The sequence below is a fragment of the Zingiber officinale genome, chromosome 1B (assembly GCF_018446385.1).
Source record: "Zingiber officinale cultivar Zhangliang chromosome 1B, Zo_v1.1, whole genome shotgun sequence".
Lineage (NCBI taxonomy): Eukaryota > Viridiplantae > Streptophyta > Magnoliopsida > Zingiberales > Zingiberaceae > Zingiber > Zingiber officinale.
Window position 1 is genome coordinate 147,210,332 of NC_055986.1, and position 72,089 is coordinate 147,282,420.

Below are 72,089 nucleotides of genomic sequence, written 5' to 3' on the forward strand. Positions count from 1 at the left end.
GGTTCAGATCATGTAGAGCAAAGATGGAAGTTAGGTAGATCGGTCGATCGAACCTAAAGATCAGTCGACCGAACCTATTTTGGTAAATATAGTGGCAGATTTGGATCGCAGTGAAGAAGGAAGTTTTATGGATTGGTTAACCAATCAAGTTGATCAGCCAGCCAAACATTAAATACAATTAATGAAGTGAAGATTAGATCTCGACAAAGAAGGAAGTGTTGGGTCAGGTAGGCCAACAAGAGGGAGTGAATTGCCTTGAAAAAGAGTTAGAAGAATCTCGAGCTAGTTTTAGCAAGGATATAACATTAGTTAACCAAATATGACATAATAAATAATAACTTAAAAAGAACTAAGTAAGAGACTAGGATTTTTACTTGGTTACAACCTAGGTGGTTGTTAATCTAAAGTGGTTGTCAAGCTCCACTAAAAATATCTCCTTTGATTAAGGTGGAGAAGTCTCTTACACTCTTTGAAAACTTCAAAAGTTGTTAGGAGATTAATACAGAAGTTATTGAATATTTTCTAGCTCCAGGGTCTTTTTTAGCCCCTGAAAAACTCTATCCGAAGTTGGAAGACACCTTCAATCAAAGAAATCTTATCGTCGAAGATAAAACTTTATCTTCGGCTAGCAGTCATTGAAAGGTGCCTTCTATAGGCTAGAAGATTCCTTTGAGATTGTTCATCGAAGGCGCCTTTCAAGCCATGGAAGTCGCCTTCCATGAGGCAGTTCAACTCCTTAGCTGATCTCTTTACGTGGGTGATGCTCCAGCTAACCGGAGTTGAGCTCACCCGAACCCAACTCTGACCTTCTCCATGAGTAGGTTTCCTTCCCGCCTTCTCATCCCTCGAAGGTTGCGCATGACTTTCTCGTCCACCTGTATACTCTTCTGCAGCACCTCGTCCCTCGGATGCATCAAGTCCGTCGACTCTTTTCCCGTGCCATCCTTCTCGCTAGCTGCGTCTTCTTCTCGACTTCCTATGTTCCTAAACTCCTGCACACTTAGACACAAGGATCAAACACAAATAGGATCTAACTTGACTCAGTTGATCACATCAAAATCAACCTGGGGTACTTATAATATCTCCCTTTTTTTATATACATCAACCCAAGTTAAGTTAGGATTTAAACAAACATAAATGAATTAAAGTATAACAATCAAAATTGCAATGGTATCATCAAAATTAATGCAAGTAGAATGTACTAAAATTAATACAATTTAAAAAGCAATAAAACTTTCCCCTAAGTTAACATCTATGTATTCTCCCCCTTTGATCACATAAAAAAAATAGCTAAAGAAAAATAACAAAAAACATAAATATGTCAACAAAAAAAAATTTTGCTAGCGGTTTTAGAACAATATTCCATGTAATTTGTATTTTCATCGAAATTATTTTATTGGGAAATTAATTTTTAAGAATTAAGTTTGAGATTTCATAAAAAAATACTATAAATTTTTAAAAAATAATAAAAAATTATTATCAATGTCAAAAATAAGGTTTCAGATTAGAACAAAAATGTACATGAGCACATGATTTTATTTTATTTTCAAGATTAATATTTTGAGTTAGAAATACAATTTTTGAAAATATAATGATTACAAATGGTTTAATACGTTGAAAAATCATGCTAATTTTTTCTGAGCATGTAAACTATAATGTTTATCTTCAGAAAAATTAAATTTTACAGAAATAAAGACTTAATAATTTTTTAATAATAAAAATATTATTTTTGTTAAATAATTAAAAATAATTTAGATAATGATTAAAAATCTTTAAAAAAATTCTTGTGATAGGGAGCATCATGTTTTATTACAAAAATAATTTTTTTTTTAAATAGATTTACAAAACATTTTTTTAATTTTAACAATACAAATTTCATTAAAAAAATTCAAAACAAATAATATAATAGTCAAATATTTTTAAATAATTTTTTGTTAGTAGATCAAATCATCAGATAGCATGGTAAAAATTTCCAACTTGAAATACAAATAGTAGGCATACTGAATAATTAATTTATTTAAATAATATGGAGCATTAAATTTTAAAGCATGCATGAAATTAATTTAAATTACATGATTTGGGAATCTAATATAAATTTTTACCTATTGGATTTATCAAATAATTTTTAGGAATATAATTTCTGGCTATTTTTATAATTTAACCCTGGTAAAATAGTAAATATCAATTAAGCCTACTATTATATCTAATATTTGAATATTGAGAGGTATTTGAGCATGCATAATTTGGTTTGAGTGATTCTACTTTTTCTGTTAATTTTTTATTTTATTTTTTTATTTTATCAAATAATTTTAGTAGACATGTATTAGCTAATTTTCTTTTCAAATCAATATTTTCCTTCTTTAATTTATTATTCTTAAATTTTAGCTTACATAAGGATTTAGACATTAATGTTAATCCAGAATAAAGTTGATCTTGAATAAAGTTGATCATGAGGTAGAAGACATACCTCATTTACCATATCACGTTCGAAGTTGGATATTCCCCCTTCGCTGTTGCTTTCCTCAGATGTAGCTTCTCCTTCATTGTTGCTCTCCTCTTGGTGACTCATCGTAAGTGATAGTCTAGCATATTCCTCCAGTTTGGACTCTAATGATGACTCATCCCACGTTACCTTCAGATTTTTATGTTTTATTTTGCTCAGCCCTTTATTTTTTCTCCTTCTTTTTCAGTTTTGGGCAATCATCCTTGATGTGCCCTTCTTCTTGACAATTATAACATCTTAATTTCCATTTTCCTAGAATAAACTTCTTAGCCTGTGACTTGTTAAATTCGTTAGATTTAAAATACTTAAAGAATTTTCTTACCATGAAGGTTACTTCGTGTTCATCACTTGATGAGTCTAAATCCAGTCCGCTCACCTGGGCTTGCAGTGCTAGGTTCTGATTTGACCCCTTACTTTATCTTGCACACCAAGACTTGTGCAATTTAAAAGTATAAAAAAAAAAATTCTAATGCACTTACCTCAAGGTCTTTGGAGATATAATAGGAGTCTACTATAGATGTCCATTCTGGTGTTCTCGGGAACGCATCTAAAGTATACCTTTACAAGTCCCGATTAATTACTATTTCTCCAAGGTTCATTAATCCGGTTATTAGCTCCTTGATTCTTCCGTGTAGATGAGCAACTGTTACACCTTCTTCCATCCGAAGGTTGCTGATTTTGTTTTGGAGCAGGTCCTATCTCATGAGCTTTGCTTCAGACGTTCTTTCTGTTGGTGCAATTTGCACTAATGATCTAACTCAGGTTTTGATGAATGACAAGGGGATTAAAGTTAGAGTGTTATTGTGATCTAATGCATTTACTGAGTGTGTAGAGATTGACATGTCTAGAGGACCTGACACCGCGATAAAACTCAACTAGGTCTGAGGACCCGATAGTTGGTACGAAGTCCAGATAGGTCAAAGGGTCGACCTAATATCTAGTAGCAAGTATAGCTGGGTCTGAGGGGCCTAACAGCTGGTCGAAGTCCAGTTTGGTCTACAGACCTAACAACTAGCATGAAGACCTAGTGGGTCGAGAGGCTAGTCAATAGAATAGAAATTGGAAAGTGAAGGTAAGTCACTGAAGGAGAGTAATTAAGTGAGGATGCATCTCGGTTAAGGGAACAATAGGCATCAGACCAATTTAGGTCCATTTTGGATCCCTAAACTGAGACCTTGGCTAGTTCCTGATCTCAGAAGGATAGAAACTAATTAATACTCCTTATTATGATTGTACTAAAACTTGTTTTGTAGGTTAGATATTATCGCGTTGAACTAACCTAACTTGCAGGGCAAAATGAGCAAAAAAGGTCTCAGGTGAACAGTACCTGAGATGTCTTCAAGCATTGGAAGGTGTCTTCGTACTATTTATGGAAGGCACCTTCAGTGCTATGGAAGGTGTCTTCCAATAGATAGAATCTGACTTCTTCAGCAATAAGGATTAGCACTTTTTAGGATCAGATTGTACATGCTGGAGGCACCTTCAACCTTATGGAAGGCGCCTTCCATGGTCAATAAAAAAGCATTTTTAGCAAGACTTATAATACATCACTTCTACGATTCTCTACGCATCCATTTGAAGTTCTGACTGCTCCATCTTCTTGTTGCTGCTTCATAGAAGTTTGTCTGCCATCGAGTAACTTTTTTGAGCCATCCAATCATCTCCGGTAGACCGACAGCAACACACAAGTGTGCCCTAATTATTGGTAAACTTTTTTTAGTGTTGCAAGTCTTTGTGTTACTACTTTAAAAAGGAAAGTATAGGTTGTTACACTATCTCTATCCTTTTGTATTTGATTACCTCTTCTAGTGGTTCCAGAAGAGCACTTAGTACATTATCCATCAATAGATCCACGGACCCGGGTGTTGTAGTAGGAGTCACTGAAAGCTCCGAACCGAGTAAAATTGATCGCGTCTTGTTGTGTTCCTTTTAGGTTTTCTTCCCACTGCAATTTTATTTTAAGTTTTTAAAAATTACTCGGGATTCGCACCCCCCCTCTCATGATCTAATAAGTGATATCAGAGCCAAGTTGACTCTGAATTGATGCAACCACCAATCATGCAGGGGTGATTTTCAAACATTCATTTAATCTTTCTTTTCAGTTTTGAGTTTTTTTTAATCCAAATTAGTGAAATTACCTCTTTAGATAAGTATTCTCATCTTTTTTTTGCAATACACTAAATTGGTGTAACACCAATCAATTTTCCTTTCCCTCCCACACTACTTACCTCAAGACCAAGTCTTGGCAATATTTCCAAGTTTTTCTTTCAGGAATTAATGGCCCAAAATGAAGAATACAACACTGTTCGTCCACCGCTATTCAACGGGGATGACTTCCCATATTGGAAGAAGTGGATGGAAGTATACTTGAAGACTGACTTTGACAAGTGGTTTAGCGTCACCCAAGGATACAAGGCGCTAGTCGATCACAACACCAAAATTCCAATGGACTCGGAAAATTAGAATTTGAAGATGAAGAACAATACCCAGATCGACTTCAAGACCCTCAACACAATCAGTGCGGACTAACAAAGGAGGAACTGAACCTTGTTGGCCCACACGAAAATGCAAAGGAGTTATGGGACAAGCTCATAGAACTACACGAGGGAATCAATGATGCAACGGTAACAAAAAGGGACTTATTCTTAAATAAATTATTTAACATCAAAATACAGGAAGTAGAGATCACAAGTCAGCACGAGGATCAAGGACATCCTCAACGGGCTCTACATGATCGACCACCAGATGGAAAACTAAGATCTAACATGGTATGCTCTAAATGTATTTCCTCGAAATGCACTGTGGGCATCCATCGTGGATACCTACAAAATCTCAAGGAATTTATCTAAATTAAAATTAGATAAACTTTTCTGTGGATTAGAGCTACATGAATAGATTAACGCCAAACCTAAGAAAGGTATTGCTCTTATTACAGGATCATCAAAAGAAAAATCCAGACCTAAACCATAACTAGGAGATGAGTTTGACCCATACTCAAATGATGAAGAACACTTGGTGAACCTGGTAATAAAGATATTCACTAGGAGAAAGAAAGACTTCACTAAAAGGGATCTGTAGAAGATCAAGTCTACTCCTAACAACAATAATACAAACGTCACCTACTTTGGATGCAACAAGAAGGGGCATTACAAGAACGACTGTCCGAATCTCAAGAAGAAGAAAGCCCTCAAGGTGACTTGGGATTAATTGTCCACGGAGGAATCGGACAATGACGAACCGAAGCACACCAACTACCTCGCGCTAACGGCATACTAACTAGAATCTTAAAGTGAATTGGAAGACGGGTCTGAACCCAAATCGTGCCACGAGGTACAATATATTTTAAGCAAATTTTTTTAAAAAAATAATTACATGTTTGCACAGGGAATTAACTATGTCTGAAAATTAAATAAATGAACTAAATATAGGAAATAAAACACTTAACAACCAACTAAAATCAATCTCAATGACTGAGCCGATTCAAGCTAAATTCCCTACTCAAGTTTCAAAACTTGAAGAGAATAATTTCATATTGAAAGGCTAAGTAGTTGAACTAAAACAACTACTAGAAAAATTTACAACTCGATCCAATTACCTTGATATGATACTTGTATCACAAAGAATTGTATACAATAAGTTCGGACTCAGATACAAGTCCAGCTCAACTAACAAAACATCTATATCTCTAGTCAATCAAAATAAAAATCAAACCAAAACCTAGGTTCTAAAAGCGTGTCTAACCACGTAAGTAGGAATCAATCAATATTATGCACCTAAAAATAAAATATACTATCTAAAATCAAATAAACCAAATAACTCAACCTTAATCTAAAAAATTAAACTCTCTAAGCTAAATTCAATAAAATTAAACAAAGTAATAACTAAACCTAAATTAAATAAAAGTAATCTAAACTATAACCAAGTCTATTATAACTACAAAGCAAATCGACATAAACCTAAAGTCCAATAATTCAGGAGGAGGCTCCAAACTAGTTGGTACATCCAAAGTAATAATTTACTCAGCCGGGTAATTAGGACTAAGTTAAATAAGGACAAAAGTTTAACTTGATAAATGGTACTGGAGAAGTTTTGGATGATAGTAGGTTAGGAAAGCTTTATCTATGCATATCTAAGAGGATATGGTTTTGACCTGGTACATTTGGCTAAGTGAAACTAACTAAAGTTACCTCTTACTAATCCTAATTCGTTAGACCAAAGTTTTGTACTAAGTTCAGTGGATAAGACTATTTGAAAAATTTTGAAGGTGTGGTTACTCTAATGAGTTCAGGTGACTCACCATAGCTTAGAAGTGTATCCAAAGAATGTCTATTTGTTAAATCTAAAACTAAACTTGAATTTAACATAAAGTTAAGTTAAACCCTGAAATTCAATTTAACTCATCTCACAAAATCATAGGATCCCCTGATCGAAAATATAGGTCGGGTGAGATGACTAAGAATTAAAAATAAATTAAAATAAAATAATTCTAAATTAAAATTGATTAAAATAAATCTAAATTAAAATTAATTAAAATTAATTAAAATAAATCTAAATTAAAATCAATTAAAATAAATCTAAATTAAAATAAATAAAAAAATTTAAAATCCCTTTAAAAATCCTTTAAAAAATATTTTTTAAAAAAAAATTACGCCACCGAAGGTGCCTCCAACACAATCGGAGGCGCCCTCGGGCGAGCGGGAAAAATCCTACCCTAATTGACTGAAGGCACCTTCAGTCGGTTGAAGGCGCTCTCCATAGTACATGGAAGACACCTTCGATCAGGCTAAAGGTGCCTTCAATCTTACTTTTTTCGGCGAACAGAGCCTTGCTCTGTTCGCGAGTTTGGTCATGGCAAGGCGCCTTCCCACAGTTGATCTCCACTATTTCTCCATGTTTCTCCTTCTAAATCTCAACAATGCCTCCTCGGTACACCCTAACTTAACTATCTAGTTAGTTTTGACGATCTATATGTTGTTATATGAATGTTTTACATGTATAAATTATTTTAGAAAATGACGACATGTTAATCCTAGCCTTAGCAGTACCCCATCTACTGATGCTAGATTTCCCACTGAGCGACTTAGGCTAGATTTTCTACAGCATGTAAATATTGCACTTAAATCTAGGTTTTTGAGTAGATTCTTTTTCACCAAGTACTATGCATCTATCATTGAGGTCATTGACTATTACCTGTTAGATAGACTAGTTTATTGTAGTTATTTAGTAAACCTAGACTTGTGTGTATAGTATTACAACAACCTAGTCAAGATCGACGATCTAATATACTCTACTAGAGTTGGTGGGAAGGGCTTTAGTTTCTCTCCTACTCTCCTGTATGATAGGCTAGGACTTAGAAGGTCTATCTATCTATTTTTATGTTACCCTAGTAGGTATTTGTTGGTCTCGTTAGCGGCCGACTAGAGGAGGAGTTGAATAGCCCTGCAAAAAATGAGACGAACCTTCCTCGAACTTTATAGCTTATTTAAATTGAACACTTGCATAAACAAAGTAAATAAACTAAAAAGAGGTACAACGAATTATTTGGTTACAACTAGGGAGGTTGTTAATTCAACGAAGATAACAAGCTTAGTAAACTCTCTTTCAGACGGAGAAGCCTCTTACAGCAGTTGACGCACTTAATTACAGTTCAAAACTCAAGATAGATCAATTACAAGTGTTGTGTTATATTTCCTAGGTCCAGGGGTAATTTTATAGCCCTTGGAAAATCTTATCTTGGGCTGGAAGGCGCCTTCCATAGGGCTGGAAGACACCTCCAGCAAGGCGCCAGTGGATAAGAGTTTATCCACTGCTAATGGCAAAATTTGCCTAGTTGAAGGCGCCTTCCATAAGGCTAGAAGGCGCCTTCATATTGTTCATCGAAGGCACTTTCGACAGTGAGGTGCGGAGGCGCCTTCAATTCCCTTTGAAGGCACCTCCAGTAGTGTTTCCAGCCTCCTTTCGCTCTTCTACTGCTCCGATCGCCTCGGTGATTTCGGCCAACCGGAATAGGGCTCACCCGAACCCTTTTTTTGGCCTTCTCCTCGAGCAGGCTTCCACTCCAGCTTCTCGTCCCTTGGACCGCCGCGCACGTCCTTCTCGTCCGTCGGTGTACTCTTCCGCAGCACCTCGTCCCTCAGGCGGGCTCTCTCCCGTGTCATCCTTCTCGCTAGCCGTGTTTTCCGCTCGACTTCCTGTACTCTTAAGCTCCTGCACACTTAGACATAGGATTAAACACCAACAAGACCTAACATGACTTAATTGATCACATCAAAACTACCACGGGGTACCAACAATTTCCCCCTTTTTGATGTGATTAAACCCAAGTTAAATTAGGGTAATTAAAAAAAATTCTAATTTTTATAAGTAAAAAAAAATACAAGTAAGAAAATTTTTCTAAGTAAAATTTGCTAGAAAAATTTTACAAAAAAATTTTTACTAAAAAAATTTTCAAGTAAAATTTTTTTTAACTTTTTTTTTGCAATAAAAAAAATTTGCAAGTATCCTCTAGACTTACTTGTTTTTCCCTACTCCCTCTTTTGATCATATTAAAAATATTAAAAATATGGTTCATTTAAAAGTCTAAGAGTAAAAATAATAAAACTAGTGAAAAAAATTCTAACTATTTTAAAAAGATAATAATTAATTAAAAATTAATTAATTTTTAACAGAAAATGAAGGTATTTTTATAACTTCTAAATACTTAACAGTTAGTCAATTAAATACTTATTTTAATAATTGGCTTCCAAGCTGTGACAAGACACTAGGTCTTCTTGGATATTGGAACAACAATCACTTTCTAGACAAAGTCTCTTAAAGAAATTTAATATTTAATTTACTCTGAAAATCATAATTTAAAAACATGCAGTCCAAATATAATTTTGGAACCCAATATAGATTCCTTCCTACTGGGTTAATTAAAAATTTCTTAGGTATGTATTTCTTTAAAAATTTTCTAATTTAGCCCTTATGATATTTAAGGTACTAATTCAATCCACTATATTTTCTAATATGTTGAATATTTGAGCATGCGTGACTTTTCAAAGTTTATATCTCTTTTATAATTTTTCATTCTCAATTTTAATTTTATCAAAATCTTCTAATCGACAAGATTTAGCTAATATTGATTTTAATTTCTTAACTTCTTTTTCTAATTTATAGTATTTTTTTAATAATTTAATAAATTGAAATGATTTGTCAGGAGGAAGAGATTGTACCTGACTTACCTTGTTGATCTCGTGATCCAAAGCTCCTCCTGAAGTACTGCTTTATTCCGATGTCGCTCCCCCTTCATCGATGCTTTCGATGCTCATTTTGGACGAGTTTGCTTCATCTCCTTCTTCTTAGTAACTTGCTACTAGCGCAAGTCCGGTGATGACTTCAATTTCTGATTCGGACGATATTTCGTTCCACGTTGCCTTCATATTTTTGTACTTGTTACGCTTGGGTCGGATTCTTGTTCTTGCGGTTTTTTATGTTATTGGGTGTAAATTATATGTGTAGGACCCATTAACTTGACAGTGATAATAATGATAGGATGTTAGGAGTTTTAGATCTAGGGTTTATAAGGGATGTGATCCCCGTTGGATTAAAGAGAAGTGGAATCTCATCTCATCCCATCTAAGAGAGACTCAAGCAATCGTTGCAATAACTCCAGTGGATTACAACCGAAACTAAAATCAAGACTATGACAATATCCTTAGATTTGTGTTCAATTTATGGATTTCAGCATTTACTCTTTTTTGATGTTTTCTTGCTATGAATTTTTGACGATATCATGATCCTTGGTGTAGAATCATCTTGTTTAATTTGGTTGCGTAAACTAAAGTGATTTCTAAAATTTTCTATCATGGTGTTGTTGGCTCACCGGATAAGCTCCTTGTGAACATCTAACACTTAAATTATTTGTTTTTCACAAATTATATTTTTAAGATTTAATTATTCGTCCTCTACAGCGATAGGATATTTAATTTAAATTATCGTCTAAGTATTCATGATTCTTCTAAATGAGGCACACAACTAAAAGATGCTGGGTTCCTGGACTGCCCGTTGCGAGTATTTTCTGATTTATCCTAATGGCCAATGAAAAATTTTCGTGGAATTAAATCGATCACCCTAGGCTTAATATTATCCAACTTGATTAATCTTTTTTTAATAGAGCTCTTTATACAAAATTAGAGATCAACAAAAGTCACTTTGTTGGCAAGAACTCAAAGTAATATCTACAGACGCCTTATTGCTTGATTATATTTAATTCGTGCTCCCTGTGTGTTTCTTTCCCCTTTGTAAAGAATTACCAAGAATAAATACATTTAATTTTTTCTCTTTAAAGAAATTTTATAAATATTAATTTTGTAGCCGAAGGCAATTAATGGTGGAGCACATCTCAATTCTCACACTAGAGTCCAACTTCATTGACCAGAACAACTGGTAACCAAAGGATTAGTTAATCATTAATTAGCTGACATGATTTCTTGAATTTTAGAAGTAAAAAAAATATAGTAAAAATTTAAAATACAGTCTTAATTAAAATAAAATTGCTATAACGTATAACAAAGCAATGCAATAGTTGCTACAATATATTCAAATAATTTTTCTAATTTGACTTAGTTATAAATATGATATATAAGATATTTTTTTATCATCTTAATTAAAATCATTTAAATTTATTATAGCAACTACCTAATAGTTGTGAACAGTATAGCAATTATTATTTTCTAGTGATTTTTATTAAGTTGAAATGCTTTTAATTAAATTAATACAAAAATATAAAAATATTTTATATATACTAATTTTTTTAATAAAACTGAATTAATTTATTTTAGCACTTTCTAACCATTATTAGTTTGCTGTTATAGTTGAGATAAAAGATAATTTTGATATAAAAATTTAATAGAATCTCATTTTGATTTTTTTTAAACTCTTTTTTACGACTCAGATAATTTATGGAATAGTTTTGATTTTTACTCAAGAAAATAGCATTTCAAAAGAAAAGTACACAACATATACATTAAATCATCTTCCATTCGTGCTATGCCTACACAATTAAGAGAAATGATATGCTACAAGCAGGGGCGGATCCAGAGGGGGGGCGGCATCGATGGTCGCCCCCCCCCCCCCCTTTACTGGTAATGGAACCCCTAGTAGTATGGGGTTCCACCGGTAGAGATAGAAAATACTGTCCCTTTTCCACGTAAATATCGCTCCTCCATCCATGAATTCCTGAATCCGCCACTGGCTAGAAGAATAAGAGCATGAAATACTCAGCATTTTCTACGTGGAAAAAAAATAAAAAAAAAGAAATGAAATGAACCGTGAAGCTTTTATCCTAAAATCCCCATGGTTTCTCCTTCTCCTCCACCCGCAACGTGACTTCTCCTTTCTCCTCCACCCACATCCATGACGCGGCTCGGCTTCTCCCTTCTCCTCCACCCACGGCCGCGGCTTCTCCTTCTCCTCCACCAGTAGAGCTCCTCCACCAGTGAGCTCCTCCACCAGCGAAGCTTCTCCAAGCCCTAAAGGTCCTCCACGTCGTGAAGCTCCTTCACCAGTGAAGCTCCTCCACCAGCGTAAGTGATGGCAAGCCTCCCTAAAGCTCCTCCACACCCTAACGTCATACTTCCACCGGACTTAAAACTCCTCTACAAGCAAAACTCCTCCATGGTAATTCGGTCGAAGCTCCTCCATGCCTAAACACCACACTAACTTGGTTAATGTGGAGAGGATCTTGTTCGGAGGGAAGCTAAGGGTTATTTTCTTCCTTGTAGTTCCTTTGGAGGATTTTTATTGGCTGATTAATTGGAAGAATATGTTTCTAGTGCTTATTTCGGCATGGAAATGCTACTCTTTGATCGTCGATGTTACTGTCTCTGCTGGATTTAGGAGTCGTTTGGGAAATTTGAGATTCTTTGTTTGTTTGATTGATTGACTTCAGTTTTTAGAAGGATTTTAGGCTACTTGAGTAAATATGCATCCCTTTTGCCATATATGATGTTATGGGTGAAGTATTGTTGTATATCATATAGCTGCAAATAATTTGGTAATTAGATGATCTTTTTGGTTTGTATTTATTTTCTCTTTTTTTTTTTTGTCGGTTGCTGACATTTCTTCTTATATTGTTGTATTTTTTCCTATTACATGTTTTGGTCTTGAGTTGTTCTTCTATAGGATTATTTCTTTTATGCTAGGCATTTGTATCAAAGGAAACTATGTTCCTATTTCTTTTATGCTAGGCACAAGTAGGAAAGATTAACCAACCAATACCTATTTTAATTGAGACCCGTCATTGTTAACACAACACTGGAAGTCTGGATTTGAAATTCAGAGATGTGAATTATTTGTGAGAAATGATGAGAGTATGTATCTAGTTAATTGAGGACAACTATTGATATGAAAAAAATTGTAGGACAAAGGAACACATATCCATGCAGCCAGCTCTTCATCAGCAACATCTTTGACTCGAAGATGCATGAATGATGAATAAGGTGAAACTTCTAATATATTATGTTATTATGGGTTAAGAGCTACCCTTCGAACATCATGGAAGGAAACCAACCCAGGAAAGTGATTTTTTTCATGTCCAAAATTTAGAGTAAGTTTTATTTATATAAAATTATTTCAAAATCAAATTTATTCATATGTTGAGATCTCTTATATGTTATTTAACTATTGATTTTCATTAAGTTTATTCGATATTCAAGCTAGGGGATGTGACTTCTTCTTATGGCATTACCCTGAATTGTCAAAGAGAACTAAGGTAATTATTAATTTTTTGAAGATGGATAACAAAAAATTACAGATGGAGTTTAGTGAATTGAAGAAATCTAACAGTTACGAGGGTGTAATTGATTGCAATGATCTCCTGGAGGATGTGAACAACTCTGTTACTATAAAGTTGAGTGATGAAATATGTTCACTGAATTGGAAGTTTATAATTGTTATCTTTGTAGTTGTATTTACTTGAATTGTGATAATTTTGATGTGGTTGATGTAATTGACTATAAGCAAATAACTTTAGATGTAATGAAAGATGTTTCTAGGTTTTTAATGTACCTTATCAGTGTCTTATGATTTAATGTACCTTCTCAGTTATTCTTGGTTGTTCATTCACATATCCTTTCATGTCCCATGAGTTTATTCCTAGCAACTTTCAAAGCGTAATGGAGAAATTGAATTTGCAAAGTTCTCGTGATGAATTACATTTGATATCTGAATTGAGTGTATTTAATTTACATTAGTGATCAAATGATAGAAGTTGCCTTGAGTGCATTTAATTGTGATCAGATGATAGAAGTTTCCTTGAGTGCATTTAAATGTGATCACATGATAGAAATTGCCTTGAGTGCATTTAACAAAGACAACTCTTATGTTTGTCACTTTATTTCTCGATATTATTTATTCCTATGCATCTATAGTTATGAAGATTTATAAGAAGGAAGATCTGTAAATTCTAAGGTCATTTCCATTAAAGCTGAGAAGTGTACTTATTATTGGCTAACCAAAGTGATGGATTCTCCTCTCACTAATTTGTTTCCTCTCAAGCAGAAACCAAAGTGATGATTTCTTGCTTCTCATAATGATGTCATTTCTTTGCATCTTAAAATAGTTCTTAGTATATGCCTCAAGGGGAAGGAGTTGCAGACACTTAAAGTTAACAATTTTGCAAGAAAAACTGGAGCTTCTGATTAACTTCATATTTTCCTTGAAATTAGAATGTCATTAATCTTTATCGAACAACACAATGCTCAAGCAATAGCAACTTCACAATATCTACTAGTATGCTTTGAATTTCAAACACACTGATATATAATATAGTTATGTAGAACAAAGTACCAGTATGTAAAACCAGAACAAGCAAGATTGGATTAATAATCTCAAAAGGAACAAAGTGTTTGAAGTCTAGTAACAATGCAACACATTCCAGTAACACAAAATTTAGAAGTTCAATTGCATTACAATCTTCTATTACATTTCATTAGCAGCATTTTAACTCTTGCCTTCATGGAATACTTCATCTCCATTCATAATCTGGTGGTTTGGAAGTATGACGATCATTTCCCACCTGATCCTGAATAATCATTAATATTAAAATTCATCTTTTCACTTTTGCCTTCCTGGAACAAATAGAGAATCATGAGCATCTACCATCAAGTCATCATTTCCTTTTTTGGAACCCAACTTTGAAATACCAAAACCAAGACCTTGGGCATATGATTTGTAAAAAGCACGGACTTCTTCTTCAAATGAAAAATACATCCCAATTTGTGGAGTATCAAGTGTATTTGAGCTTAACGAATCACCCAACATTTGCACATCATCCTCAATTAATAGTTCTTGCTCCATAATAATTTTACAACCTAAATTCAAACAAAATAGTTATTTACAAGCATAAATAAATAATAGAAGAAAGAAATGTTTAAAAACATCATTAGAAAAAAATTGAAATGAGAATATAACACGGAACATACATAAATAAATAATTCAATATATTTCTTTTGCTGATATGAATACACATAACTTACAAAATATCAAGGAATAAACAGCACGCATTGTTGATAGGGGTGGAATCAGGTAGGGACCCGTCCCGTAACAATCTTACCCAATCCCCGTCCCGATAAAAATTAGGAATCAATTTTTCTCCCGGTCCCGTACCCGACAAGTGTTAGGACCCGAATGTTCAGGATCCCGTCGGGTAGGGAGATGATATCCCGAATGTTCAAATATTTTCATTATATAGAGAGAGACATCATGAAACCATCCGTCTTCAATTTTGCTTTCTTGAAGTTGCAATCCAACAGATCCTACTCTTCCCCAGTCAATCACCGCCACCATCCTAAATTACTGGAGTGTTTCAAACTATTAAAAGATTATGTTGCACATTGCACATTGAAGAGGTTGAGACGGTCTCGAGGTGTCGTGAAGCAACTTTAAAGGACTTGAATTGCCAACATCATCAGTTGACAATTCTCGCAATCCGAAGCAAATAGTCTTACATTTCATAAAAGAAAAGAAGAAAACAACCAATTTGAATGAGATCAGTATTAAAAGATTCTTCCACAAGATGTTTTGGAGCTTATAATTTTTGAAAAGGTTCGACAGTACCTTTCAAACGTTGAAGCAGAAGGAAATTTTACACCTTAAAAAGTTCTGACTTCCATTGTTGACTATTTATAACACTTTTTCCAAACGCTACAGCAGAATGAGAACTTTAAGTGCTTCATAGTTATGTCTTTCAATACATGCTTTATAGTTGTCTTTCTCAATGATCTGAAAGAGGCCTCCTCACCAAAAAGAAATACATTGGCGTGAAGATCTCCATCCTGCAATACTTGAACAAAAGACAGTGCCAATACATAAGATTTAATAATTTGTCACAAAGAAAAACAATGCATAACATAAGTTTTGGCTAAGCTGGCTGGCATCAACACTACTCATCATATGCAATATATATATTTTGCAGCATGATAAGTTTTATTTACCTTCCTCTTGCCACAAGTCCCTCAGTTGCCTTTTCAAGGAATGATGAAACTCTGTTGCTTCCTGCTGGGGCAATTCTGACAAATTCCAATGCCTTAACCTGCAAAGTAGGATGACATCTACTGTAATAAAACACGAAATGTAACAAAACCTAGAAAATATAAAATATTGTACCATAGTTCTCGTAATAAATCGGCCAAAAGCTATCAAACAGAAGTAGTTATCAAAAACCAACTTGTATCCAGAGGCAAATACCAAGGTACAGGAGAATCGGATGCAAGATCCTTCTCCCATATAACCTAAAAGGGAACATGATGAGTACACAAATGATGGCCAACAGGGTTATACGGTTACGGATATAAGAAGCCACATTTATTATTTACCTCAAACCCTGCAAGCTTCAAAGCATTAAGACATTGTCTTGTAGTTCTAACATCAAGAAGTCCATTACCAAGTTCGATTTCAGCCTTGGCTTTTTTGTGGCTTTCATTACTTGGATTGTAATGGTCAATCATGCACCACTCATATGCGGCAAAATACTGACCAAGCTTTAACACTCGGTAGATCTCCTTGTAGCAGCCAACCTTGTTAAATCAAATTGAAAACCATCATAAGTCATAAGAATGTCTACAAAAATGAGAGAAGTAGATAGAACTACATACCACATCTAGAGCATGGCAAGTTGCTTCAATTGCATAGATTGCATCAAACGTGTCATTAGAAAATGACATTCACATGAAGTCAGCCTGCACTTCACATGAAGTCAGCCTACACTTCACAAGAAACAATAAATACAAAGAAATAGCCTCAAAAGTCAAAACTTGGACAGGTTTAATCCACAAGCTAATGCATGTATCGAAAAACAATGTATCAGATGACAGATATGACAATATGTGATAACATATTAACATCATGTTCACCACATTAAAAGCTCATGTAAATGAACAAAGTAGTCTAATATATATATAAAGAGAAATGTTAATGAAATCATTGAAGTTTGTCAAAGTTACACAGCTAGAATAAACTTTAAAGTTTGTCCTAGTTATATTCTTCATTTTAAGTATAATTTTGAGAATATATTCCATGAAAAGAGATGTCAAGATTTGTGTATCCACTTTAAAAGATAATATTCCCATCACTTAGAATCAACTTCAAATGATTGCCCGTGGTTAATTTGGCAATAAAGAAAAACTACAAAGTAAACAGAATTCCTTTAGTACACTGACATCCTGCATAGACAAATAGAGGATTAGCAACAAAAAGAGAATAAGCTTAAAATGCAGAGTCTTAAAGATACACATTGATGAAGATAGCAACACTGCAACAGTCAGAAATAAAAAGATACACATGTTCATAAATGACTAGTAACTTGATTATGAAAATGTCAGTGGATAACTAAGTAGATGTAACGACCCGGCCCTTTAGCCTCTTGGGTGGCCCTTGTGATGGCCCAACTGGCGGTCCTTATGTCGTCGGCCCATTTGGCGACCTCTCATGTCGTCGACCGACGACCCTTTGGCCGTGCTGTTACTCACTAGGACTTTCCACCCCTGGCAGTGGATTTTTTCCATCCCTAGGATTCAAACTCTAGACCTCCAGGCTAAGTAGTAGAGTTTATGAATCCTGGTAGCCAAGTGAGCGGGCGCTCACTTGGCTACCAGGATTCATAAACTCTAGTGCTTAAGCCTAGAGGTCTAGAGTTCGAATCCTGGGGAAGGCAAAAATCCACTGTCAGGGGTGGAAAGTCCTAGTGAGTAACGGCATGGCCAAGGGTCGTCGGTCGACGACATTAGAAGTCGCCAAATGGGTCGATGACATAAGGGGCCGCCGCAAGGGTCGCCCAGAGGCCAAAGGGTCGGGTCATTACAGTAGATGTCTTAAAGATCATCATTCACAAAATACTAGTGCTGATGATATTCATATTCTTCAATATCTGCCTTTATCTGGTAAACAGGAGCATCCCCAATTAAGCAATGAGGGTACCTACAAACAACAAATATCATATAAGCATAATCTATAGTCTATACCAAGATAAACAAGTACATATTGACTTACTTGTGACCACTTCTTCACAATCCTTATAAAAGTTGAATTCGTCTTCTGTCGGCTCCTTGTATAAGTTAATTTCTTCACCTCTAAGCCAGTCACTAATGCACATTAGTGCCTCCACCATTTTGGGATGCAATGATGCCCTGAATGGATCTACAACCCTCCTCCCAAGGCTAAAAGCATTCTCACTAGCAACAGTAGATGAAGGGATTGAAAAAATATCCTTGGCAATCTTAGACAAGACTGGAAATGTCGTTGTATTTCCTTTCCACCATTCTTAAATATCGAAGCTTGAGCTTCATTTCACAAAAGGATCCGAGAAGTACTTGTCCACCTCATTGGTTATTTCTGCTTGCTTTTGAGCTTTTCTTAGTTGAGTCATTTTCAGATGATAGTTTAGTTTAATGGGATCATTCTTATACATTTCCATCAAATCTTTGTCTACATCGCCATCATTAATCCCATTAATATGATCCAAAGGTTAATTCCCTTTATATGCATGATACAACTCCATTAGACAATTCTTTAAACCGTCAACAAAGGATTGTATTTTACTAGCATCCAATTTCATATCTCCCAAATGGATCCCAATCATTTGAAGTTTATAATGAGAATCTAGAATGTGATATAGGAAAACCAGCTTGTTCACCTTCTCAAGATTACCCCAATACTTCTTGAACTTACTCTCCATTCTCTTAGCAACTTCTTGTAATGAAGGATTAGTAGTGTCAAGTATTGTCTCATTAATGATCATCCTCATTACAACTATTTTCTCCCAAATCAAGGATGATGTAGTTTTCTTGGTAGCACTAAGTTGCAATGTAGTATCATGAAACCTCTTGAGAAAATTCACAAAGACTTGTGCCTTCTCCCAATATTTTTCCATAGGAGGCCCCACTCTCTTTTTCTTCTCCGAACCATTTACCTCTTCAAAGTATTCAATAAATTGAACATTCTCTACTATCCTACCAAACACTTTTTTAAACGCGTATGCTACAGAAAGCATTGTATAGGTGGAATTCCATCTCGTAGGCACATCCATTGGAACGGTTGACATTTTATCCATCTTCAATAGGATAGCACACTCCCTAAATTGGTCCAATCGTGCGCCAAAAGAGTGAATGTATTTCGCACAGTTTCTAATGGGCTCAACTGACTCATTAAGAAACTTCAACTCACTCTTGACAATTAAATTTATAATATGACAACAACATCTCAAATGCAAGTATTTACCATCAAATAATAGAGTGCCCATTTCCTTTAGCCTCTTTTCCATGTACTCCACCGCTTTATCATTCGTGCTAGCATTATCAACTGTGGTAGTGAAAACTTTATCTGTCCCCCAATTGCTCAAGCACGTTTCTAAAACTTTGTCAATATCATCTCCTTTGTGAGAGGTAATCTTGGTAAAATTTATTATTCGCTTATGCAACTTCCAATCATTGTCCAAGAAATGAGCTATGATTACCATGTAATTGATATTCTGAATTGAGGTCCAAGTATCGGTCGTGATACTTACTCTTTAATTACCAATGACACTCTTTATCTTAGCCACCTCCAGTGCATATAAATCTCATACAAGAGATGCAATTTTCTTTCTATTGGGAATCTTGAATCGAGGTTGAGCTTCTTTCATCATCTCTACAAACCCTGCCCCTTCCACTACCCTAAATGGCATCTCATCTTTAACAACAAATGCAACAACCTTATCTTCAAGCTTTTTTTGGCATAAGATGTGGGGTGTCAAAGCATTATTCATGGACGACTGTGTTAAGATTGATTGAGAAGAACCTAACTTCATTGCATTATGAGGATTCTTTTTGCATTTCTTCACATGCCCATCAATGCCATTATTCCCATGTGTTTTGCTATGGGCAGGAACTTCAATTTTGCAATAATTGCAAATAGCAACAACAGCAGTGACCTCATTTTTATCATTTCTCCTTATAATTTTCTTGGCGTGTGACCATACATCCGCTACTTTTTTCCTTTTGCCTCCAATATCTACTACTTTCTCATGAATGATTGATGTTTTGGATGGAGATACTGTGTCAGTGTGAGGTTGAGTGGTGGAAGGAGAGCTACCACTTTCGCTAGATACATTCATGAATGAACTTATGAACGACTACAATAATACGAATATCGTTCAGAATTAGATAGCACAGTTAGAAACATTCAAATATTACTAAAAAAAGAATTCTAGGGGAGCAAGATTTAAGAAAAATAGCAACGGACGCTTACTACAGCAAGATTCAAACAGAAGCAATGTTCTAACCTAACATTTCATTCCATAATGAAACAGATAACACCTTTCTTAGAGTTTTTAAAAAGATGACATATTATAAAAGAATTATTTAATTAGGCTCAGATGGTTAATATTTTTCACTAATTAAATGCAGCCGTATTTTGAAAAAAAAAACACACATGAAAAAGCTTTTCATAATGTTTGATATTATTTTCAAACTCATGGTATATATAATTTAGAGAAATACCGTTTTTATTCCTCAAGTAGGCCCCAAAAGAAAGTAACAGAAGTTAATATGTCCGATAACATGAAAATTAGAGAGGTAATTCATATCTTTCGAAGATAAATAAATTATGTCAAATAAATCCTATCTGTTTAATTCCGTGGGACTAACCAAACGCATTTTTTTTAATTCAATTGAATTTACCTGTAAAGTATTTTATCTTGTAATTAAATTTCTTTTACTTGTCTTGGAGGAATAAAAGTAATGGCAACCTTCACAATTACTCACATTTCGTAAGAACTTTTTATTATCTGACAAGATCGAGCAAAACAGATTCACCTCAAAAGAAGAAGAAATAAAAATTTCAGTAAATGTTGGTTTATAAACTTTATTTGCAATGAATTCAAAATTAACAGCTCATAGTTTGTAAACTTTATTTGCAAGGAGAATGAGTAGTTCAAGAGGTCTCAATGGAGATCGAGTACATAAAACTTAGAATAGAAAACTAATGTAGCAATTGCAACAAAGTTTTGGCAAATACCTTTATAGATCAATGTGGCTCGTTGCTGCCTTGGCTTACTGGCCAGTAGAGCATGAACTAAGGGAGGAAGGGAAACGTCAGTCGTGAAGACTTGATACGGGAACGGGGGAGGCAGCGCAGCTTGACTTGTTAGGGACGTTGTAGCCAAATGGACAGGCGAAAGCAGCGGATCGAAAAGGAGGTGTGGTCGTGTGGGCAAGGGCTAGAGTTCCAGTGGAATAAGTCGGCGAATAGCAAACGACGAAGGGCAAAGGGCGAGGGCGAGACCGCGAGGGCGAGGGCGAGGGCGAAGGGTGAAGAGGTGAACGGTGAACTGCGAACAACGAAGGGCGAAGGGAGAACGGTGTAATTCGTGTGCGACGTGATTTTTCAGCGTGAACTCACGGAACTGTGAAGTACGGGTACCCTAGTTTTCTTACTTTTCTAATTTTTTTTGTGTGTGTTTTAAGCCTAATTTTCTATATTATTTTTTTTAAAAAAAGTCTAATTAAAAATTATTATTAATATATTCGGGTCGGTTCGGGAATCCCGTCGGGTAGAACTTGTGGTCCCGATCCTTTTCCCAATTTTGGTCGGGTCGGGAAAAATCCCGACCACTCGGGTCGGGAAACATCGGGTCGAGAAAAACTCGGGACGAGAACGGGTTAGGAGTCGGGAAGGGTCGGGAATTTTGGAAAAAAAAATCCAGCCCTAATTGTTGATGCCAGAATTATGAAGAAACAACAAAGCATCAATTAAGGTACTCCTTTAAGCAGGATAATGAATCATGAAATTTAACTAAAATATAAGAGAAAATACAATAAGTGAATTCACTTCCTATACATTGGGAACTATTTGCATAGGAAGAAATCTTAAAGGTGCTTAACAGATTGCTATGTCTATCCATCCATGTTGGTTCATCAAAAATAGGCAAGAAAGTTCATGAATTGTACAATCATCACCATGACATTTAATTAAAATACGAGAGAAGATACAGGGAGTTACTAGAATGGAAAGGGCAGGAGGAAGAACGAGATACTGCTAGGAGTATCTTCGCTGGTGGATGTTGGGTGGTGGAGCTTCACTGGCAGAGGAGCTTCACTACCAGGAATAGCTTCGCTGGTGGAGGAGTTTTAGGGCTTAGGCCGTGGAGGAAGAGTTTTACGGCTTTGCTGGGGTGGCGTCTTAGGGTTCGGTTGCCCGTCGCCATGGGTGGAGGAGGAGGGAGAAGCAACGAGGGTGGAGGAGAAGGGAGAGGCAACGATTTTAGGTTAGTTTCGTGGCTGATTCCCGCGGCCGTGGGTGGAGGAGAAGGAGAAGTCACGGCCATGGGTGGAGGAGAAGGGAGAAGTTGAGCCGCGTCGTGGATGTGGATGAAGGAGAAGGGAGAAGTCATGTCACGGGCGGAGGTGAAAGAAAAACCGCGAGGATTTTAAGATAAAAATTTCGTTGTTCATTTTATTTTTCTTTTTATTTTTATTTTCTTTTTTTTTTCTACGTAAGAAGTTTCTTACTGAATCATTCTTTGAACAATTCGTACTCTGTATTCTGGTAGCATATCATTTGCCCTCAGTTAAATGGCCAAAGCATCGTTCTTATATATTCATCACAATTATTCATTGACCCTTTTTACTTTTTAAAACAAACGGAGCTCTCCCTCCAACAACCTATATTATTAACTATTATTATCTTCTATCTTATATATTAAGGGGGCGTTTGGTTCTTTCCTAGGAATAGGAATCGGAATGGGAATCATTGTATTGTGGAATGGGAATGGGTATGAGCATGAATATCACTCTTAAAAGCAATGTTTGGTTAGTTGTATATCTTCTATCGGAATAAATCAAAGTTTCCTTTTTTACCCTTAAAGGAAAATAAGAGAAAAAATTAGATGTGAGAGAAAGATGAATGTGAGAGAAAAATATGATGAAAGAGAATGATGAGAGAGAAAGTATTATGAGAGAGAAAGTGTGATAAGAAAGAATGAAGAGAGAAAGTGTTATGAGAGAAAATGAAAAAAAAAAGTGTGATTGGAGAGAGCATGATGAGAGAAAATATGATGTGAGAGAAAGTATGATAGGAGAGGATGGAGAGAGAGAAAATATAGTGAGAAAAAATGAGGAGAGAGAGTGTGATGAGAGAGATTGAGGAGAGAGAAAGTATGATGAGAGAGAAAGTGTGTTGAGGAAAAAGGAGTAAGTGTGATAAGAGAGATTGAGGAGAGAGAAAGTATGATGAGAGAGAAAGTGTGTCGAGGAAAAAAGGAGGAAGTGTGATAAGAGAGATTGAGGAGAGAGAAAGTATGATGAGAAAAAAAAGTGTGATGAGAGAGATTGAGGAGAGAAAAAGTGTGATGAGAGAGAAAGTGTGATGAACAAAAGAAGGAAGAGAGTGCGATGGAAGAGATTGAGGAGAGAGAAAGTATGATGAGAGAGAAAGTGTAATGAGAAAAAAAGAGGAAAGAGAGTGTGATAGGAGAGATTAAGGAGAGAGAAAGTGTGATAAAATGATGAGAGAGAAACTATGATGAGAGAGAAAATATAATGAGAGAGAATAAGGAGAGATAAGTGATATAAAAGAAAAAATAAATAAATAAATTTTGATATTTGATATTAATAGAGAAAATTTTAGTTTTAAGTCAAGGGTATTTTTGAAATAAGGAAATATTTTGATTGATGAAAATAGGGTAATGACTCATTGAAGGGGAGGTACATGGGAATGAGTCATTACCCAATTTCAAGGATTCATTCCCTTATTTGTATTCCTATTCTATAATCCAAACATTAACAATGGGAATCAATGATTCTCATTCTCATTCCTTACTCTTATTACCCTAAATCAAACGCCCCCTAAATTCGTAATCGATTAACTAATTATGGGAATAAAATACGTCTATATTATAATGGCTATAATTTCAAAACTATAACAATTACAATGTAATAATATTGCACACGGTAACCTTAAATAGTAGGAATTATGATTTATAATTATTACGATATAAGTATTATTGAACTAGAAATGTATTAATTATTTTACTATTTTATTAATAATATAGACCTTTACTAATTAATTTTAATTAGATTAATGTCCTATATATTTTTTAAAAAAAAAATAATTTTAAAATTTATTGATAATTTTTTAATTATTTTTATATAAAAATGTATTGTTATGATTTTTTTAATTTTATATTTTAAGATGGATAATATCATGAGTGGAAAATTTTTATAAATATCTTGAGTTGACAGTATTAAAAAATATATTTTTCTCGATTTTTATAATTAAATATAGTATATGTTTTTATTAATTTAATATTTATGTAAAAATTAAATTATAAATTATTATAATATAAATATTTTTAAACATGCGATAGTAGAACATGTATTTTATTCTAAGATTAAAATTTCAAAATGGATCATATTTAAATCTTCCGGGATTGATGACTGCGACAGAAGCTGGTGAGGTGGACAGAGTGACACGTGTGCTTCATAAAGCTCTCCTGGGGAGGCACCACGTCACGTGCATGACACGCATTCATTAGAATACATTAATGCGGGGTTCCCGTGGAGAGAGAGCGGTATAGTAAAAAAAATAAAAGAAAGCGGAGGAGCGAAATCGCCGGTACAAGTACAACGTATCGGATCGTTCGATTTGTTGCTCTTCCCTCTCCTTCTTTCACTCGCTGCTGTCCCTTTTCAGTATATGTAACTGGATCCTTCAATCCGTCTGGATTGCTTTTACCAGGGCGTGGCTACGATTTCTGTTTCAGGTTTTGTGACCCCTAATCGCTGCAAGTTTTTTCCTTTTCCGCCGGGTTTTCAATGTTGGCGACGAGGTATTTCTGGAAAAAAAAATTCCCTATTTTGCAGTTGTATCTTTTCTGATCTTTAAATTGATCTCTACTGATCTCGGAGTCATCTTAGTTCAATGTCTGCAATCGGGAAGTCGACGAACATCTTCTGGCAAGAATGCCAGGTCGGGAAGGTCGATCGGGAGAAGCTGCTCAAGCAGAAGGGTTGTGTCGTTTGGATAACTGGGCTCAGCGGCTCAGGTTTTTAATTTTCTCTTTTGCTTCGTGGAAATTGATAAAGGAAATGGTACAAGTCCTTAATCATCGAATAACAATTTAATCTGAAAGTATTGTGTTTCTTTTCTTTTTATTATTTTAGGGGTTATGATTTTCCTCCTTCAGTGATAAATCTGATACATTGGTTGTCATTACAAAATATCAATTTACTTATACAATGTAGGGAGTAAGACTAAGTCAGCATATTACATGTTATGCACCATTTCTGCAATTGAAGAGGCTGATCTTCATTGACACTTCTTAAGCATCTATCCATCACAATTTTCATGATTGTCATAACCAACCCATATCATGCATAGGTAAGTTTAAATAGAATTTTGAAATATCAACTGAACTTTTTTTTTTAAAGGAAAAGGGTCAAGAGAAATTTTTAACTTAGTGATCTCTGTTTATCTTCTGTTTAATAGGTCCCTATTTTCAAATCATAAACATCTAGTATTACTATGGAATAGCTGAAAAGAAGTTAAGTCTCACCATCTAAACATGATAATATGCATTCTAAACTCAATCTTTTCTAAGGAGAATAAAAAGGAAAAAATGCAATCCAATTAATTGATAAAGGTGGGTTTCATTCCGTAGACCACTAGATCTTGTAGGCACTTTCTTTTGTAATTTGATGGTTAAGGTTGTTTTAAAAATAGTGGGGTTTCTATTTTCTAGTTTTGCTTGTGTCTGGAACTGTTAGATTTTGTTAAGAGTGTTCATTATTTTAATTTTGAAATGGAACAGCTAAAGTTTACTAGAAGATCTCATCTATTTCTCTCTAGATTAAGTGAGAATAAATTTTTTTTATTATTTTTCATAATTCTTTCCTCTTAAAAAAATATTATACTTCTAATTTGCTCTCGAAATGGTCAAGTAGCATAGTATATTCATATAAAAAATCATGAGCAGTTACATTTTTTCAATAGTGGAACATAACATTGATGTTTGAGTGATGTGAGTTTGTACATTTCTCTCTTGTTGTTGTTGCCTCATCTAAAGTGTAGGTTCCATAAGATCATTTAAGTGAAGAAATAGCCCCCAGGGCGTAGTGCAGACGGTGGGCGCATGACATCTCTGGCGTAATGGTGAGGGGTCGATTCTCAGGAGTTGATAACCTGGGGTTTACCCCACCATGCGTCTATGCCCTGTGTACCTGCATGTACCTCCCTCCATATCCGTGGGGCCGACACTAGGGAGGCCGCTAAGGTAGCGGATCTACCTTTTTTTTTATTTAAGTGAAGAAATAGGGATGTCAGATTTATTCTTGTGATTGTGATCTTATCTAATGATGAGTTTGACTTAAAGCCATTCATGTGCGATCTGCAACAACTTTGCGTAGGCAGCTATTGCTTGATGCATTAGAAACTGTCTTTCCATATTATGAATAGGAAAGGTTGACTTGGAACTTGTTTGCAGATCTGTATATGATATTAATAATCATTTTGCATGATCATCCATATACCTAGGTCAATTTCTTTGCCACTTCGAGACAACGTCATTTTGCATGACCTTATGAAGTGCAACAATCAAATGGTCAATTGTGATAAAATTGGTTTGTTTATAATCTTCATTTTTCATCTAATTGGTTTCTCGGGCATGGGAAACCTCAAACGAGGTGCCATCTTCTTTTAACTAAGCCAAAATGCTTCCTGTATAATCATTTTAAATGTAATACTTCCAATTCATCCAGGGAAAAGTACTTTAGCATGTACGTTGGGTCGAGAATTGCATTCCAAAGGAAAGCTTACATATGTGCTTGATGGAGACAACCTTAGGCATGGGTTAAACAAGGATCTTGGCTTTTCATCAGAAGACCGTGCTGAGAATATACGAAGGGTTGGTAAGTTGTTCTTTGTAATGTCTACTTTTGGGGAAAAGTTCATTAATTGCGCCATAATTTCTTATCTAGACAGATTTCTGATTGTTATTTTGGTTTTTTTTCCTTTTCTCCTGGAGTCTATTAAATGCAGAGAGCCTTTTGTATGTGCGATAATTGGAATGCTTGTATATTCAGGTGAAGTGGCAAAGCTCTTCTCAGATGCAGGTTTAATCTGTATTGCAAGTTTGATATCTCCATATAGGAAAGACAGAGACTCCTGCCGTGCAATTGTTCCCGACTCTAGATTCATTGAAGTTAGCACTTCTCTGTACAACTTTTTTTTTCACTGGACACTGAACTTATTTTCAGTTATTGATGGTTTATTGTTAATATCTTATAGGTATTCATGAATATGCCTTTGGAACTGTGCGAAGCAAGGGATGCAAAAGGCCTGTACAAACTTGCTCGAGCAGGAAAGATAAAAGGTATGCTTTTATGTATGCAGGTTATAGATAGATACAAGATTCTCATAGTTAACATCTAATTGATGCTAGCTTAGTTGATTATTGTATTGTGTAGACTATAGTAGGATATTCTGCTTGACACTTCGTTCGCTTTGCATAAGCCTGAGTTGTCCCTGGTCTTTTCATAAGTCTTTTTCTTTTTTACTTACCTGACATATTTGAACATGTCTAAGACATTCAACATGCAATTTGCACGTTAAAGTTGGAACTCAGCTTGTGTGCATACACTTTAAACATGAGTTCTATGAATGGAAGAATAAGTATCCATGCAAGCAGCTTATGATAACTATTATCTGAGGAATGATATTGTTCTTAGGGATGAGAATATGTAAGGCTGATTGTTTGTGAGCACCTAATTATCAGTTATATAGATACACATCATGAAAAATTCCTGTCAGCAATGAGAATATTAATTCTTTGAGACCGTTAATGAGAATCTGTGGAAAACCTTGACCGTATAACAATTTCAGCCTAAATTTGTGAAGATATTGTGTGGCCAGATGCTAATAAATTATGTTATCCTTTATTCTAAAGGTTAATCTGTTCATTAAATCATATTGTACTGGAAAATTCTAATATCAGTGCAGCTTATTTCATAAATAAGTAAAGTGGCTTTAGATTTATATGTTGATAACTAGATTCCATGAAACTCCGCCCATGATGACCGGTCATGGCCGGTCCCAAGCCCGGATAAAGGAGGAGGGTTGCGTTAGGTTGCCAGCCAGCGTCAAACTATGGCAAATATTTCATGAATGAATCCATTAAACTATTGTGCTAATGCTAGGTTGTTCCCCGGAAGGAACACGTTGCAGGGTCCGACTGTAACGTCTTGGCAAGGACCGCTACATCTCCAAAACTCGGGTGTAGTGATAAATATGCAAGAGTTCGCGTTACAGGGTCCGACTGTAACGTCTCAGCAAGGACCGCTACATCTCCATGAGAACTTGGGTGTAGTGTTAAATAGGCAAGAGTTCTCACACCATAGGTTAGATAAGAACAAATATGATAGGAAAACTAATAATCTAAGATTTGGAACTTGGAACATAGGAACTCTCACTGGTAAATCAATGGAGGTAGTAGATATGATGATTAGGAGAAAAATTAATATTTTGTGTGTACAAGAGACAAAATGGACAGGTGAGAAGACAAAGATGATAGAGAACACAGGTTTTAAGTTATGGTACACTGGAAAGAGTAAAACAAGAAATGGAGTGGGCATTATTGTAGATAGTTTGTTAAAGGATGAAGTTGTAGAAGTAGTTAGAAAAGGGGATAGAATTATAGCCCTTAAGATAATAGTGGCGAAAGAAACTATGAACATAATTAGCGTATATGCACCACAAGTAGGATTAGATAAAGCTACCAAATCAAGGTTTTGGGAGGACTTAGATGAAATATTACAAAATATTTCACCAAATGAAAGGATTTTAATAGGAGGTGATCTAAATGGACATGTCGGAGTGAAAAATGAGGAATATGAGAGAGTACATGGGAGTTATGGGTTTGGAACGAGGAATGAGGAAGGGAAAACTATATTAGATTTTGCGATAGCATATGATCTTATATTAGCTAATACGTTTTTTAAGAAAAGAGAAGAACACTTAGTCACATTCAAAAGTGGGAATAATAAATCGCAAATTGACTTTCTTATGGTTAGAAAGAAGGATAGAAAGATTTGTAAAGATTGCAAAGTCATCCCTGGAGAAAGCTTAACTACCCAACATAGGGTAGTAGTGTTGGATATACGTCTTAAACATAGTATCAATAGAAAGAAAATATATACAATTCCTAGAATTAAGTGGTGGAAGTTAAAGGATGGGAAGCAACATATATTTAAGGAGAAGGTAGAAGTACAAGCATTAGGTGAAATATACGATGACTCTAATACAACATGGGAGAAGGTGGTATCAAAGTTGAAAATAGTAGCTAAGAGTGTCCTCGGTGAGTCAAAGGGGCATGCACCGCTAAGTAAAGAATCTTGGTGGTGGAATGAGAAAGTACAAGAGAAAGTGAAGGAAAAACGAATAGCTTATAAGAAATTATATATTTGTAAGAATGAGGAAAACTTAAAAAAATATACAATAGCCAAGAAAGAAGCTAAGAAAGTGGTGAGTGAAGCAAAAAATGAAACTTTTGAACGGTTATATCAAAAATTGGATACAAAAGAAGGGGAAAGAGACATTTATAGAATAGCTAAAGTGAGAGAAAGAAAAACAAGAGATCTTAGCCAAATAAAATGTATTAAAGATGAATGTAATAGGGTATTAGTAAGCGATGGAGAAATAAAAGAGCGGTGGAAGAGGTATCTTCATCAACTTTTTAATGAAGGTTTAGGAGACCAACTTAACTTGGGTAATTTAATTAGGTCAAATGAGCATCGAAATTTTAATTTTTATCGTAGAATTCAAACTTCAGAAGTAAAACAAACTTTAAATGAGATGCACAATGGAAAAGTCGTTGGACCAGATGATATTCCAATAGAGGTATGGAAGTGCTTAGGGAAACAAGGTCTTGAATGGCTTACAAAATTATTTAACATGATATTGAAAACGAAAAAAATGCCTGATCAATGGAGGATAAGTACTCTAGTTCCCTTATATAAGAATAAAGGAGACGTACAAAATTGTGCAAACTATAGGGGTATTAAACTAATGAGTCATACTATGAAACTTTGGGAAAAATAATAGAAAAAAGATTAAGGAAGGAGACAACAGTGACAGAAAATCAATTTGGGTTCATGCCTGGAAGGTCGACAATAGAAGCTATACATCTTCTTAGACAATTAATTGAAAAATATCGGGAGCAAAAACAAGATCTACATTTGTTATTCATTGACTTAGAAAAAGCGTATGATAGAGTCCCAAGAGAAATTATATGGCGAATTTTAGAAAAGAGAGGTGTTAGTGTAACATATATTGAACTAATTAAGGATATGTATGAGGATGTAACGACCAGAGTAAAGACTTCAGGCGGAGTAACTGAAGCATTTCCAATAAAGATAGGGTTACATCAAGGATCAGCTCTAAGTCCCTATCTTTTTACACTAATTATGGACAAACTCACTGCGCACATTCAAGACATAGTACCGTGGTGCATGTTGTTTGCAGATGATATTATTTTGGTAGATGAGACACGTGAAGGAGTAAATGCTAAGCTAGAATCTTAGAGGGAAACACTAGAAGGGAAATGTTTTAAGGTTAGTAGATTAAAGACAGAATATATGGAATTTAAGTTTAGCAATATTAGAAGTAATGAAACAATTGTTAAGATAGGAGAGGACGAGTTGCCTGGAACCGAGCGATTTAAATATTTAGGATCATTTTTACAAAATGATGGAGGGATTGAGAGAGATGTCTTACATAGAATACAAGCAGGATGAGTGAAATGGAGGGGAGCGTCAAGTGTTTTATGTGACCGTAAAGTACCTCTTAAACTTAAAGGTAAGTTCTATAAAACCGCAGTTAGACCTGCTATGTTATATGGAGCTGAATGTTGGGCTATGACTCGAGCACACGAGCAGAAGATGAGAGTTGCAGAGATGAGGATGTTAAGGTGGATGTGTGGGCATACGAAGATGGACAAAATAAGAAATGAGAGCATTAGAGAGAAAGTCGGAGTTGCATCTATTGAGGAAAAACTCCGAGAGACACGTTTAAGATGGTACGGACATGTACTTAGACGACCAATAAATGCTCCAGTTAGGCGATGTGAAACTATGATAAACATGCATATCAAACGAGGAAGAGGAAGATCAAAAAAGACTTGGTTAGCAACAATAAAACAAGATAAAATTTATTTAAATATAGATGATGATATAATAGGAGATAGAGCTCAATGGCGTAAAAGGATTCATACAGCCGACCCCACCTAGTGGGAAAAGGCTTGGTTGTTGTTGTTGTTGTTGTTGTTGTTGTTGTTGTAACTAGATTCCATGATTAAAAAATGATCAAAATTGTTAAAGGTTCCATACCTTATATTTGCATTTCAGATAGGGATGGAAAATTGGTCATTATGTGACTAGGAGTTCATTTTTCCTGCATCATCGATAATTACAGAAGTTAGATTTGCATGCAGGTTTTACTGGGATAGATGATCCATATGAACCACCTCTGAACTGTGAGGTACACATCAATTGCTTTCAAATGTTACCCTTTCGGCATTACCCCAGTATTTTTTTTTATATAGAAAGTTCATGTGCTTTTAAAATGGCAATCCAATGTAGACATGCTAGTTGTTTAGTAGCATATATTACACAATCTAGTCATCTTTATGGCTCAGGTGAAAACCCACGTGATATTTTGTAGATCATTCTTAGTATCTCTTAAAGAATTGTTCCAGCTTCCATGCAAGTGGTCCCTTTGTGAACAAAGTAAGCTTGATGCTGTACTGAAATCAAATGCAGTTTTTATTTTTGAATTATACTGCATCTTGTGTTATCTGTGAAGCAATTATCAAACTAAATGGTGTGAGTTGTATAGATATTATAATTGTGGATCACCTTCTTCATTCCTGAATAGTGTGGTGTTATTAAGGTCTATATATCTTAAAGTTGTCAAATATGGTCTAAAAATAAATTGAGAGGAATTCTAGATGTTTCTTTTGAATTGTCATTGATTCATTTTATTAAACTGACCCTGGCATAACCTAGTTATGCCAGGAGTTGTCATGGTAAGGAAATTACTACTTGGGAACCAGAAGTGACTAAGTAATCACAATCCCTACTTTTGTTAACATATGCTTTGCTACGTATCAAGGTTTAAAATTTCGAGACATGTTGAAGTTTTGGGTTTTGACTAAAACAATATTATTTCAGTATCATGTCAATGTTTCAATGCAGGGCGCCGGTAATGAATTGAAGTTGAAAAAGTAAGGAGATGAAACTTAGGAAGGAGTTTGTGCTTAGCATGATTTTAAATCTTATACCATGTCAAGTGAAATGGTTGAAACACATCATTCCAGTAAATCACCGAAACTCGATACCACTTAGCACGGACAATGTCTTCTTCTTTCGTTCATCTCCTTCCTTTTTTTAACTTCTAATATGTCACATCATCATGCATGGAATCGTCGGCATGATATTGCCGGTCAAAGACTGAAACTACGACACAACTTGAGATTTTGAACCTGAATGGTATCGAGTTTTAATAATCTACCGGAATGATACATTTTAACCGTTTCACTTACCACAATATGAGATTTCAAATCATGCTACAGTTGGAGCAAATTTAAAGTGTAACTTGTCTGTTTGACTTAGATTTTAGTTAGTAGCACAGTTCGCCTTTCCATCACAGGCACTGTCCAGCACTTTTCACTATAAATTTAAGAGCTCCATCACAGTTCACGTTTCCAGTATATTGTTTTCGTCTTTGGTTGAAATCTTTTGCTTATGCTCATACATGAACATTCCTTTGCGATAGATTTGTATATATATACATATAATATGTGCTAGGGGTGAACATGGGTAGGGTGGGATCAGTTCTCGACTAAAGTTTAACCCAATTTAACTTTTCTGGATCAAAGAAAATTGATCCGAAAGCATGTCCAAAACCCAGTATAGTAAATTCGACTCGATCTGAGTCAGGTTGGGTTGTCAGTTATTGATTTTTAGGTCACTGTCAAAATATTTATTATGCCAATACCAAAACCTTCATGCAACAAAACTTAAATTCTAATAAAAAGTTTAATGCAACAAAAATTAAAATCTATATTATGAGAAAAATTCACTACTAAAGATATCAAAAGGCTTGCCTAATGCAATATAATTATAAATCCCGATTTAAAATATGACCATAACAGTGTTACGATACTAGAGTCTCCAATACTAAACTGATAGGATTTATAATTTTAATAGTAGTCTTCTATTACTAGTATTATTATTGTAGTTTATTAGTACTGTTACTGTGATTTATACAAATTCCAGTAAATTACTCACTGTTACTGTGATAGGGATGGGTAATGAGTGATTGACTATGTTTACAATTAAACTTTTGAGTAGATTATGTATTTATATAATTAACTTGGGTTACCTGGGTTGGGTCAGGTTAACTGGTATTTTGAACAAGAATCCATATCTGACCCCAGTTCAAAATACATTAATTTGTTTGGCATGTAAACAACCCGAGTCTAAAATAATCTGATTTTTAGAATATGACTGGATATCCATTGAAACAGTTGTTTGCCGACCTTTATACTGTAATATTGTATGATTTGCCATGCAGTATATTCCAGATTCTTTCCCTTTATTTTGTAATCCGTATAAAATAACCATATTCAATTAATATAACATTGTATGACTGTAACTCAAATACAAGAACAGCGACAAATTATCCAACTTGTGTCTCAACTATTTGGGAAAGAATAATTGGGAAACAATAGTTGGTCCATCAGCCCAACTATTCTTTCCCAACAACGACAATACAGTATTGACCAACACTGTAGTTGGTCCATATCTTGGTCAATACTGTGTCTCAACTATTTGCGAAAGAATAGGTTGAAAATTTTAACACCATGTTCATATCTTGGTCAATACTGTAGTTTGGTCCATCAGCCCTAGTGGGGTAAGGATCTCCCTCGGATCTCAAGGTCTCGAGGACTTTCAATATGCAGTGACTTTTGCTAGTCTCATGGCCAGGAGATGGGCAGATGGTGAGGATGCTGCTGAGAGCCTCTCTAAACTTGGTCGACGACTTACTGAATACCGGGGCGGATCACATATCTCGACTAGCCATTTTTAGCCAACGACTACCCTAGTGGTGGCAAAGCCGTCGTGAGCTTCAAGCCCAGTTGGACGATTTGAAAGCTCAACTTGTCTCCTCCAAATCAGACGTTACTACATCTCAAGGAAGGTTATCCCGTCTAATAGAGCTGGAGGAGAACCCCAATGTTGCTCTATCCAAAATTTGGCAGCTTCAATCGAACCTCGCTGAGGCAATGATGAACAAGTTGCGGGCCGAACATGTTGCCAGCCAATGGTAGGTACAAATCGACACCCTGGAAACTCAGGCTAAGGCTTTGGAGTCGGAGAAGAAGAAGCAACGCAGGGAGATAAAGAAGTTGAAACTCCTAGTGGCCAAGGGACAGGCGGCAGTGACAACGGATGTCAGCAATGCTAAGGAGAAGCTGGAGACCTGCCAAAAGCAACTAAATCTACAAGAGGCGGAACTAGCTACTACTAGGGAGGAAGCCAAATTGAATAAGGTGTTAGCTAAGGATCGTCTCTACGCGAGTTGGAGTCAGCCTGCAATAAAGTAGAGGCAACCTTGGTGAGGGTTGAGAGCGAGCTACGAGGAGCCCTGGAGTCTGCATATCGGTCTGCACAAGCTGCCCAAATAATGATTGAAAAAGAGCTTCTCGACTGAATAATGCTCGTTCTAAGACCAAGGCCTATCAAACGAAAATTGCAACCTTAATAGTTTCCCAAGCGGAGCTACAGGCTACCCTCAAGGCTCAATAGGATCAATCAGCCAACTTAACCACAGAGTTATAAGAGTACCAGGCCGCCGAGGAGAAGTGTTGGTTTGTGAAGAAAAGGGAATTCCTCAAGTTGGAGAAGTTTTGTTCTATGATTGGGACCCACTTAGCCTATATGGTACAACAAGGCGTGGACGGAACCTTAACGCAACTACAGGAATCTGGAACCTTCTCGCCAACCAGCCTTTGCCCCCAATTCAATTTTCCAAAATCTCTTATAACATTCTAGAGGGAGATATGACAGACTTCTCGTGATTTTTCGTATTCTCCCCTCCATCTTTTTGTAATTAACTTTCGTATACGAATTTGATCCAGGGGATTTCTACATCCATGCGTAGATTTACTGTCTATTCCTTCATTAATCTTGTGCCAACTACCCACCTCAAGAAGAACTATACCTCAGATAAGACCTGACAGTTCAATGTGAATGACTTCCTAGTGACCAAACAGATTGATACTGCAATATAATCAGAAGAACGGTAGTCTGGGTCTTGCGAAGGACGTGGGTTATATGATGTAGGTTGGACCTATTCAGTAGAGGTGAGGTTGATATTAGTTGAGGGATCTTGACCCCGATTGTGTCTCGGTCGGAAGAGTTCAGGTCCTAAAAAGGACGTGGGTGATACGGTATATGCTTGACCCCTTAGCAGGGATGAGGTTGGTACCGCAGTCAGAAGGATCTCAACCCCGACTATCCCCCAGTTAGATTAGTTTAGGCCCTAAAAAGGACGCGGGCGATACGATATATGCTTGACCTCTAGCAGGGCAGAGGTTGATATCATAGTCGGAAGGATCTTGAACCCTACTATGTCCAAGTCGGGAGAATTCGAGCCTTGAAAAGGACATGGGTGATACGATATATGCTCAACCATCTAGCGGGGAATACCGTAGTCAGGAGGATCTCGACCCCAACCCCAACTGCCCTAGTCGGGGGAGTTTGAGCCCTGAAAAGAACACAAACGATATGGTATATGCTCGACCCCTTAGAGGGATGAGGTTGATAACACAACCGGAAGGATCTCGACCCGATTATGTCAAGTCAGGGGAGTTTGGGCCCTAAAATGGACACGGGTGATATGACATATGCTCGACCCTTTAGCGGGCATGAGGTTGATATCGTAGCCAGAAGGATCTCGATCACAACTATGTACAAGTCAGGTGAGTTTGACCCTAAAAAGGACACGGGTGATATGACATATCTCAATCCCTTAGCACGGGTGAGGTTGATACCGCAGCTGGAAGAATCTTGACCCCGACTATGCCCCAGTCGAGGGAGTTTGAACCCTGAAAAGGATGTGGGTGATACGGTATATGCTCGACCCCTTAGCATTGTGAGGTTGATACAGCAGCCAGAAGGATCTCTACCCTGATTACGTCCAAGTCAGGAGAGTTTGGACCATGAAAATGACGTGGACGATACAGTATATGCTCAATCCCTTAGTAGGGGTGAGGTTGATATCGTAGTTGGAAAGATCTCGACCCTGACTTTGTGCAAGTCGGGGGAGTTTGTATAAGGAACTAGGGCGCTAAACACGCGAAAGTGCAGCGGAAAATTTCTAGTTCCTTTATCCAGCAGATCCATGCAAAGGGAAGAAACATTGCTTAAAAACAATCTATACTAAGTTGCATGATAGTGGTATACCCTTGATGCATGCACACGATCTCCCGACGGCTCGAATCTCAGCACGATTAAGCGTTCGCACCTCTAACGGTATCCACACGAACAAGTCTTGCCTTCATTTGTCTCACAAACTCACAAGAAAGAGATGAAAACTACCTAAGGTTGTGCTAGCAACCACAAGGGGTTTCGGCCAAGAGAGGGAAGAAGGAAGAAGAAGAAGACGACTAAAGGTTTTCACATAATGAAAATATCATCTAAAATGATATATATACCCATCTCATGAATACAAAAGGGTTTTACCCTTTCATCTTCCAATTCAATGGCTCAAACCATTTTATCTTCTAATCTAATGGCTCAAAATTGACCATTCAATCCAATGGTTCAATTTTGATCATTAAACTTCCTTGGTGAACTCAAGTTCACCCAATGAGTCTAACTCATTGATTCTCATGCAATTTCGAATTCAATGAATCATCCTTTCATTTATTTGAATTGACTCAATGAGTCTAGTTTGAATTGGACTCAATCCAACAATTGGATCCATTTGAGTCTAACTCAATAAGTCCAATTCGGATTAGACTTAATCTAATGATTCATCGTATGAACTCATCTCCAAATCAACTTGTTCTTTGTGTGTGACCCAATAGGTTCTCGTAACGTTGGCAATGTACTCAAATCAAGATTTAGATACATAAGCAATGAGTGACATCTAGCAAGGCATCATTGCTACCCAAGTGACAAGAAAGTCGAGATCCGACCTAACCTGTCCGTGGCTATTATCTTGTATGGCTTGGTCCCTCTATTCTTGATATCTAGATTGATCAATGAGGCATAGACCGTGTCATCCTCTTATCAACTTTTATGTTTCTTGATCTCTAAGTAGATACACTCAATCAAATAAGCTCAATATCTCATATTTACTCATTTGCGCATGGTCATGCTTTCTTGTGTCTTACTAATCAAGGGGTTCATAGATATCGCTTCCGTCATATGGAAGGGATAGATCCCATCTACATCACTCACATCCCTCCGCATAATTCATTGCATACTCAGTGATCGACTTTATTGTCCACCTTGTTACATGTGATGTTTGCCGATACCAAAGTACACAACTCTTATGTAGGGAGCCGTAGTGACTTCAGGTCTAAGGACTATTCATACCAATAGTCACATGAGAATGTTTATGATACTCATATAACGATCCATAAAACATTCTCATGTCAGGTCATTCAGTATATATTCTCTAATATATACCCATGTGTCAACTTGATATCTCATATTCATGACTTGTGAGATTAAGTCATCCGTTGACGTACATACTAGTCTCAACGCATTAATATTATCCTTGTATATTAATGTTTGACTAGGAATAGTTAAGAGTAGTGTTTTATATATATCTACAATGTCTCACTATCAATTCAACCAATTGATATACTGTAGATAAGAACCTACTACCCAAGGACATTATTATACTTATTCAATCGGCACTGAATTGAAATAAATATAATAACCAACTTTGCCTTTTATTAATAATGAAATATGATACAACAAGAGCTCTTTACAATCATCTCATAATTGGTACTAGGGCTAATACTAACAGTTTGAGCCTTGAAAAGGATGTAGACAATATAACATATGCTCGACCTCTTAGCAAAGGTGAAGTTGATATCACAGTTGGAAGGATCTCCACTCCAACTACGTCCAATTCGGGGAAGTTTAGGCCCTAAAAAGGATGCGGGCGATGATACAGTATACGCTTGATCCCTTAGCAGGGGTGAAGTTGATACCACAGCCAGAAGGATCTTGACCCTGACTATATCCAAGTTGGGAGAGTTTGGCCCCTGAAAAGGATGTGGGCGATACGGTATATTCTTGACCCTTAGCAGAGGTGAGGTTGATACCACAGCTGGAAAGATCTTGACCTCGACTATATCCAAGTTGGGGGATTTGGGCTATGAAAAGGACGCAGCAATATGGTATATGCTCGACCCCTTAGTAGGGGTGAGGTTGATACCGTAATCAAAAGGATCTCGACCCCGACTACATCCAAATAGGGGGAATTTGAGCCCTGAAAAGGATGTGGGCAATACAATATATTATCAACCTCTTAGCAGGGGTGAGGTTGATACCGCAGCCAGAAGATCTCTACCCCGACTATGTCCCAATCAGGGGAGTTTGGACCTAAAAAGAACGTGGGCGAAACAACATATGTTTGAACCCCTACTAGGGGTGAGGTTGATATCGCATCCGGAAGCATCTCGACCTCGACCATGTCTAAGTCGGGAGAATTTGTCCCCTGCAAAGGACGTGGGTGATACGGTATATGCTCGACCCCTTAGCAGAGGTGAGGTTGATGATGCAGCTAGAAGGATCTCGACTCCAACTACGTCCAAGTCGAGATAGTTTGGGCCCTGAAAAGGATGTAAGTGATACGGTATATACTCGACCCTTTAGCAGGGGTAAGGTTGATACCGCAGCCAGAAGGATCTCGAGCCCGACTACGTCCAAGTCGGGGGAGTTTAGGCCTTGAAAAGGACGCGAATGATATGGTATATGCTCGACCTCTTAGCGGGGGTGAAGTTGATATCATAGTCGGAAGTATCTCAATCCAGACTACGTCCAAGTTGGGGGAGTTTGGGTCCTGAAAAAGGCGCGGATGATATGGTATATGCTCAACTCCTTAGCAGAGGTGAGGTTGATATCGCAGCCGAAAGGATCTTGACCCGGACTACATCCAAGTCAAGAGAGTTTGAGCCCTGAAAAGGGTTCGGGTGATACGGTATATACTTGACCCCTTAGCAGAGGTGAGGTTGATACCGCAGCTGGAAGCATATCAACCCCAACTATGCCCCAGTTGGAGGAGTTTGTGTCCTGAAAAGGACGCGAACAATACGACATATGCTCGACCCCCTAGCGGGGGTGAGGTTGATACCGCAGCCGGAAGGATCTGAGTTTATAGAATCAGTCTGGAAAAGGGTGATTTCATTTATGCTTAATTGTTAAGTACACATTGTAATGAAAGGCAATATCTCAAAAGATAAAACATAATGATTAAATGCCTAAGGGTAGCTGTTTTAAGAATAGTATGACTACATGTGGATGACGTTTTAAGAATAGTATGACTACATGTGGATGACATTTCAGGGTCGGTCCAGCTTTTTGTCATGAGAGTCCGTCAGATAATATGCCCCCGAGTTTGTCTTCTCGATCACTTTGAATAGTCCTTCCCACTGGGATTCTAGCTTGCTAACATCCTCGGCTCGCTTTACTTTCTTCCGGACTATATCTCCAACCTTAAATGACCAGGGTATCACACATTTGTTATAGTTGAGACGCCATGAGTCGGGATAGCTTGTTATATGCCTTGAGTCGGGTAGCCACTTTTGCCCTTGTTTTTGAAATCCGGTCTAAGTCGAGAAGGCGTAACCCATCATGGTCCGGCTCATAAGCACTTCTTCTGATAGATTCATCCTTGACTTCCACCGGTACGACTACCTCGCCACCATAGACAAGATGGAAGGGAGTCATCCTAGTACTTTCCCGAGGAGTTGTTTGATAAGCCTAGAGTATACTAGGTAACTCGTCTACCCAGCCTCTAATATGGTCTAACTTAATCTTCAGCCCTCTAACTATCTCCCAATTAATGACTTCGACTTGTCGATAAGCTATCGAAGTGAAAGCTTGTTGAATGTCGAACCTCTCACACCAGTCTTTTAGACGTTGACCTTGAAATTATCCACCATTATCTGAGACTAACTTGTAGGGCAGACCAAATTGACAAAGCATACTTTGCCATAAGAATTTCATAACCTCCTGCTCCGTTATACGAGCTAGTGGCGCAACTTCTATCCATTTGGAAAAATAGTCAACAACTATCAATAAAAACTTCTTTTGATGTTTGCCAATGGTATCTGTAAAGTTGGTCAAACATAATCTACTAGCAATACTTTCCACGTCATTGTTCTTCCTTCTGCATTATTACCATAGATACCCTCATGAACTTGGCCCAAGCATTTGAGTAAGAGTTAGGGAAAAAGACCATTTATACAATGTGTCCTCTATAAGAGTGAATTCGGGTGCCCTCATCTTGAGCCATCGAGTCTGTGACAAGTCAGCAGGAAGAACTCCCTGCTCTAGGTAAGTCTTGTCCTCCAATCAGGTGTTATATCTAGGTCTGTGATTTGGTTAGCATGAGAGATGAGCAATACTTCTGATATGCAGCCTTTGGTTCTCTAGCTGGACAATGTGCTGGCTAACTTAGCTAGCTCGTTTGTCTTTTGATTCTCCAATCGGGATATCTTTTGAAGCCTGATCTCCTGGAAGTGTGCTCGAAGCTTTTCAAAAGCTTTAGCATAACCTTGTAGCATTTCATTTCTAATCTCGAAATTCCCAACTATCTGATGAGTCACCAACTGGGAGTCCGAGTAGATTATGACTCGAGAACCTCTACCTGCTTTACATCTTGCAATCCCGACAATAAAGTCTCATATTTAGCCTCATTATTGGATGCCTAGAAATCTAGCCGGATAGAAAGAGACAATGGCTACTCTTGAGGATATATCAATAGAACTCTCACTCCGCTACCCTGTCGATTGGAGGAGTCATCCACGTAAACTTTCCAGATGTCTTCAACCATTTGTCCGGGTATTTCTAAGCCTTAATAGTGATCCTCGGTTGGTATTGAATTCATTCTCGCTCAACTTAATGGTCCATTTAATTAATCGTCCTGAGGCTTCTGGGTTGGTGAGTACTCGTCCCAAATTACTATTAGTGAAGACAGTAATTGGATGGGCTAAGAAGTAGGATCTTAACCTTCAAGCAACTAAGGTAAGCCCCCATGCCAACTTCTCTAAATTGGTATACCTGGTTTCAGCCTCCTTTAATAGATGATCAAAAAAGTAAGGATATTGTATCCTATCCTCCTGTCTTAACAAACCATGGCGATTGCTTTTTAGAAGGCTAACAAATATACCCACAACATTTCTCCTAGTACCGGCTTGGAGAGCAGAGGTAATCGAGACAAATATTTTTTTAATTCTAGAAAGCTTGATCACATTTATCATCCCATTCAAACTTAGCTGTCTTTCTCAATACCTTGAAGAAAGGTAGGCTCCGACTAGCTGTATGGGATATGAATCGAGATAGCGATGTGATACGGCCCACCAGCTGTTGTATTTCTCTAAGATTACGAGGAGACATGTTTTGTAAGGCCTGGATTTTTTCTGGATTAGCTTCAATTCCTCGTTCAGTGACATTATATCTTATAAATTTTCCACTCTTGACTCTAAATAAGCACTTTTGAAGATTTAACTTAAGACCGTATTGCCTAAGGGTTACACAAGTCTCTTCAATATCTAAAATGAGGGCATTGGCACGTGCAGATTTGATTAAGATATCATCAACATATACCTCCACATTCTTCCTGATCTGATACTGGAAAACTTGGTCCATGCGTCACTGGTAGGTTGCCCTTGCATTCTTCAAACCAAAAGCCATAACAGTATAGCAAAATGTTCCATTAGGAGTAATAAAGCTGATCTTTTCTTGATCTTTCTGAGCTAAAGGAATTTGGTGATATCCTTGTTAAGCGTCCAACATGCAAATGATCTGCCAATCGTTGCATCCACCAATTGATCAATACAAGGAAGTGGATAACAATCCTTTGAGTAAGTTTTGTTGAGGTCTTGGAAATCAACGCAAACTCTCCATTTGCCTCCAGGTTTGGAGACCAACACCACGTTGGATAGCCAGGTTGGAAATTGAACCTCCCGTATGTACCTAACTTGTAGCAATTTATCCACTTTTGCTTGGATCACCTAGGTGAAAATTTTCGCTTCCTCTACCACACTGGCCGAATTCCAGGCAAAGTGTTCAACGGATGGACCATCACCGAAGGAGAGACTCCTGCAACTTCCTTAGGTGACCAGGCGAATACATCATGATTGCGAGAGAGGCAAGTAATCATCTAATCTCTGAGGTATGATACGAGGTCGTTAGCCACCCGTACGACCCCCCTGAGTTGAGTCGGATGAATCTGTATTTCCTGATGACACTCCTCGGGTCAGGTTATTGGTGACTTCTTGGTAACCTGAAAAAAGGTGTTGTGGGTGCGACGAACTTTTCAGTAATCCACGCGAATTGTATCCACAACATTTCCCAGCCGCCAACTGACTCCTTTTTACCTCCCTAATTTAGCTTTCCATCGGAAATATGTTTTTTTTTTTTTTTATAGAAAGTGGAGACTATTGCCCGAAAAGCATTTAGCACCGGTCTCCCTAATATAGCATTGTAAGTTGACTTGGTGTTTACCACTAGGAAAGGTGTGTGTCTGGTCCTCCTCCTAGATTCTTCCCTTACAGAAAGAGAAAGCTCGATTTGCCCCATAGGTTATACGTGATACCCCCATAAACTTGAATAAAGAGGTGTTCACAGGATGCACTTCTTCTCCATCTAACTTCAATTGATCAAAAGCATCTTTAAAAAGAATATTAAGAGAGCTCCAGGTGTATCGTAAGAGCATCTTCATAAGGGATTTCTACTCCCTCCAGATCATTAGGGTCGAAGTTGATCATGAGACCTATATCAGCACACTGACTCGACCTGACTGCATAATTTTTCAGTCGGCATCCGTGGGCCTTCCTAGCCTGTGTAGAATTAATATCTGTTGGCCCTTCAAAAATCATGTTAATCATTCCGAGAGGGTCAACCTTACCCTTGCCTTTATCACTATTTTTCTCCTGGTCCGTCGAGGGTCGTTGCGTTCGGGTACTGTCAGAATGATGATCAGGAGAATAAGACCATTGCTGTGAGTCTCGCCCAGTGTTGATCTTCTGCCCCTTATTCTGCTGACAATTAAAAGGTCCAGTAGGTCTCTTGGACGGTGGATTATGCTTCGCTCTTCTTTAATTGGTAATCAACCATAATTCTCAGGCATACTGTTGGCATTCTCTAGTGGAATGAGTGTTCAACTAATTAAAATCACAATAAGGTCCCGCCGTAAGCTCTCGACTTGATTCTTTGATTGGGTTATCTTCTATCGTTTGCACAACTTTTTTTCCCTTGCGGTTCATGGAATCCTGACTCTTTAAGGGAGGAAGAGGCGCTTTTCGATCTGCCTGAGTGGGTGTTGAGGTTTGGGTTGGTACCTCTCTTCTTTTGACGGATTGGACTTCTTCTACTTGATAGTCCGAGCTTACAACCCATTGAAGTCGGCCGGAGGTTTTTTAACTAGGGATATGAAGACATCCACATCGATCAATCCCTAGTGACTTGCACTTCTGGAGTAACCAAGGGTGCATCCATGGCCACTCAATTGAACCTTTTAGATAGTCTTTTATGGATTCCTTGGGCTTTTGCCTGAGGGCAAATAGATCATGAGGAGTCTTCTGATACCTCTGATATGGAGCAAAATGCCACATGAACACGGTCTTAAAGTCCTCGAAGGATCGTATGGAAGATGCTGGAAGGCGATTGAAGCATCTCTGCGTCGAGCCTGACAACGTCATTAGAAAAACTCGACACTTGACTCATCTGTGTATTGATGTAATAAGGCCTCATTTTTGAATTTGCAGATGTGGTCTTCAAGATCTGTTGTGCCATTATATTTTCTAATTTGTGGTGCTCAGAAATGCTTTGGTAATTCATCTTTAAGAACTCCCGATGAAAAGAGAGGGACTTTAGAATCGAGTGACTTAGTAGTTAAACACACCTTTTCTTTCAGGGGACTCCGACGGGGAATTTCCCCCGAAGACCCCATAGATTTCTCTCTCAGAGCAGAAATACTAATAGGGATCGGGCACGCCTCTTTGGGGGTTTCTTCAAGTTGGTTCAATCTTGGTCGTAGTGTCAGTGCCATGTTTGCGTGTTGGGTCAGTTGTTCCTTCGGGAGGATAATCCCCGGGGATGTTGAAGGTCAGGACTGCCCTTGTAACGCCGCTTGTACGGTAGCTGCCACGATTTTGTTGAATTCTTCTATTGTCATGGTGATGATATTTGACCTTTTAGTAGCTTCTGCGCTGGATCGTCCGGTTACATCCATCTTACGTCTTAGTACAGTTCTTAACTCATGCTTTTCACAGACGACGTCAATTGATCCTGTCTGAGAACAGAGACGGTTGACTCGTTGGTAATCTGCTGCAATTATTGTTGATTGGGGGAGTGATGTGGCTTTTATTCTGCGAAGGCGAAGTCTCACAGAAAATGAGTTAGAATGATAATCAAGGAAGCCTCTGGCGAAGCCACTCCAATGTTCAAGTTAATGCTTTTTCAAGGAGAATGTGGTTTCTGTAAATTAGGGTTTTGAAAGTATGTGTGCACGTACCTTTGCTCATGAGAGTCGATTACTTTTTATAAGACCGGACTCCTCTAACACATCCTCCTCGTGCCCCTTCCTTTTTCGCTGTCGTGCCCATGTTACCCGAAATAAATGTCCATTACAACCCATTTATGTCATAGTTAATAGCTGTGTTTTTCGTCTTTCTTGACAAAGGTTGCGTCATTCATTATCCTTCTTGAAATAGTGTAACGCTTTGTTGCTTTAATTCTTGATGGCTAGGACCGTTTCAATTTAGTTTGAAGGAACCTAGTGCAGCCAGGAGTCAAGCATCGAGTGTAGCCGATAGTCGGGCCTCGAGTGTAGCTGGGAGTCAGGTTTCGAGTGCAGTCGAGAGTCGAGCTTCGGGTGCAATTGGGAGTCGGGCTTCGAGTGTAGTCAGGAGTAGCTGGGAGTCATCCATTTTTGACCTCGCATACCACCCTGTCTTTATTAATGACCCTCTTGACCTTGTGGTACCTAGAAATACCCTTGCATCAGTCGTTTTCCTTGTTCATTTCTATTTGAGCCTGTATGCATTACGCAATTCATCACCTTCAAATAATTGGATAAACACTGTTTGATGACCATGCATATTACGAACTCTCTACCAGCAAAAAAACAAATGTAGCTGATACAAATATGCTTGCTTGCTGCATTAGCGTGATTTTACATTTCCTTGCAAATGAGTGCTTGTTATCCTCCCGCTTCTCATGGCTTGAAATCTTAAATGAGTGCTTGTTGAAGAGTAGGATTTTATGTATCGTTGTCATGTCTCATCTTGAAACATACCGCTTCATCTTTTTCTTTATGCAGATAGAGATCAAACAAGAAAATGGGATCTGCCCTTCCTCTTTTTCCATGGCTGGTCAAGTTGTTGGTTACTTAGAAGAGAAAGGCCTTTTGCAAGAGTAATACAAGGTTCATGAAGTCTCATTGTAGTCCAATAACACCCTCTTTTATTTGCTGCAAGTTAAACACCGAGGTCGTCTTAGCATTCCACCTATTCAAGTCTCCAATTTATGGATTAAAGTTTGTCCTTTGATTTATTTGTTTGTCTGAAAATATTAATCAGAGATCATTATTTTGGTCACTTGTTCACCCAAATATTTGGTGCTCTGGCATTCAATAGATATCTTAAACAATAGTTTGAGCAAACTGGCATACAACCAGCAGCAGCTATACAATCTTAGGGCATCTGTAATGGGATTTATAGCATGGGGTTTATGCTAAAAACCTCCCATTATAAACTCCATTTCCACTATATGATGGGGTTTATTATTTTTTCTATAAATCAGTCCCAAAATTTTAAGACCTGATTTATATTTTTTTTTTTGAAAAAACAAATTATAAAGAGGGTTTATGCTTAGGGGTGTAAATAATCAAGCCGCTCCTGAGCTATTCGAAGTTCTATTCGTTAAAAGTTCGTTTGAGCTCGTTTAATGAAGCTCGTTAAGATAAACAAATCAAGTTTAAGTTTCATAATATTTGATTCGTTAGTTCGTGAACATGTTCGTTAAGTTCATGAATTAACTTTCAAATAAAAAAATAATAATTTTGATATTAAATTTATAAATTTTGCACTCTATTTATGGAACATATAGACAAATATATTAAATTTATTTATTAGAATAAAATTATAAATTTTAATAAAAATATTATAATTTTTTCTAAATATATAATTTACTTTTTAATGAATATTTAAATTTATAATTTATATTTATTAAGATCGTTTAGGTTCGATAAAAGTTCAAATAAATTCGTGAGCCATGAATATATTTATTGAATAAAATTCGAACTCGGCTCGATTATAAATGAATCAAACTCAAATATTCAATTCAAGAATTCGACTCGATTCGATTATATTCTTATTTATGCTATTCCTCTCGACCCGCAAAAGAGCTCACTGTCCTATTTATTATTATTATTATTATTATTATTTTGTTTATTTATATTTTGTTAAATATTTATTTATTTATATTGAATTATTATTTTTACATAAATAAATGTATAAATTTAAAATACTAATATAATTATAAATATTAAATTAAAATATTAATTAATATTATATATAGTAAATAAAATTATAAATAAAGATATGTGAAAAATATAAATAAAAATAACTAAATTAAAGGGAGATTATAAAAAAAATTATTGGGGAGGTTTATGATCGTGAAAGATTTTTAAAAGCAGTAAAGCTTTTAATGTTTGATATGAAAGAGATTTAGGATGGCTGGTCCCTCCTCCGGCGTTAATTCCTCCTCTGTAGTTTCCGGCGCTGTGACTTCACTCGTATCTGTACTGCTAAGTGAATTATACGGCGATTTGATTTGATTTGATTCGCCGGAGTAAATAAGAAGATTGGATCTATTACTCGTGATTATATATTTTTTTTTTAATGAAACAACGACCTCATTATTTTGTTTATTTTGTTTTCAGAAACAAATACCAATATTTAAGTTCATTAATTGATGTCAGTTGCCTTGGACTTCCCAAATATGGCACATCGGCCTCTGTGGAAGTCAGCCATAGCAGTGTAATTAACATGAATTGGTCCTCCATAAAGTGCATCACCATAAAGTCCTGCACCTAATTTTGGTCCACAGTACTCAGCTGCTATGGCTTGCACATTTAATTCCTCTCCCAATCTGCCAACAACTTTGCATGCAGCACACGGATGCAGTTTCCCATCTATAAAAGCCGGTTCCGGCCACCTCTTGCATGCATCGCATATCTAGCTAGTTGAGTTGGTGATTACAAAGCTAATTGAGGGGGTTCAATTATAGTCACCGAAGAGAAATGGCAAGGCTTTGCGTGGGTGTGCCGTTCGGGGTTACACTTCTGCTCATGGTTGCTCTTGCATTAGCACGAGTGGCCAGCGCCCGGAACGTGCCAAACCAAGCCACGGCACCGTCTGCCGCAGGCCTTGAAGAGAACAAGAACCTCACCTTCGGCGGTGGCTATGCTGGCGGTGCTGCCATTGTTGCGATACCGGTGGTTGTCGGGGGCGGTGTCGTTGGTGGCTATGGTGGAATGGCCGGCCTCGGTGGACTAGGTGGTCTTGATGGCCAAGGTGGCGGTGTCAGGGGTGGCCCTGGTGGCCTTGGAGGCGCGGGTGGCATCGGTGAAGGAGCTGGTGGCATTGGTGGTCTTGGAGGTGCAGGTGTTGTCGGCGGTGGAGCTGGTGGCCTCAGCGGTGGGGGTGGGGGTGGTGGTGCAGCCGGCGGCACTGCTCCTTGATCAATCGAGTTGGACTACTTGGACGGCACATTGCATGCATGGTTTCTCATTAGTTTTAGATTTCTTCATGTTCGTGTTGATGGTAGTAGTAAGTTGTGCGTCTAAATTGTCTTCATGCATTATCATCTTTTGGCTGCTCCAGTTTGAACTGAGAAATCAATGCATTGTGTAATCTTGTTCCAGTTTAAGTTGTCTTGATTAATTAGTCTAGTTACACGTGCATAAACTTTATTCATATTTCAAGCTTTATGCATGCAAAACCTCAAGCCACTGCACATTATTATTATTATCAGACTTTGCGGAACAATATATGGATTAGTTAGCCCACAGACACAATGACAAATAAGCATCAACACAAAGTAGTAATATGACCATTCATATTGGCAAAAACATGCTTTCAGCATACACAATAATATGTTGATTCTTCATAAGATGCTAGGTTGATTGCAGTAACGAGGAGGTAGAAAAGGGAATTGTTTGCAAAAAGAAACCCAAACCACATTCCGCAAATGTTTATGCAGAAGCTATACAATGACGCAAGTAGTGGCACCATGTTTGACGACTGCACAAGGGAGGAAATTGCTGAGACAGTTGCATATCTGCATATCGATGCTCATTAGCATTTGAAGCCATGACAAACGGACAAAACTATGATGAGAATCAGTGCGATGATGATGCCCAGGACGATCAACTTAATCTTCATGTTCTGCAGCCACATCTTCCTCCTCATTGTTGTACCTTGCTGTCGAAAATCTTGGGCCTATGGCATCATGCAGAATATATTCCAGAAGTGGATGTTAATACTTCCACCATTATAAAGTCCAATAGATAAATTCATAAGAGTGAGGGACAGATATCTTGGGACTATAGTTTCAGCACCTGGGATCGAAGGCTTTCTGTCTTATCAACAAGCAACTCAATTTTCTCACCACGGTCAAGAACCTGAATAATGAAAGATGAACATGATAAAGCACCAAAGATATCAGTGCAGGTAAAAAAATACTGCATAACATGAATTGAAGATGACAACGGCTAAACACCTTCTCAATATTTTCCATCATAACGCCTTTGACTTCCGAAACCTGAGCTTTCACCTTGGAGAGCTTGCTGATCTCTTCTGGGTGGTCAACACAGTATTGCATGTGCTCTTTAAGCTTGGAGCTGATACAATAGTAAATGTTTCAATATTACTCATGTTTTCTGCTAAGAGATCATAAGAATGACTATCAAGCAGCCCTTGTTAAGGTACCCAAATTCATGGCTGAGGCTATTTGCTGGAGCAGTTGCAGCTTTTCCTCCTCCATATCTTTTGCTAAAGTCCTCCTTCACCCTCTCCAGAAAAGCAATCGGAACTTGCCTACCTAAAGATTCAACAGCAACTACACAATATGCTGCAATATTCACATTTCCAGTTAGTCACTGAACTAAACAAGAAAATATCAACTCTCACAATGCTCAAGTAGTCAACAAGGATACACAAGGTCAACTCTAGGAAAACCAAGTCAGTGACAATAAACTGTAGGACTGAAGAACGTAAAAGAATCAATCAGACAAATATCACCCAACAAGATCCTACAAAAGCTTATTGATTTAACTACATAAATTCTATGCATTAGGCAGACAAGTGAAAAGCCTGCCACCAACTTCCAAATTATGCTAGAAAATACACAGCACCACGCATATTTATAAACTTCAAACTGCCCTCCAAAAATACCATGTGCTGAAACCCTACTAAAACATTTGGTACTGCTAAGAGTGAGTATCAATCATTTTTCATGCAACATACTTTGCATGTTCCAAACATTAAAATGGAAAGTAGGGAACCTTGTGCTGAACACCCCCACTAAATCATTTCGTACTGTTAAGGGTGAATATCATTCTCATGCGACAGACAGTGTCAGTGTGGATGCTCCAAACATTAAAATGGAAAGTAGAGGTCCTTCAACTGCCCTCAAAGCATACGACATGGCATCTAAGAAACATCATACAATTTATTAATAGGAGCTAACATAACTCATAACCTCCACTCCAATGACCCTTCCGCTGCCTTCAAAGCATACAACATGGCATTCTAAGAAACATCATGTAATTTCTTTATAAGAGCTAAAAATAACGCAGCCTCCACTCCGATGAAATTGCTTTTCTTTACCCAAGGTGTTATACAAATCATTTTCAATATACCCAGATTATGCTTGTTTTGAGTTGAGTTACTACAAGATGGAACTATATCTATTTACTAATAACAGAAGTAAGCACAACTAAAAATGTGTCATTCTTTTCAAGCAGGGTGGAATGGCGTTTCCCCTTAACATATACCATGACTTCTTCATAGCTAGAATATAAGTATGAAGTCTTGCATGCAAAAGATCAAAGCGACATAGCATACAAATATAACTTAGGAACAACTATGAACTACTTATACTAAAGGAAGTTTCATTAATATAATTTGACCGGTGACAAACAAAGTTACCAAAGCTTTCCATCTTAGGCATGATATCATCACAGTTGCACATCTCATTGCATGTCAATCAGGACAATCAAAACAATACCTTAGGCATGTTATGATCATGGTGGAAAACGTCATTCAATGTAAATTGATACACATGAAATGTATTATTCCGTTTGAAAATTAGGTCAGCATGAGCAAGAATTACTTGTTTTGTAGTCATGATCAAGGTTGAGAATCTCATCGCTGTTGGTCAACACAAGCAAAAGGTATAGTAACATTTGAAAACCAAAATAAAAAACCAGGTTGGCACATGCAAGTATCACTGTTTTGCAGGTGTTGGAAAATACCAAATACATGCTCATATTGAATGAATAATTATACAAGCCTTTGTTATGGCCCATATTAGGCAAGACAAACTTTGATGGTCGGGAAAAGGGATGAGTGAGCTACCATGAATTCTTCTCCCTCTAGTTGCTAGCTCAACCTCGTGTGGATATGAGGGAAGAAAACGAGGAGAACAATACCTCAACCTCATGCTCATACTCATTTTACCTTGATCAACAATATTCTTCCCCTAAATTTACTTGGATCAATTAAAGGGATGCCCGGTGCACGAAGCTCCAACCATGCGGGGTCCCGGGGAAGGATCCATTATACACAGCCTTACCCTGTTTTTTGCAAGAGGTTGTTTCGAGGATTCGAACCCGTGACCTTTTGGTCACATGGCAACAACTTTACCGTTGCGCCAAGGTAACAACTTGGACCAATTCATAAAAATTAATTTGTTCATGGTTAAACCCAATTGAATTGAGAATGATTCAACCCAAACTAGAATTCTAGATTAAGCCCAAAAGCAAAGCCTGAAAGGATGAGTGCTACCATCAATTTTTCTTCCTCCTCTTCCTCATCTTCTTCCTATGCTTTTTCTATCCCTTGTTCTTTTTCTCATAATTCTTCAATTCATTAAACCCATCACTGTTCCTCATTACTCTCCTTCTAATTGCTCAATCTCTCACACAAACTCAATCTAATGCGAGTCTAAAGGAAGAAGACAAGGAGAAAAATATTCTCCCTTGATTTTACTAGATTAAATTATGAAAAATCAATCTGTTCACAATCAAGTGCAGCTCAATTAAAAGATGATTCAACCCAAACTAGGATCCCAAATTAAGCCCAATCAAGCCCCAAAGCAGCCATAATCAATAAAAGAAAGATTCCACAAATATCGCTCAACTAAAATTCTTCTGAGCCCAAGTTGAGTCACTAAATCCAACCAAATTAAATAATGTTAAATTCCAAACAATTAATTAACTAAATATGCATTGCAGCTAGGCTTAGATATTAGAATAGTTATATAAATAAAATATAAAACTATAACTATATATAAGTATCAGATTGAGTAATGTTATACCTTTCCAAGAAGTGTTTGTAGATAAATAGGCTAAGTTAGGAGATCAAAGAGGTGAAATTGGTCTAAAACTAGAAACTAGATTGTCATAGTTTGACCCATGCCAACCTTAAGAAAGACAGATGGAAATTAGCATGTAAAACTTTAAGCTTGGTTGTTATTGAGACATGCAAGTACTAAATAGTAGGAATTACAGAATTTTGAGAATAAGATGTCTAGCAGAGACATCACATCAAAAATAATAATTAGTACACAAGTGTAACTTTCCACAAGCCTGAAACAACAGGTGCACACTGAAAAATATGAGCCACTAAGGGTCTGTTTGTCTCACATAAAATATTAAGGCTGTGTAATATGTTTTTCAAGTGAAGCGTTTTGGCTTGTTACAACAAAAATATTTTTCCATTCCTCTCCTTCATTATCTTCCTTCCAAAGCTCGACCAACAACTCCTTCTACCAAGCAACAAGCCAAGCAGCGATGAGTGATGGCAGGTAGTAGTCTTGGTGGGTAATTGCAACTCAGTCTCGGCAAGTGGTTATTAGATTCAGGGTGGCACAACAAATTCGGTGCAGCCATAGTAGGAGCACCACCAACAGATCCTTCTGTCAGGCGACATGAAACAAGCAACAACAGGCAACAAGTGACAGTCTAAGGCAATGGTCTTGATGGGCGACGACAAGTGACAGTCCAAAGAGCAATGGTGGCTTAGTCTCGTCTGGCAACAATGAGTTACTGTTTGTGAGGGAATGGAGTGAAGAGGGTTGTTGCCAATGTGTGAGAGTTACTGATAATAGAGGAAATCACTTCTGCTTGTTTTGAGAGAAAGTAAGTTTCACCCAAAATGGCAACATTTTCCTTTGATGAGGATAATATTTTTCCCTTGGCCATGATTTTCCATGAAGCAAAATACTACAAAACCTAGAAATTTTTTTCAAAAATACAAATAGACCCTAAAAGTAAGTTATCATTCAATGTGAATTTACTAGAAAAGTGGCAGGACCAAAGCTCAATATGAGAAAGCCTCTCTCAGATCCAATCAACATCACAAAAGGTTCATAATAACAGGCAAAGGCAAGATATAAGATCTTCATTAAATAGAATGGCTTGTCTAACTTAAATTTAGAGAAAGGAAAAGAAAGGAATTTCCACTTTCATATGATAATATTCCTTATCTGAAACTTGTGGTATTAATTCCAGAAGTGAACAAATGACCAAGCATCAAAAATACCTTTACATCATGATTCTTCAAGGTTAATATAAAGATACAGTTCACAAAAGAACATTCAAACTTAAAACTAAAATAATCAACAAAATTAAAAAATGTTTCTGAAACACAATTATCAAAGATGACGTACAGTTTCTAATTCATTTATGCAAGCATGACATAGATGAGGCCTTTTCCGGATCTTTCAATTCTCTGTTGTCTTGGTCTCAAAACGAATTGTAATATTTTTACAATGAATAGAGCAAATATACTGATCTGTCCTAACTGACGTCAAGTTATCATATCTTTGGATGAATCAGCTTCTGCACCAACACTGGTTTCACTAAAATTGCATCTTTCACTCAAAAGTAAACCAATATTGGGCAGAAGCATCAGGTTAACAAAAGTCTTCATTTAAAAAAAAAAATACAAGCAAATAACTAAAAGATGCAAGAAGTTTCCACTTAATATCTTCGAACTACACTATGATCCAGCGAAGCAAGACAACGACAGAAACCCTAGATTCACCCCCACCAAATACTATAAACAACAAACCCCAATCAAAATCCCTCGTTCTACTTATCAAAATCATGGAAAATCAAAACTTCATCGAGATTCGACCGAACCAGAGAAAACCCTTGAGTCAAGAATGAGGCACAGATACAAGGGGCTCACTGTATCCATCCTCGACGAGATAGTTGAATGTGTGGTCGTCGCAGTTGTAGGTGAACTTATTGTTGGTGGCGGGGAGCTTCTGCAGGCACTGGGCAGCGATGCTGTTGAAGTTACCGGTGAACTCCGTGTACTCCGCCAGGATCACCGTCCCCCGCGAGACGAAACTGTAGATGAGCGATTGCTGACCCATATTCCGATCGCGCGAAGACTCCTTGATGCTGGACCTTGGCTGAAGCGAGATCGGAGGAACAAGGCCGATCTAAACGGCAAACGGCAGCGAGAGAGAAAAGGGACAGGGCAAGTGGAAGGAAAGCGATAGAAATTGGACTGTTAACGTACTGGAGTCGAAGGGGGTAAATTAAAAAATGCCAGACTAGTCTGCGTTGGTTTCGGAACTTTATACTCAGAACCCCTTTTCTTTTTAAATATTAAAATAATATTTTTCTGGTAAATTTTGATAATTTATCTAAAGAAAAATAAATAAATAAACACTGATCATTAGAATTATTGTACGTCAGTATTATTGTAGAGGTTACGAATTGTCACAGTAGGTAGTTATTTTGTAGCTGAAATGTATAAAAATAAAAATTTTATACAAAATATTTTTATATTAAAATAATTTTTTATTAATTTGAATAAAATTATTTTAATATATTTAAAATAGTAGTCCTTTAATGATTATTATAATATTACAACAATCAATTAATTGAAATTTATATATTGTAGAAACTAATTAAATAGCTGCTATAATTATTATAGAAGTTATTAATTAGCTATGTCATGTTATAGAGGCCAATTAAATGGCTATGATAATTTTGTGACTCCTACAATAATACCATAATGATATTAATCATATTGAAATTATTTTGATTAAATTTAAAGAATTATGACTAAATGGTTAAAGAGTTTTTTTTATATAAACCTATTTTATGTATAATTTTTTTTTTTATCAAGTTCAGTTAATTTATTTTTATTTAGTGTAATAGCTGTAATCTTGAAATAAGAATATTTTCCATATAAGAAATATGATGGAATGATATTTAACTCTTTTAAAACAAAATTATCCTTTTGATAATTAGGACGGTAAATGAATTAAGCGTTCGTGAACAAGTTTGGTGTTCGACTTGGTAAGAGTTTGTTTATGTTCGTTCAATATACATAAAATTAATTAAACAAACAAGTTTGAACAGCTCATTATGCTAAATAAACAAGTTTGAACACATATGTGTTCAACTCGTTAACGTTCGTGAACAACATTCGTGAACAATATTCGTAAACAACGTTCATAAACCATGTTCACAAATCATATTCATTAATAAAACTCTTTTTAATATGCTAAATAAACAATAAAATAAAATAAAATAAATAAATAAATTTAAATTATCAAGCTCAATAATCAATCAAATAACTAAAAATTTCAAATAATCAAATAATTTTGAATTGAGAGCTTGATAACATCTAAACGAACCAAGCTCAAGCCAAGTTTGAATTGAGAGCTTGATAACATCTAAACGAAACAAGCTCAAATCAAGCTTCAAACAAGCTCAAGGTCATAAAAAAATAAATCAAGTCAAGCTTGAACACTCATTTCAAAAGCTCGGTTCATTTTAAGCTCGGCTTGGCTCAACTTGATTACCTTATCAAATAAGTTTGAATATCCTAAAGTTCAACTTGATTCGGCTTGTTTACCGTCCTATTGATAATTATGATAATTAAGAGTACTTTTTTAATTTTTACTCTTTATCAAAAGACACGTATTAACTTACTTTAAAGTTACTCTCTATTTACAATTAAAATTTTATTAAAGAGCATATTTATTATTTTAAATATGTTTTTTTCAATCTGCTTCTTTCCATCTATTATCACACACAACTAACAATTGACTAAATATGATTTTAACCGATTGAGGGCGTGTGAAGTACTTAATAATAAAAATCACGGGATTCATGTGCTTATTTGGGTAAAAGATAATAGATTTATTATAGTAAGGTAAACACGATTACTTTTCTATAGATATATAGTCTAATGGAAAAAAAATCTCTTTCATCTTCTAATTAAATTGACAGTTAACTACAAGTTAATCTGGTAACCTTTTACTATAATATACAAGTTAACCCCATAAATTATTTTCTTTCACATCACTTATAATTTAAAGACGGACTATCTGAGGCATCTTATGTATGTGTAATCATCTTTTATTATAATATAAAAAGGTGAAGTATAAGAATTTTCCATCAAATCACAAGTATAAGAATGTTGATCATCGCCGATATTTTTAAATTTATTTTGATAATTGATAAAAAATATTTATAAGACCAAATGATGGATCTTACGAGGAGTGGGGGTGTGCTTGAGCACCCTTTTACTCTCGGAAAATTCCACCAATATATTACAGTCCGAGGGGCAGCGAGAAGGAAGACAAACTCGATCCGACTCCCTTCTTTAAGCACTCTCTTTTTTCTTTATTTGGATCCGCCACTGTATAAGACCGAATCAATCATCAATTAACCAGTTCGAATAGTTAAATAATTATAAAAAATATAGTTAAAAAATAATAAATAAATATTTAATATTACTTTAAGACTCCAAATAATTTTTTTTTGTCACGACAGAATATTACGAGTGCAATGTATCCATGAACTCAAGATCTCTAAAGTCATCAAATACAAATATTTGATGCTTTTATAATTTAAAAATAAATAAATAAACAATAAAGACTAATTTAGTGGATATATATAATTAATGATACTCATTTAGTACATTTAGTACGAATTCAATATCATCAAATAATTTTTCCAAAATGTGTTCAGTGATCAAAGTGATTTCTAATTGGAAAATAAACTAATTATTTGATTACTAATTGTTGATTTAGTAAGCAACTAACAATTTATTTTGTTTTCTAATAACTAATTTTAAATGTAAATTAATTTTCCACGACCGTCGATAATTAATTTATCCTTAAGACTTATTTGAATTATCAATTAATTATTCATAGTTTAGATTATTGTTAAATTACATAAATTTGATTATTTAAGATAATTAATTAATTATTAAGACCCTCTAATCATGATCCTTCAAAAAAAATTAAATAGTATTAATTCCCCGGCAGCCATAATGGCCATTCAACAGCAATCCCCTTCTGCAATTAACCTTGTATTCAGGTTAGGTTAAGGCAAAAATTAATGGTATACCAGTCAGCACCATACTTCCTCTCAACCTCAGAAAACAGAGTTGACATCCCTTAAATTCTGATTGATATCTTGGCCACTGTCAAGGAGTAGGCCAAGCAATGCAGACAAGTTCAAATACTAGATCTACGTCCATTGAGCATGAGCATGATGAATAACATTAAGTGATGCCAAACACCAAGGAAACAGTTAACATCATACTCAGCATGCAAAAGACATGGAAAAACCATCGAATAAGAGAAAGGTGATCTTGCTCAGGCAGTAGTTTCAGACTTCAATACACTATACAGTTGTTCCAACTCCATAGAATGGTAGCTTTAGATGCAAGTCGAAGCAACAGGTCATCTTGCTGAGGTACCTAATAAATTTCCTTTTCACAGAATAAATATTCTCAGAGTGAAATGTAAGCTAAAGAGGATGGTGACATTCCAATTGGTTTGGTACTTGATGAATACTGTTGAACTTTTAGATGCTTGTTCTAAGCTTATTAGTTGAGGAATAGACTAATAGAGATAGCTCACCAAATTGACACTGATCATGAAAAGATGTCAGCGTTCTATGAACTGTTCTTAACATGATTCTCATGTTTTGAGAAAGCTCTTAAGAATTCTCCTAAATGGTTTTGGATTAAACTCACAGGAACTAGATTCACCATGGGTTTTGCTTGAAATCAATTAATATTACAAGTTTTAATAAGAAAATATTACAGTTACAGAGGTGACCGAAATAGAAATTTAATCAAGGTTACTCTGTTTCCATGGCCATCTCATATTCTCATTCTTAAAGAGATCAAGAAAGTGGCTTTCCTAAAACTGCAATCAAGTTTCTGCCACCACACCCGACCTCTCGCAAAGGGTGGCCCCCTTCAAGCAAAATGCGACACATGAAGATGTCATGTCGCTCATTGTAGGATTAAGTCCACACGGATAAACTAAATCCAATTAAATTCAATGGATGGATTTAATCTCCATAAAATATAATTGTCATTAAATAAACTAAATTCTAATTAAGTGATCTAATGCTTAATTGCATATAAATGAGATTTGGATTAAATGGACGTGGATTCAATGTGTAATTCCAATAACTCGGTTCATTAATATTGATGGACTATTAATGAGGGATGAACTTTATGGTAGATAATCCCCATAGGTTGAGTCGAGTATATAAAAGAATAGATTGGTTCAATTAAGACATGCTAAATCTATAGGACCGTAAATACACTAGAAGAGGGTGAATAGCATTTTTCGAAAATTAGGAATTAAAACAAGTTATGCAGCGGAAAGGGAAACAAAAGACAATGCTAACAAAAACTAGGTTTTACTTAGTTCGGAGCCTATGACAACTCCTATTCCAAGACCGACGATCGTCGATCGCTTTTGTTGGGCAATCACTATCAGTTCGAATAAGGTGTTACAAGTATTGAGTACAAGAACTGAAATCGTTACCGACAAATAGAAAGCAAATAAGAATCTTTTGTTCTTCGAATTTCGGAGCAACCTTTCAATATCGTCGAAGTTTTTTCAAAGCAGCATATAAGAGGGAAACTTATAGTAGTTGTTGTTGTGGAGCTGCTGGTCGAAGACCCTTATATAGGCCCATTCCGAGCGCCTGGAGCCCCCTCCGGGCACTTGGACTATGCTGACGTGGCTCGGCCAGTCGACGCGCTCCAACTCATCTTTGGGATAACTTTTTTGGTTCAAGCGCCTGAGCTAATTCTAGGTGTCCAGACCACCTGGGTGTCTGCCCAGGCACCGACTGGTCGCAACTGGTCTGGGTGCCCGAATTAGCTCTGGGCGCCCGGACTCCCCTTTTTATCAATTCTTCTTGTTGCAAAAAAGAGTTAGTGTAGATAGATACGAACATAGTTATCCTGCAAAACAGAGTTAGCACAACATAATAAGATATGAGTAATAATTAGATCTTGTCTCCCCGAGATCAGGATCTAGTCAGGGTCTCAGCTTAGATTTCCCAAATGAACCTAAGCTGGACCGATGCCTACAGTTTCCTCAACGGAGAACGTGTCCTCATTGGATCTCTCCTCCAGTTACTTACCTTCACTTACCATTTGCAGTCGCTTGACTTGCCTTTGACCCACCAGATCTTCTCGCCAGTTGTCAGGTCCATAGACTCAACTGGGCTTCGGTCGGTTGTTAGGTCCCACGGACCAAACCAGACTTCCCACCAGATATTAGGCCTCGTGGACCTATCTGGACTTCCCATCAGCTATTGGGTCCCGCGGGCCTAGTTGAATTTCAGCCTGGTGTTAGGTCCTTCAGACCAATCAACTCTTGCACACTTGGTAGAAAGATTAGACAAACAACACATCTAACTTTAACATATTTGTCATACATCAAAATCAGATTATTAGTGCAACCTACACCAACAATTTCCTCCTTTTTGATATAATGACAATCTGGGTTAAAGTTAGAAGAAAAATACAATTAAGCAATCATTGAGTTAAATTGAGTAAAGTGAGTTAATTTTTCTAACCTAACCCACTATCCTTTCCCTTTGGTATATATAAAAAAAAATTAATGCATGAAGCATAAATAATTAAAGAAAGATTTAGCAAAAAGGACTTTGCAAACTTAGTTTTTCAAGCAAGTTTTCAAATAATTATGTTAAGTACTTCAAAAAAATTTTGAAAACAAGGTTTTGAAAATCAACTACTTTAAATAGAAAGAGCTATCTACTTCAAATAGAATGAGCTATCTTTTGCAAGTAATGTTTTCAAATAAAAATTTTACAAAGGTAAAAACTCAAGTTCATTTTATAGAGGATTAAATATTTTTAAGAAAATTTTGCAAGGCTTTTCAAATAATTTGGTAAAACAATTTATACAATAGTATCAAAAGATTCTATATAATGACTTTGAAAAATATTGTGAAAGAAATTACCAGGGAAAATTTGAAAGGAGTTTCAAAATTTTACAAATATTTTTCAAATGTTTAAATTTTTCAAAAAATATTTTACAAAGATGATTTTTATGAGAATTTTGCAAGTAATTTTTTAAACATTTCAAAAGTAGTTTTTACATAGAATAACTTTTCAAAATATTTTAAATCTATTTTTCAAAATAATTTTCAAAGTGTTTTTAAGAACATTTTCAAGGAAACTTCCAAATAAGTTTTAAAGCAATTTTCAAAATAAATTTTGAAATACGGTTTTGAAAATAAACTTTCAGATGATGCAAATATTTTAAAATATTTTTCAAGGTAATTTTTCAACCATATACTTTGAAAACTTTAAACAAAAGATATTAAACAGATATTTAAGTAAGTTTTAAGATATTATTTTAAAAAATAACACACACATAAAACTTTTTGAAAATATGATACTTTTAAAAATAGTTTTCAAATATCCTCCCCTGAACCTGATATTTCTTGAAAAATATTCATCTTTAAAAGTGTCCTTAAATGTTTAGCCTTTTGTTACTAACTAACTATCAGAGGATAGCAGTGTTTACTTGGTTAGTCAAGTTAAGTACTAATGTCCAGTTATAAATTATTGAAAAAGGACTACTTAACTTGATCAATGTACTATTATATTTATCACCCAAACCAGCAAGCTCCACGTGTCGACGCCGTGTATTGGATAAAACTTGCCTCCGAGCGCCCGGATCCCTTCTTGGAGCCCGGATCCCCTCCGGGCGCCCGGACCCCCTTTCTCCAGAAGCTCCTTTTCCTGCAAGACAAAGTTAGTCCGAGGTAATGTATATCCTGCAAAACAAAGTGTTAGCACAGTTTAGAGTATGACTTAGATTCCGTCTTTCTGAAACTGGAATCTAGTCAAGATCTCGACTTAGAGTTCCGAAATGGTTCTAAGTCGGATTGACGCCTAAGTTCCCTTCCTGGGAATGCGTCCTCACAGTCACTCCCTTCCAGTGACTTACCTTTACTCACCTGCCATACGTCTGGTCAGCCCTTCGACCCGTCTGGACTTCTCGCCAGCTATCCAGTCAGCCCGTCGACCTAGCTGGACTTCGTGCCAAGCGTCTGGTCAGCCCGTCGACCCGCTTGGACTTCTCGCCAACTATCCGGTCGGCCCGTTGACCTAGCTGGGCTTCATGCCAGACATCCGGTCAGCCCGTCGACCTGTCTGGACTTCGCCTGCACACTCGATCAGAGTATTTAGACAACAACAAACCTAACTTAACCTAATTTGTCATTTATCAAAACCTGAGTTAGACCGTTAGTGCTAACAACACCAACAGCTTCATCCTTCATCCACATGTCGAGCGTAATAAATTAGCCTCTCGGTATGCTCTTTGTATCTTTATGGGTTATGGTGTTAGTCAAAAAGGATATCGTTGCTTGATCCCCTTAGTAAAAAATTGTATGTCTTTCGTCATGTTGTGTTTTTTGAACATATTCCATTCTTTTATATTCATGCTAGTTCGCATAATATGACAAAGTTAGATCTACTTTGCATTGATCCTTTCAATACAGACACTGAGAAAGCTTCACTCACAGCTCCTACTGGTAGCTCAACTGAATCTGGTACTTTGGTTCCCGATATATCCGCTCCACATGCTCCTCCTTCTACCACTACCCAATCATCTCTTGAGGTTGCGGATAATCCTTCTCTCCATCGTTGTCAATCCACTCGTGTTCGTAAGTATACTAAACTATCAGATTTTGCTTACTCCTGTTATTCTCATTCTTTTGCTTAATTTGTTGCATCTATTCATTATCTTTTTGAGCCCGTATCCTATAGAGAGGTTGTTTGTAACCCACTTTGGCAGAGTGCTATGACTGAGAAACTAAATGCTTTGCATCAGAGTCATACATGGGATTTGGTTCCATTGACACTAGGAAAACATACTATTGGTTCTCGTTTGGTATATAAAATCAAAACTAAATCTGATGGATCTATTGAACGATACAATGCTCGTCTTATTGCTAAAGGTTATTCTTAGGAGTATGACATAGATTATGAGGAAACATTTGCTCCTGTTGTAAAAATGAAGACTATTCGTACTCTGATTGTTGTTGCTTCTGTTTATCAATAGAGAATATCTCAGATGGATGTCAAGAATGCATTTATAAATGGTGATTTTTATGAAGAAGTTTATATGACACCTCCTCCTGGTATTTCACACCAACCTGATGAAGTTTACAGGCTTCGTAAAGCACTTTATGGTCTCAAACAAGCACCTCGTGCTTCGTTTGAGAAGTTTCCTACAGTGATTACTGCATTTGGTTTTCATCCTAGTAATCATGATTCAGCATTGTTTGTCAGATGTACGAATGCAGGTCATATTCTTTTATTATTATATGTTGATGATATGATTATTACTGGTGATGATTCTGATGGAATTGCTTCCTTGAAGTCTGAGTTGGCTCATTATTTTGCTATGAAAGACTTGGGTATACTACGCTACTTTCTAGGCATTGAGGTTGCTTATTCCCTGAAAGGTTATCTTTTATCTCAGTCAAAGTATATATCTGATCTGTTTGAGCGTGCTTGTCTTACTGATAATAGAGTTGTTGATACTCCTATTGAGACTAATGCTCGATATTCTCTATCTGATGGCTCACCTTTACCGAATCCTAGTTTGTATAGAACTATTGTTGGAAGCTTAGTTTATCTCACCGTAACTCGTCCAGATATTGCGTATGTTGTTCATGTGGTTAGTCAATTTGTCGCTACACCAACTACAGTTCATTGGGCTACTGTTCTTCGTATTCTCAGGTATCTTCGAGGCACTCAATTTTAAAGTCTTTTATTTCCTTCTACTTCATCTCTTGAGTTGCGTGCATACTCTGATGCAGATTGGGTTGGTGATCCTACGGATCACAAATCTACCACTGACTTTTACATTTTTCTTGGTGATTCCCTCATTTCTTGGAAGAGTAAAAAGCAAAATATTATTTCTAGATCTTCCACAAAAGTTGAGTACCGTGTCATGACCTCAACTACTTGTGAGATAGTTTGGTTGTGTTAGTTGCTTGCGGATATGGGTCTCTCTTCATCAACCTACTATGTTATATTGTGATAATCAGAGTGCTATTCAAATTATACTCAATTCAATTTTTCATGAGCGAACGAAACATATTGAAATTGTTTGTCATATTGCCTGTCACCATCTTCAGGTTGACATCATCACATTGCCTTTTGTTCCTTTAAAGCTACATATTGTTGATACGTTGACCAAGGCACATTCCGCTTCACGTTTTAGTTTCTTATATGACAAACTCTGAATGCTTTTAGCTGTAGCATCGTGAGTTTGAGGGAGGATGTTAGATTATATATATATATATTTGTTTATAACTTTTAGGGTAATTTAGATTTTTTTTTTTATAGAGTTTAGGGTATCTTAACTTAACTATATAAGACCTTATACTCTGTATTTCTAAGTATCAATTTTAGATTTAATTATATAGTTAGTTTTTTCCTTCTCTTAATTTCTACAGGGACAAGCTCTTCGACTGGACTTCTTTAGAGATGTATTCACAACTCAGTAAGCGTTTGTAACTTGTTTTCATTTTCTAATTCCATTATTTACTAGTATTTTTATTTATGGTTTCTCCATATTGTTAGATATTTATTTACTAGGTAAATTATGTTTATTTCACTTGTATGAATATTTACTCACATATATTTTTGGATCAATTCTCAGTAGATAAAAAATATCTCGTTGAATGTCTGACCTTTTCTATATAAAGAACTGTTGTGTTAGGATAAAATATCCCTCGTGATTTATCTATCTGTATCTTATTGAGGGCCGATGATACTGAACTGTTTGAAATGAACGATACCATCTTTTTCTCTAATAATTTATACTTAGCATTGAGTAACGTCACGTGAGTTGTCACATTGATCAACATCCAACACAGAGATGCCAATGGAAGTGTCTTGACAACAAGAGAGATTTTATCTCCTATGTTAGGGTTACGAGTCATTTTGGTGTAAACAGTCCATGAAGTTTACAATAAGAACCACAGCCCCAAAGTCATGATCCTCATTAGTTTTTTGAACTTGGTGTTAGGTCAGGGTAGTATACTAAAATTATCAAAAACTATTCCTTAAACTATATACCATATCAAAATACTTAATATTTAATAAAATCATATCAATACCATACTTAAATTTTGATATAATTAAATTTTATACCGTTTAGGATAAAATTTTAGTATTATATCAAAAGTTTCAAGATATATATTATACTAATATTGATTTCGAAAATTTTATATTGAAATTTTTAGTATACTTTAAAATCAGTATGATTTAATATATTTTAATACGGTACAATATATAAAAAATTTTGATATCGTATATCAAAATTAATGACCAAAGTTCTTCATTTAATTAATCCGAAATTATTCAACTTCCGTATCCTGCGTCCAGTCTACAAACCCTTTAAAAAAAAAACTTCGCTAGCATTGAAGGAAGGAAAAAAAAACTTCTCTGATAAAATTTTTTGTCAGATTGAATAAGTCACATCTAGTATTAATCAATTCAAAAAATTGGAATGGATTATAAAAAAATGATGATAAAATTATAGCGCACATTTAAGAAATAATAATTAAAGTAACTTTCCACCATCTCTGCTGGTTGCATAACCAACGAACAGTTGTTCCGCTACCTTGAGCTTCGCGAATGGATCGGCCGATCGAACACTTGTTCCATTCACTTCTCCCTCCCTCCCTCGACAATGGATCGGCCGATCATTCGCCATGGTCGGAGTTGTGCTTCCGTTTGGATTTGATTGCCTATGGACTGGTTCGCCCAAGCGAAGACGGTGCGGCTTCGCAGCCACCAGGAGAAGTACCTGGTGGCAGAGGACGACGGGGAGCACGTCACCCAGGAACGAGACGGCTCCGGCCCCTCCGCCCTGTGGGCGGTCGAGCGCGTCGACGACGCTCCCCATGCTATCCGTCTTCGCAGCTACTTGTACGGGCGCTACCTCACCTCCACCGACGAGTCCTTCCTCCTTGGCGTCACTGGCAAGAAGGTCCGCCTCACTCTTCCTCCCCGCCTCGATTCCTCTCTCGAGTGGGAGCCCCTCCACGAGGGCGCCCATGTCAAGCTCAAGAGCCGCTACGGCAACTACCTCCGCGGCAATGGCGGGCCCCCGCCCTGGCGCAATTCTATCACTCACGACGTCCCCCATCGGCACCAGGACTGGATTCTGTGGGACCTCGAGATTGCTGAGCTCCTTGAGAAGAAGCCGGCGTCCCCTGCATTGTCAGAGGTCGAGGTAGGTTTGCAAAGCCCTAATCTTATCGCGATTGAGATGCTATTCCGTATATGCTGTTTGAAATGAGGCATTTTGATTTCGATTTGTATATATTGATTGATTTGGAGCGCCCTCTTCTTTTGCTATCGAATCGCTTGCACAAAACAATTGTCGGATTTGGCTACCCTTTGCGATCAGCACTGTTGTTGATCAAACTGCCCTAAAATGATCTCTCCTATGTTCAACAACAACAACCAAGCTTTTTCCCACTAGGTGGGATCTCTCCTATGTTCAAATGATAAATAATGGTGTTACTTCCATGAGGAAATTGATCTTCTATTTCTCACTGCTTTTCCAACCTGTTTTACTTTTATCACCTTTTCTTCAAATACTCAACGGTGACACTGCGTTCTAATTTTACTCAGTTGACCACTATATCGCTTGTGAATTCCAACACGATCGAATTAAGGTTGTTAATTTTCTACCATGCTAAAAGTATTTTCCTTTTCGATTGTTTTGATTGATCTGTGATGTGCCGGAGTTCAGTTGCCGAGGCATGCTTTTTTTGACAATGTAGATCTTGAAGTGGGGACGATCTGTGCTTCGTGATCCGACCTGAACAGTTTGTCTCGATTGCACACACCAAAGTTATTCGCAAAGCTCTTCCAATGCTTAAGCAATGATGGTGCATATGGAAGCAAAAGTAGAATAGAAGATGTGAGAGGGAGAGATTCTGGACCTATCTATGATGAATATACCTGAGTAGTTATAGGTGTGAGAGAAATGTGGAATCTACGAAGATTGTGATTATGATCTCGAGGAAAATAGTGGTCGTTCTAACTGTTTTAGCCATTTTCCGGTGTTGATCCTGCCTCAAGTGTTCAATTGTTAGAGATGGCAATTATGGAGGGGTCATTGCTAAAATTGTGGTCATGTCATCATGAGGCCGTTATGAACTCAGATCGAACTGTATGGAGAGTTTGAGGGATCGAGCTATGAGTAAGAAGCTGAACTGAGCTTGCCCTTGGCATGACTGGGAACTTCTTACATATCTTTATAAATGTTGGCTGTGACAACCAGGAAGGTAAGACCGGTCCTTGTGATTCACGATCCCGCTTGAGTAAGTATACTAATATGGGGTGAGGCCACATAGGTGTGGTATGCTGACTTGGAGTAGCATCAGTTAAGGGGTACCAATCTCAGTTATCATATCTTTTACATCTGCATTGCATCTTCTTCAACACCTTAAGATTTAAGAATTTAAATGAACACAAAGGTTACAAAAATAGGCTTCAGCAGACAAAAAGGAAAATAAGATGGCATCTGTTTCCATGCATATTTGAATACAGAAAATTAATGTTGTGAAGTTTTGGTTGTTGTTGCAATCTTGCTATTCTTTTTACTGATCAGAAATGAGATTTTAAGTTGCCTCAGAACAGTATTTATCTATCTTGATACTTTATGGAATCAATTCACCAGGATTGATGATGCTTAATTTTTGAAATCATATATTTCGCATGTTCTTACATATGTGCAAAATGTCTTGGTGGTATGTACCCACTGTGTTATGTCAGTTCCCAATTGTTTCTGTTCATTTGTTTTAAATTATGATTCCAACAAGCTTTCTTAACTGTCTTTCAAGTTAACTGTTATAGTTTGTGAGGAATTGCAAGCTTTACAAAGTGGCACTGGCATTGCAATCTTGTTGAAAAGAAATTGTTCACATATGAATCTCTGAGCACATGAAGCATTGTTCTCTTTGCGAGTGCAGTCATTTTCTTCTTCTGCCACACTGCACAAGGTTGAAGACCGAAGCATCTATTATGCTGTTGCAGACAACAAGGGGAATGTGGATGACATTGTTGAATGGCCGTCCGTCACTTTCAATGGGACAAGTGTACCAGAGCTGACTGAGAAATTGAAAGAGGAAACTCACCTTGATGATATAATTGTTTGCACCAGGAATCCACTGAACGGTCAACTAATTCCTCTTCTTCTGCACCTGCCACCAAACAATACTACGATTCATCTTGTGGTCGTTGAAGCCAATTCAAAAGGTGAGTCTTTTGCATCACTGGATTCTTAAGCTTTGCATTTGTTGTGTGTTTAGTTTGATCTGCTCTTGCAGTTTCACTTAGACCGACTAGTTCAAACTTATTCACCCACTTGATCCGAATGAGTTGACCAATCTAAATGGTCAATCAAACTAGCCCCACTCAATTAGTTCGCTTGCTCAATCTAAACTATCCAATCTGACTTGTCTTACTAGCTCGATTGATCCATTTGACTGGATTCACTCATCTGACCCATTTAACCCAATCAATCTAACTAGTTCGCCTGACCTACCCAGCCAACTTAATCAGCTTGACCTCACTGTCCAACCCAAGTGGCTCATCTGGCTCAAAAAATCCAATCACGTACTTAATGTATTCAACATGATTGAGGTAATCAACTTGCTCCACCTAACTGATTCAGTAGGCCTGTCTGTGCCCAACAATGATTTGGATGCATGCTTGGTTGGATCAGTTTAGGGTTGTCCTGACCTGATTGTCCCGGGCCTAACAAGCGCCTGATGAGTCCATTTGAATTGCCCAACCTACTAAATTCGCCTAGACCTTTTAGCTCGACCAACTTTCTCGTCCAACTGTTATAATTTATATTTTTAAGCATTGAATAAAGTAAAAAATAAGCATTATTTGAAGAATAAAATAGACAAGGTACTTCAAAAATAGATAATGAATAATTATTTTGAATCACAATTCCATTGAGAATTGGTATTTCAAGTTGTTTTTCAATGAAATATAGAAATATTTATTGCATGACAATTTATTGAATATAACAATTATTCCTTATAAACAAAACCGACCACTTAGGAGTTCACCTTCTATCCTAGCTTTTTCACTCAGAACTAGATGGATTTTCTGACTTTTTGTTTTTCACTTTGGTAACGTGTATTTGGGTTCACTGGATAAGATAGGGAGCGTTTCCTTTTGTTTTCATTTTCTAAAAAAACGTATATTTTTCTTTTTCATATAAAATAACTTTTAAAAATTTTCTATTTTCGGATAAACTGATATCACCTTTTCTTCCAAATAAATATAAAAGTTATCAACCAAACGATATTTTTTATTTGATCATAAAATGAAAATAGAAAATGGGTCAACCAAATGCTACCTAAGTCTTTTGCATCGTTGGATTTTCTATTCAGTTCTAGATTGTATTCCTTTGCCAACCTCAATTAATGGGATAAGACTTAATTGTTGTTTTTGTTTTAGATTGTATTCCTAATAATTCGTTTCATCCAAATCATTTTTTGTCAAAGATTTACTAAAATCTTAATACTGACTCAACATTCCCCTGTAATTGTTTCACCTAAATTCTGCCATTTGATAGAAATATATAATTCTGTCCATTCTTCAGTGGCAAAAGATTTCAGCATGTAAAAGGAAGGATTTCAATATTGCTGACAATGAGAACCCATTCACTGTATCTGTCTGGTTGAGCTGCTGTGCATCTTTTGGTCCATCTATGCCCCTGTTCTGTTCAATTATTGAGGATTGCAAAGATGCTGGAGGATTTCATTCTATTGTTCATTATTTGCTTGACAATCAAGATATCTATACCGACCGACCTGTTATGCATCTGGATGTGTTTCATTTTCGCTAAGATCATGTGTATCATTAAAAAAAAATGATTAATCTAAAAACTTTGAGTATGAGTGTTCGGTCTAGTCCCACGAAAATTTTTTATCGACCATAAGGATAAATCGGGAAGCACTTTGTCGGATGACCCGGAATCCTAATATCCCTTAGTTGTAAGTGCCATTTGAAAAAAAAAATCTCTATAAACATACCATAGTTAGGAATCGAACTATGAGTGTCGCGTGTCTGAGAGTCAACTTAGCGTCCTTAACATTAAATCTTAGCCTCGGGGAAAAAATATAATAAATTACTTTACAATCCCTGTTTAAACTACTAAATAGAGATTTCTGTTCCTCTCCTAAAGATACTTAATTTCCTGTGTTTCTTTGGCGATTTATATTTATGATTCCTATGATTTAACTCAAGTTGAGTTGAAAGAAGTTGATTTAATCCAATCAAGTTGATCAAAATGACTCGAGAACTTTAAAGTATTCAAAATCATTGATAAAGAGTAATGACTATTTTAGAGGATCACTAGGGGTGCAAATATGAAGATATTCAGCATAATTTCCATCCTCGAGAATCATGATCTATGTTCTTCACAAGGCAAGTAACGGAATCCTCCTCCTCCATTTGCATCAGAGCCGTCTTCATCGCTCTCTCCACCTCATACTTTTCCACCTTCCGATCACAGATGCTCACCTCCATCGACCAATCCCGGCCACCGGAACTGCTTCGGACGGCGGCGACCACCAGCTCCATCTGCTTCAGGCAACGAAGAGCGGAGATCATCGAGTCGAACGTTGATGAAGAATTAGTGACACAAACTTCGATTGAAGGAGCCTTTGGACCCGTCGCAAAATTCCTCAATGCAGCAGCCATCTCGAGCTCCTTGTTTCGCCTCCGGAGCTTCTCCCTCGCCTTCTGCAGCTCCTCCAAGTGCTCCCCTGCCTCCTGAACTATCGAAACCTTGTCTCCCTGATGAGAAATCGATCGAAGATGGAATCGATTATATCGAAAGTTAGAAAAAAGAATAAGAAGAAGAACAAAAAAAATTCGCACCTTTGTTTTAGAAGATAGAATGGAGCGGAGGTCGGCGTAGCTTTGGCTGAGACTCTCCCTCCTCTGCCTCTCTCGCATCATGTGCCGGAATCCCCGACTGCTCTCCGTCCCCGTGTCCGAGCTCTGGCGCATGTTGGTTAAGCATTCAGACGACGGCATGCTGCCGAATGCTCTGTGCTCAGCAATGGCAAATGAGGAAGAAGGTTGCCATGCGGACAGCGGCGCCGGCGAGCTGGGGAATAATTCATTGTGGCTGAGCGGGTCATCGAGCAGGGGCGGCGGCGACAGTGAGAACGTCCAGTGCGGGATATCGTCGGGATTCATGGATGGCTTCTCTGCGTTCGCTTTGTCCCGCGAAATTTAAATTGCGGTTGGGAGGACAGGGGAGAAGGAGGTGGGTCGTGGTCAACGTCTTCGTAGTCAACTCTCGTGTCACGTGTGAATCGTTGCAACATAGTCAACGGGGAGTTAGTTTGACAAATTGGTCAACCTGTTCCCATTGACCAGTAACTTTGCATTAAGGCATGGAGATTCATTGGAGGTTTTTTAAAAAGATTTGTGAAAAAAAAAAGTTGAAGAAAAAAAAAGTTCTTAGTCATCGTATCGTAGATACAAGGTTGAAGTTTGAAATTTAAAAGCCATAGTAAAATTTAAAATCCACTTTTTCATCTTAAAAATAATAATATAGATGATATCAATAATTAATTATGTATAAAAATACTAATAATGTAGAATTTAAAGAAAAAATATAAAGATATTTTTTTTATTAGGAAAATAATCATGAATTTTTATTTTTTTAATATGACATTGAAATGACAAAGACTAAAAAAAAAAAAAAAACAGAGCAGATGCCTTTAGCAGGTCGGTCGTTTAGTTTTTGCATTTTGTTTGACCAAAGGCTCACAATTTTATTGATTATAAATGACTTCAAGAGTTCCTGTCCGCATTTGAAAGGCACAAGTCTACATTTTGAGACACCGTTGACAAAATCTACTGGTGTTAGCTGATCGAATCTTGGTCATGCACAATAATCTAGTGGATCCGGGTCTAAGTGCTCGACATCTGTTTTGTTATTTAAATAATAATATAAGGGGGCGTTTGGTTTAGAGGAATAGGAGTGGGGAATGAGAATGAGAATGAAAATCATTGATTGTCATTGTTAATGTTTGGATTATAGGAATGAGAATACAAATAAGGGAATGAATCCTTGAAATTAGGTAATAACTCATTCCCATGTACCTCCCTTTCAATAAGTCATTACCCTATTTTCATCAATCAAAATATTCTCTTATTCCAAAAATATCCTTGACCTAAAACTAAAATTTTCTCCCTTAATATCAAATATCAAAATATATTTATTTATTTTTTCTTTCATATCACTTCTCTCTCCTTGTTCTCTCTCATCATTTTATCATACATTTTCTCTCTCTTTAATCTCTCCTATCACACTCTCTTTCTTTTTTTTTTCTTATTACACTTTCTCTCTCATCATACTTTCTCTCTCCTCAATCTCTTCCATCGCACTCTCTTCTTTCTTTTTTTCTCATCCTACTTTCTCTCTCCTCAATCTCTCTCATCACACTCTCTTTTCTCTTTTTTTCTCAACACACTTTCGCTCTCATCACACTTTCTCTCTCCTCAATATCTCTTATCACACTCCCTCCTTTTTTTCCTCAACAAACTTTCTCTCTCATTATACTTTCTCTCTCATCATATTTTCTCTCTCCTCAATCTCTCTCATCACACTCACTGTTTTTTCTCATCACACTTTCTCTCTCATCATATTTTCTCTCCTCAATCTCTCTCATCACACTCTCTCTCCTCATTTTCTCTCTCTTCATCCTCTCCCATCATACTTTCTCTCCCATCATATTTTCTCTCTCATATTCTCTCATCATGCTCTCTCCTATCACACTCTCTTTTCTCATTTTCTCTCATTATACTTTCTCTCTCTTAATTTTTTCTCATCACACTTTCTCTCTCATCATACTTTCTCTCTCATTATTCTCTTTCATCATATTTTTTTCTCACATTCATCTTTCTCTCACATCTAATTTTTTCTCTTATTTTCCTTTAAGGGTAAAAAAGGAAATTTTAGTTTATTCCAATAGAAAATATACAACTAACCAAACATTGCTTTTAAGAGTGATATCCATGCTCATACCCATTCTCATTCCACAATACAATGATTCCCATTCTGATTCCTATTCCT

The 72,089-nt window shown here is 36.7% G+C and overlaps 5 protein-coding genes and 1 pseudogene across 8 annotated transcripts; 3 read left to right on the forward strand and 3 right to left on the reverse strand.

The window, feature by feature from the left end:
* Positions 1-15,758: 15,758 nt before the first annotated feature.
* LOC122043243 lies at positions 15,759-19,067 on the reverse strand (annotated as a pseudogene).
* Positions 19,068-24,581: 5,514 nt separating this feature from the next.
* On the forward strand, positions 24,582-45,985 carry LOC121984394 (adenylyl-sulfate kinase 3-like). Of its 4 annotated transcripts, none has more exons than XM_042537308.1 (7): positions 24,582-24,845; positions 24,934-25,061; positions 26,773-26,922; positions 27,097-27,215; positions 27,302-27,386; positions 31,488-31,546; positions 45,644-45,985. In XM_042537308.1, the coding sequence occupies exons 1-7, from the start codon at positions 24,832-24,834 to the stop codon at positions 45,740-45,742; spliced, it is 654 nt and encodes a 217-aa protein (XP_042393242.1). In that variant the 5' UTR covers positions 24,582-24,831; the 3' UTR covers positions 45,743-45,985. The 4 variants fall into 4 exon arrangements, with proteins under 4 accessions (XP_042393242.1, XP_042393250.1, XP_042393265.1 ...); XM_042537316.1 differs by having other exon boundaries at positions 31,500-31,546; XM_042537331.1 differs by lacking the exon at positions 45,644-45,985 and adding an exon at positions 31,730-31,774 and having other exon boundaries at positions 31,500-31,546.
* A 1,641-nt stretch (positions 45,986-47,626) lies between these two features.
* LOC122043252 (glycine-rich protein 5-like) lies at positions 47,627-48,067 on the forward strand. Its single transcript, XM_042603788.1, has one exon. It carries the CDS (start codon positions 47,627-47,629, stop codon positions 48,065-48,067), a length of 441 nt encoding a protein of 146 aa, XP_042459722.1.
* Positions 48,068-48,416: 349 nt separating this feature from the next.
* Positions 48,417-54,141, reverse strand: LOC121984417 (vesicle-associated membrane protein 721-like). Its single transcript, XM_042537342.1, has 5 exons — positions 53,805-54,141; positions 49,317-49,458; positions 49,108-49,228; positions 48,947-49,009; positions 48,417-48,827 (listed from the first exon to the last, which is right to left on the reverse strand). Exons 1-5 carry the CDS (start codon positions 53,992-53,994, stop codon positions 48,684-48,686), a joined length of 660 nt encoding a protein of 219 aa, XP_042393276.1. The 5' UTR covers positions 53,995-54,141; the 3' UTR covers positions 48,417-48,683.
* Positions 54,142-64,529: 10,388 nt separating this feature from the next.
* Positions 64,530-68,860, forward strand: LOC121984427. The gene is made up of 3 exons (XM_042537353.1): positions 64,530-65,195; positions 66,946-67,231; positions 68,595-68,860. The coding sequence occupies exons 1-3, from the start codon at positions 64,710-64,712 to the stop codon at positions 68,615-68,617; spliced, it is 795 nt and encodes a 264-aa protein (XP_042393287.1). The 5' UTR covers positions 64,530-64,709; the 3' UTR covers positions 68,618-68,860.
* Positions 68,861-69,295: 435 nt separating this feature from the next.
* Positions 69,296-70,201, reverse strand: LOC122043264 (transcription factor BHLH148-like). Its single transcript, XM_042603812.1, has 2 exons — positions 69,878-70,201; positions 69,296-69,793 (listed from the first exon to the last, which is right to left on the reverse strand). Exons 1-2 carry the CDS (start codon positions 70,199-70,201, stop codon positions 69,374-69,376), a joined length of 744 nt encoding a protein of 247 aa, XP_042459746.1. The 3' UTR covers positions 69,296-69,373.
* Positions 70,202-72,089: the final 1,888 nt, after the last annotated feature.

Bases quoted from the DNA above. Each gene is read 5' to 3' on its own strand.
- LOC121984394 (XM_042537308.1), top strand. The intron at 26,923-27,096 runs GTAAGTTGTTCT...TTGTATATTCAG, and splicing joins TGAGAATATACGAAGGGTTG to GTGAAGTGGCAAAGCTCTTC. The intron at 31,547-45,643 runs GTACACATCAAT...TTCTTTATGCAG, and splicing joins AACCACCTCTGAACTGTGAG to ATAGAGATCAAACAAGAAAA.
- LOC122043252 (XM_042603788.1), top strand. From the start codon at position 47,627: ATGGCAAGGCTTTGCGTGGGTGTGCCGTTCGGGGTTACACTTCTGCTC.
- LOC121984417 (XM_042537342.1), bottom strand. From the start codon at position 53,994: ATGGGTCAGCAATCGCTCATCTACAGTTTCGTCTCGCGGGGGACGGTG. The intron at 49,459-53,804 runs GTGAGCCCCTTG...TGAATATTGCAG, and splicing joins TCTCGTCGAGGATGGATACA to CATATTGTGTAGTTGCTGTT. The intron at 49,010-49,107 runs GTGTTTAGCCGT...TTCATTATTCAG, and splicing joins TGATGGAAAATATTGAGAAG to GTTCTTGACCGTGGTGAGAA.
- LOC121984427 (XM_042537353.1), top strand. From the start codon at position 64,710: ATGGACTGGTTCGCCCAAGCGAAGACGGTGCGGCTTCGCAGCCACCAG. The intron at 65,196-66,945 runs GTAGGTTTGCAA...TTGCGAGTGCAG, and splicing joins CTGCATTGTCAGAGGTCGAG to TCATTTTCTTCTTCTGCCAC. The intron at 67,232-68,594 runs GTGAGTCTTTTG...TCCATTCTTCAG, and splicing joins CGTTGAAGCCAATTCAAAAG to TGGCAAAAGATTTCAGCATG.
- LOC122043264 (XM_042603812.1), bottom strand. From the start codon at position 70,201: ATGAATCCCGACGATATCCCGCACTGGACGTTCTCACTGTCGCCGCCG. The intron at 69,794-69,877 runs GTGCGAATTTTT...ATTTCTCATCAG, and splicing joins TTCTATCTTCTAAAACAAAG to GGAGACAAGGTTTCGATAGT.